The following is a 60,781-nucleotide window of genomic DNA, read 5'->3' as shown; positions in this document are numbered from 1 at the left end:
CGAAGCACGCACCTCTGCACACCTATTTGTGCACTTTACAGTTTTTCTCACGTTTTATCTATCAACGTCCACGTTTCCGATCAATACATCACAGCAGGTGGTACTCTATACAGATAGGGCCTAGGGGTTTATCCAAAGCTGTCCGGGTGATGAGCTCCGGAAAATATTTTCCTATCCCCCCTCTCCTCCTCACTCACGCCCGCCCGAAGGTACGGGAGATTGGAGGAGGTTATGGTGCTCTGCTAAAACATATACATTTAATGAGAAATTAACCCTTGCTGTACGCCGATTGCCAAACCTTAATGTTCACACACAGTGGCACCTACCCCTGCTTCTCATTATTGAGTTGTTGTTTTTTTCCCGAAAGCGCTGCAATCTGCTCCCGCAAGCCACATCTGCGAGGGTTATTACATGCGGTCGACGAGTGGACACTTTTGTGATGTTTTATGTACGCAAGACTTTCCGCGTGCGGAATGCAGACGGGCTTGCACGCTCTCACCCCCGGGCGTTCTTGGCTGCAGACACATTGGAGCTCGTGGAACAAAGAGAAGGATCGAGTTCTGAAGTCTTAAAGGTTTAAAGAATTAAAAAGGTAAAGGTGCGCCACGGTGGCGAGATGTTAGCTACCTCGCCTGCTATGCAGGATGTCGTGGGTTCGACCCCGACCTTGTCGCCAGCTGTATATTTGGAGTTTGCGTGTCTCTCTCTCTCTCCCTGTGGTTGTGTGGATTTTTCTCCCGGTCCTCTGTTTTTTTCCTCCACATTTAGAAACTCGCGTTTCGAATATTTGTCCGAAATAAATTTCCACACGATAAGCCACTTCGTTGAGCTACCACGCGTGGCCAGGTCGCTTCTAAAAACACATTCCTGCGGAGGGAGCTGGTAGGAACGTTGGGTTGCTCGGTCAATGCCCCAGGGTCAACGGCGGTGTGGTGTATTCCGCAAATATAGCCGACTGTGAGGGCGGGCACAAGCCGGCGTGAGAAGATTAAACGTTGAGTTGTATAAGGGCACCACGGGGTGACCAGCCCCTCCCCACCCAGCCCCACCCTCCCCACCCAGCCCCTCCCCACCTTCCCCACCCAGCCCCTCCCCACCCTCCCCTCCCCACCCAGCCCCTCCCTCCCCACCCAGCCCCTCCCCACCCTCTCCACCCAGACCCACCCACCCCTCCCATATTTGGAATGCACGACGGACAGAATAATCCCCTGTGGGCTGGTGTAACCAGGAGGTTCCTACCAGTAAACACAGCTACATAGCTCAGTGAACCTTACCTGGTAAAAAATACAAATTGTGGTTTTGTTTCAGTCTCGCCCACGCCTCCCCGCCGGCAGCAGCGCCTCTATTTCTGTGGATCGAGCTCGAGCGAGGCCGTCTGCTCTTCCACGCGAGCCACACGTCGTGGATAAAGGTGGAAGTACACACCGACATTTTGCCCCACCAAACAAAATCGATTGTCTAATCGTATCGCCAGGCGTGTGACTCTTTCCACTCCTGTGTGGCTTCACATGGGGGCGACCCAGGCGGTTGGGCGTGATACCCGAGGGTAAATATTTCACGTACGCGCAACATGTGACCTATTTGTCAAAGGCAGACTGTGGCTTTACTTAAATAAAAGTTCAAACATTGTCTCCATTCTCCGACGTCCAAAACATTGGGCCAAACTCTTTATTTTCGCCCCACTTTCACTTGCTGCTCGCGTTATATTTGCATTCCAGTGCCTAGAGAAATTACTTTGGCGTGTGTGCGGTATATGTACATTCTGAATACCATTGGGGAATTCTATGGGGTGTTATTATAACAAATCTGCTCATGAACGGTGGCCAAAGTTCAAGTTTTAATCGTAAAAATACGGATGATGTATGCCTTGTGTTATATTAGGTCGTACTCATTACACACAAAGTGATTGCCACAAATGAAACACAAAACCTTGTTGATCTCGTCAAGGAGCATAAACCATCACGCGAACTCCGCTCATCCTCGCAGCGAATTTTGGCTGCTGGCCATCGAACAAATTCCGTCACTGCATCGCGCGCTTTCAGATGCGCTTCTGTGGCCGTCTGGAACGCTCTTCCTTCCGATATTAGGAAGCAACTGGAGCTATGCACTTTTAAATATAGATTAATAGGGTTTTTCCCCTTTTTTCTGACAATAAAACTGAAACCTTTTTCCAAGGATTCACGTCTGCATTAGCCACAATACTTGCAGTCGAAATGCAAACAAAACCCCACTATGATAATATATGCATTGTCCTTGAAACTGAGTAGTCCACACCAATGGACGGCTTTCTTTTGAGCCTCGACCCAATAGAAAGCCGTCCCTTGGTGTGGACCAATCAGTTTCAAGGACAATCCATATATTATCATAGTGTGTTTTTGTTTGCATTTTGACTACAAGTATTGTGGTTAATGCATGAATCCTTGTAAAAAAAGGTTTCAGTTTTGTTGCCAGAAAAAAAAGGGGGAAACATCTATTATTATATTTTGGTACTGGCAAATGAGGTCTAATTATGTGTTATCCTTCCCCCTGCATCTCTGATTAGCGTGGTTGACTACGTACGGTGTGAAAGAAGTCCAACATACATATTAGCCTGGGTATAACCCTCTCCTTGTCGGCGCTCAAATTCACGAGCTCAAATACGAACTCAATGGCATCTAATTATAATTCCAATTACCCACGAAAACCTCAACGAGTCTTCAGGAGACCGCTACGGTGAGACGTATGAGAGGGCACCGAGGTGTCCGGAGACAACTCACTACGCATTTCCATCTCCTGGCCAACTCGCACGGCAACGTGACAATCCCATGGTGGGGCGATAGCGCTGTAGGTAGCGCTGTAACAGCCGATAATGAATCCGCGACAGGATAAAATTAAGTATAACCCGTAAAAACAAAGTTTTTCACTATAAATCCTTTATATGCGTGGCGGCTAGAGTCCTCTCGTCCTCTGGCTTGAGATGGCTGCCACCTATGGGTCAGATGATTGTCTGCCAGTATTAAGCAATTGGTAATTAAATATTTAATTTGTTTTCCCTAAACAGTATAAAATTTTGGAAAAAAAATTCACGAACATTAATTGTCTCGCACAACGAGTCTGTGTGCAAAATGTCAGCTCGATTGGATCACGGGAAGTGGGTTAAAAAACGACCGAAAGATTTGCACGGTCCTAAGCAAGCAAGCAAGCACGCAAGCAAGCAAGCGAACTTAATATAAAGGATTTAAAAATGGTGTTACATTTTTTTTCAAGCCCAACTATGGAGTCATTCGGTCGTGGCTTTGCCCATCGACGCTGATTGGCCCTCGCTGCACATTAGCATAATTGATCATTCATTCTGTCGCGGATTCATCATATCCTGTTTAAACGCGCTTTACATTTGCTGGTTTATCCAGGATGTTTCTGTTGCGCGTCGTCGCGTCAAGATGTTCTCTGTTCATATTTAGTTTGTTGCGGTTGCACCCGACTCAAGAGCCGCATGGCTCACAGGGCTATATACCTAATAAATGAAACTTGAAAACACGGTAAAGTCGGCTGACCTGAGTTCGATTCCCGGCCATGGGTTCTCCCCTCCCACTATCAAGTGGGAGGGGGGGTGTAATTACAGACGGGGGTTGGGAGGGGGTAACGGATTTACATCCCATGGTGGTGGTGGTGTGGGTTCTCTCGCTGCTCATATACACAGCAGACGTTGTGCCGGTTTTAATTAATGTGTGTGGGGTAGAGCGGTGGTGCAGTGGTTAGCGCACTTCGCTATGAACCTGGCTACAACAGTATAATACAGTCGTTCAATTCCCGGCCACGACTAACATCAGTGAGGCCCTTCCCATTACCATCCCCAGCGTGGTGAAATTGACGTATGGTCAAACAACTGCCATGGCCGACACGGCGTGGAGAGTAGTCTGTCATGCAGCAGTGGATTGATAAAATGCTGTAACGTAGATAACACATTGTCCTGCGGAGGGAGCTGGTAGGAACGTTGGGTTGCTCGGTCAATGGCCAGGGTCAACGGCGGCGTGGTGTATTCCGCAAATATGGCCGACTGTGAGGGCGGGCACAAGCCGGCGTGAGTAGGTTAAACGTTGAGTTTTATAAGGGCACCACGGGGTGACCAGCCCCTCCCACCCACACCCAGCCCCACCCTTCCCACCCAGCCCCTCCCCACCCTCCCCACCCAGCCCCTCCCCACCCAGCCCATCCCTGCACGACGGACACAATAATCCCCTGTGGGCTGGTGTAACCAGGAGGTTCTACCAGTATCAGCGGGACTATACAGTGGCACAACAGGCATTGTGTCGCCCTACGGGCAAACACACTTATTCATGGGCCCTTAGAATAGCACGGGCCGCAAAGTCTCTTTGTAGCCCAGTCGATTCCCTGCGTTAATCTCTGACATTCACCCTTCAAAAGCGACCACCGACTGGCGATTCGTGACAGCTGTTGAAGTGGCAGCGGCTGAGAATAGGTTTCTTCCCCTTTAATCTGGCAACAAAACAGGTGCTAAGTTGTTAAAACACCAAACTGAAACCTTTTTGCAAGGAATCATGTCTGCATTAACCACAAAATGCAAACAAAAAACACACTCTGATAATATATGCATTGTCTTTGAAACTGATTGGTCCACACCAGAGACAGCTTTCTTTTGTTGCCAGATAAAAGGGGAAAACCCCTATTCTCATATTTTGGTACTGGCAAAGGAGGTCCCATTATGGCAATGGCTGCTTTACCAGCTTTTTATATGTTTGTATATAAACCCATTTTTCTAGTCCTCCCACTTTTGGATGCACAGTGCTTTCTCCCCCCCCCCCCCCCCCCGTGCTCCACGAGTTTCCTCCGAGTTCTCCGTTTTTCTTCCCATAGCTAAACAAAAAAACTCCATACTAACTGGGATTGGCCAAAACTTCCCAATGATGACAAATTACTCCCACCGACTGCAAAAAACTTGAAAAAGAGTCTTCAGACTCAGTGAGGCCTTCCTGGGCCAAAACTGATTGGCCTACACCAGAGGCAGCCTTCTTTAGGGCCTAGTCTCACCACCAGTGTCAGACCAGAGAACTCCAAAATACGAATCGTACAAATACGATGCACTAAAACCTATTCTTATTTTTTCATACTTTGATACCTGCAAAAAGGTCCCATTTCAGTCATTCAGCCAGCACCTTCTAGAACACGATTCGAATTTACATCACTCTATCACGACCATCTAAATGAATGACGTTTTAGAGAGCTGTCCATAAATAACGATATTTATTCATTAATGCGAATTAATGTTGAAGTAATTCGACAATTGAAGTTGTTTTACCGTTAGAAAAATCTAAACTAGTCGCGTGTTAAAGCAAGGGCCCCTCGTGGTTCGCCCCGTGTATTACAGCCTCTCTCGCCGCAGCGAGTTCAGAATCAGAATGCATTTATACTGGTAGGTACCTCCTGGTTACACCAACCCACAGGGGATTATTGTGTCCGTCCGTCGTGCATCAAAAAATGGGAGGGGTGGGGCTGGGTGGAGAGGGGAGGGTGGGGTGGGGCTAGGTGGAGAGGGTGGGGTGGGGAGGGGCTGGGTGGGGAGGGAGGGTGGGGGGGGGCTGGGTGGGGAGGATGGGGCTGGGTGGGGAGGGGCTGGTCACCCCGTGGTGCTCTTATAAAATTCAACGTTTAACCTACTCACGCCGGCTTGTGTCCGCCCTCAGAGTCGGCCATATTTGCGGAATACACCACACCGCCGTTGACCCTGGCCATTGACCGAGCAACCCAACGTTCCTCCTACCAGCTCCCTCCGCAGGAATGTTTTAGTGGAGAAATCCGATTAACTATAAAGCCCTTTTTCACAGATGTCGAGTAGGGGCAGGTCAGAACGTTACAACAACAAAATACAAAAACATGATAGGAGTGAAAGTTGTAGAAATAGTAAGCAAATCACTTAAAACATATACAAACGAAACTATTGCAATCTTACCAGGTAATCCCGCCGAGCTATTAAGTTTCTTTTTCAGAAGCGGCCTGGCACACAAATGATAGCTGAACGAAGTGGCTTACTATGTGGACATGTATATCAGCAAAACAATCAAAATGATCCAAACGCATGTTTCTAAATGTGGAGTATCGATGTATTAACTCAATCTGTATTACATTGCGTTTAAAATATCGTGTCGATTTAACGGGGTACATATTAAATCAATGTGCGCTTGTTATTGTTGAAATTAAATAACGTTGGCTTATAGCCCCCCCACCCCCCACCATGTCAACAAACTGACGTCACTCGCAATGCAACATTGGTGTTGTTGTCACTTGCTGAGCCGCCCCTACTGAACATCAATGAAAAAGAGCGTCATCGGATTCCTCCAGTCGAAATAAAACATTCAGATTAAGATACATGTTCAATCTTGACTTCAAGCTTTCGTGACTGCAGGAATTCATATTATTGGGTCTTTCGGTAAAGTCACGTAGATAGGTTCAAAGAAAATAACGGTGGTTTTTCGTTATTTTTTGTTATTTTCTTTGAACCTATCTACGTGACTTTACCGAAACGCCCAAGAATATAGGATACATGTTGTGGGGTTTCACGTGCTACTTGCCATCCCCTCAATTAACCACAAGGGGGCGGAATAACCCTCTATTTTCTCCACAGCTCCAGCCATTAACTTATCTCTGCCGACGATAATAATAATTAGTGTAACAAAAATTGTTCCTGGGTAGTAAGTGTTATTTTATAATTGCTTATGCCTCAAAAGTACAGACAATGGCTATTATTTCCCACAAACTTTGCTTTTGTGGCCAGGACAGTGATAGTTTTAAATGTACCTATTTTCAATGAGAAAACGTGGTGTGCATGTGTCATTCCTTCACGTAAAGTCCTGGTCAAAAAAGCAAAGTTCGTGGGGAATACTAGCCATTTTCTATACTTTTGAGGATTAAGCAATTAGAAAACAACACTACCCATGAACAAAAATCGTTATTCATCACCATCATCACAACCACTGTTGACCACATCATTCACCACGGCCAACACGAAGGCCCGCACTTTCATCAAAATGTCAATTCACTCTCACAACCACCTCCACAGTTGCCGCTGTCACAACCACCGCCAAAGATCCCTCCCTATATCGTCTTAACAGCCTGTAGGAGCAGCAAGTGCTGGTAACGAGCGCCTATGAAGGCCAGCACGGCATACGATGGGGTGAGGTGGCCAGGACCACGCCTTTGTCTCCCGATCGCAACCACCTCGTTCACCACCAACAGCAATATGGCCCGGCCCTCGCTGCCCTGACTACGAAAACCTTCCGCGGCCGTGGCGATGAGTTTTGTTTGTTGGTGGCGAGTTTGCGTTGCTGGTGCGTGCTCTCACTCGGCCTCAAATGTGCCACGGGACAGGTCTCGTCGATTCTGGATTTGGCACCCCATGAACGTCCACATTTACTTCACTCCCGCGCCTCCCCATTAGGTGGCGGTGGTGGCGTCACTTCAATAACACTGGTTAACACACTTTTTCTGGCATAAGGTATTCCAACGGTTGTAAGGTAATTTTGGGGTGCTGATTCCAAATCTGGCATCAGTTTTTGTCTATCACATCAGGTTTTTGAGATATCAAATACTGCATTTTCAATAGAAACTGCAGAAGAAAAATATTAAATAAATGTGGATATCTACATAAAATGATATTATAAATACTCTCCAAAAAATACAGCACCATATTTTAACACTAAAGCAGTCACTGACTCGCAACAATTTGCAATCATAAGTGACAAAGTTAATTTCGGGTAAAATCAATGAAAATGGGGTATGCCGATAGCATAAAATGAGATGTGATAGAGCAAATCTGAGATCAGATTTGGAATCAGCACCCTGAAATTAGTCTAAAACAGCTGCAAAAGTCCAGGCCAGAAAAAAAAAAAATTTGTTGACCAGTGTAATTATTTCCACGAGTAAACAAAAACTTTGTGGCGGTGCAAACGCTCAAGTTTCCTGGCCCATGCATTCAGGCGATTTACTGCGAAATGGAATGTTCAGACTGCGTACGATTCACCAGTGTGAACATCGGACCATTTATCCTAGGAAGTCGAGATAACTTTATGTGCCCTTCTGGTTCAAGGGAGCTCTGAAAAAGCCACTGCCCCCACATTCCATCCAGTCGGTGTGACCTCCTATCCATGAATCTTGAGTTTCTTACCCCCCCCCCTCCCAACTAGACTGTAACTACAAATTACCCATTTTTGGGGACCATAATGACATTCTAACTATAATATCCAAACTAAACTTGTGTTTTCATTTCCACTCATCTCATATGTCCGTTGGAGTACTTCACATGTTTTTTTTAAACTCGTAAATGATAGCAGAACTCTGAAGGAGGCCAGGTGGCTCGTAAGGGTACCACCGTCAGAGCATTGAGCCAGCAACCACGGAGGTTGCTTGAGCCGCACCCGGAAGGCAGCCGCTTGTTACCAAGACGGGTTCAAAAGTGGAGCGATTTGACGGTCTTGTCCAGGTCACACCAATGGCTGCAACACAGAAACATCATATTACATTTAGTTTTTTTTTATGAAGTGGGCTTATTCCATCTCTGGGACTTTAACATGTCGCTATGACTAATTGTGAAATGGAAGCTCATTGCGAGCGCAAAAAACTAAAATGTGCTTCTTGTGTGGCTTCAAAGATCGAGTGAAATTGGGGTCAATTGTGACATCTTCAATAAATACTGCTAGTTTCCGACTGCTGGGCGTTTTGGAGCTCTGGGCCTGTGCTCTGCAATAATGATTAAATAACGTAGTGCACTGCTAAACTGCGACCTGACACTCACATGTGGCCTCAAGAAGCCAGTACAGCAAGTAGGTTGCGGACTTGCCTGTGTGTGTGTATTCTTGAATGTTATCTCATCGCGAGTTTCTGTTCCTCTGGACACTTGGGTTTCCTCCTAGTAGCACATATCTACTCGAGAAAGAAACCCACTGGTCTCAAACTAAACAAATGAATACACCCTCAAGTTAGTATTTTCTGCCCGATGAATTGTTCATGTTAGAAGTTTTATATGCATTACTATGCATTTATTTTTTGAAAGTACTTCATAAATGCACGGTGTGACAGCGATTCAGAGTTCAGAGCAATGCGCCAACAACACTGAGATGATGCGTGTGAAACTGGGTTTTCGACACCCATGATTAAGCCATGTTCTCAAGTGTTGTGACGTTAACAGTCTCGGTCAGGTCATCGGTTATTTAAAAAAATTAAACTTATTATAGCTGTGAGAATTTTAAGGTACGTCTAACATGATGGACGTTCATTGCAGGGCATATAAAAGTGCACCCCACTTGCGCAAAAATGAACGTCATTCAGATGTAATTCTGCATCATCTTCTTCAGGGGACATTATTTGCAAACCGCGAAAGTTTTTATGGAAATTTCCATCCCATGGCACGACACGGATAGCTCAACTGGAATCACTTTTTTTTATTCTTCCACCTATCGGGCTTTCAGTTGGGTTTTCTGCAGAAGAAAGTACAGCAAACAGGACGCTAGCCAATGTGGATTATTGAACGTTATTGCATTGCATGTGTTGCCTGTTCTTCGCTACTTGAGTTTCCCCCTCCGACACACGCAAACATCTGCTCAATAAGAGCCGAACTCAACACGTCACGCGGGACTATTCATTCAAAAAGGAAGCATTGAGAGTCAACCGAGTCTCTTCCTGGTCAATAATCGAAAGGCGTTAACAGTTTTAAAACTAAACTTTTCAAAGTCGTAATCATCGAAATACAAATGTTCCGCTCAACTTAACATCGCCAGTCCATTACGCTTTCCTTGTGTGCGGGCGAGCTGCCACGATAATTGTTTTGGAAGGAGTATATTTACTTTTTATTCGATACCCATAAAGCACGTGAGCGTACGTGCACGCGCGCGCGCGCGAGCGAACCAGGGTTGCGATTTGCGCACCAATTTCCGCAAACATGCTGTTTTCGACCGCATTTCGCGGTAGTTTCTGTGACCCTCTTCCGCACAAATTTCCGCATTTTGCGGTGATTCCTGGGAAGACTTCCGCAAATCGTGACTTCGATTCCCGCCTATACCGGTGCCGTACTCGCGCGGTTGGCGCACATATCTCGCGTCTACCCACTTGCCTCTGCCGTAGCTACTCTATACCTCCTGCAAATAAATACACTTTACTGCTAACGATAATAGCTCATAACATCACACACAGATTCAAAAATGAGCAGCACCCCCACCACCAAGAGCAAGCCTATCGTCCTCGAGCGCTGGTTCCTCGGCCGCCTGTGGCTCATGTACGACGAGGAGAAAAGCGCCTTCTTCTGCACCACGTGCTCTGCCGCCGGGCCGAGGTCGTGCATCTTCCACAAGGGCAACAAAGGATATACCCCGGGCGTCTCGGGCAAGTTTTCCCTCGACCGCATCGTCGACCACGGCGACAGCATCGGCCACCTCAAGGCCGCCGAGACGCTCCGAGCGAAGTCGGCCTTGGAGTTGGCCTTCCAGCGCAGCGGCGAGCAGGAGCAGAAGAGCATGGGCGCGGCGGCCGGCGAGTCGGGCGCCGCCGACTACACGCTCTGGCATTCGCACGCGCTGCGGTGCGGCTACTTCATTGCCAAGCACAGTCTGCCCTACTCGATGATGGAGCACATCTGCGGCCTCGTGCAGACCAGCATCAACTCGTATGCGGGCAAGCAGGCCTTCTCCACTGCCAGCGGCACCTACGGCTCATACTGCTCGCGCGACAGCGCAGTCGACATGGTGGAGATCTGCAGCACGTCCATCTTGGAGAAGACCGTGCACGAGATGCGCGAGGCCAAGTTCTTCTCGATCAGCTGCGACGAGAGCACGGACGTGGCATCTAGCAAGAACGCCGTCGTCATGGGCCGCTACGTATACTGCAACGCCATTTGCATCCGCATGCTCGGCGTCGTTTCCCTCTCGAGCGGCAGCGCCAAGGCCGTCTTCGACGCCATCATTGAGCTGCTCGATGGCCGCGGCCTCGACATCGAGGACCTCATCGGCTTCGCGAGCGACGGTGCGTCCGTCATGACGGGCTGCAACACGGGCGTCGCCGCCCGCCTCAAGTCAGTAGTTCCACGTTTGGTTTCGGCACATTGCCCAGCGCACCGTGCTGCTCTTGCGGCAGAAGACGCTGAGAGCGAGTACGAGGAGGAGCGCATGCTCGTCGTCGCGGGCATCTACAACTACTTCAAGAGGTCGCTCCCGCGCAAGGAGCTGCTCAGCGCGGCCATGGACAAGCTCGGGGCCTCGCACCTCAAGCTGCTCCTCGGCGGGTTCACGCGCTGGCTCTCGCGCGGGCAGTCGTTGCACAACATGCACCGCCTCGCCCAGTCCGTGGCCGAGGTCCTCGCGGACGACACGAGCTCCGTCGCCGCCGCCAAGTACTACAGCTACTTGCGCTGCGTGGCCTACCACGTCTGGATCGCGCTCATGTCGGACGTGAGCGGCATCCTCAACATGCTCAGCACGGCGCTGCAGGCCGACGACATGCACATCGTGAGCGTTGGAGGCATCGTCGCCGCGACCGTCCTGCAGCTGCGCTACACCTTCTTGACCACTTTGACGCTCGACACCGTCTCGACACCGGCGCTCCTCGAGCTCAACGAGCGCCTCGGGGGCAACGTGCAGTCCGAGGACGAGGACGAGGTGGCGGCGACCTTTCGCGCCGGGGGCGAATACATACAGCGCCTTGTTGCTCATCTCGAAGAGCGCTTCCCAGAAGAGACGCACTCCACGGTACGGGCGCTCGCCATGCTGTACCCAGACGAGATCGCCAAGGCGGCGCACATCCAGACCTTTGGCGTGCACGAGATCGTCGCGCTCGGCAAGACCTACCTGCCGGACGCCTCCTCCTCCGAGCTCGTGACGGAGTACAACCACTACAAGTACTTTGCCATCGGCAGCTTCCGCGGCGTCGGCGCGACGGAGATCCTCAAGGTCGTGTGCAGCAACTCGCACATGCAAAAGTCCCACCCCAAGATCCTCACGCTCATCAAGATCGCTGCGACTTTGGCGCACGGGTCTGTCGACTGCGAGAGGGCCTTCTCTCTGCAAAACAACATCAAGACCGAGGAGCGGTCGCTCCTCACGTGCAAGCAGTTGAACGCGCTTATGGTTTGCGCCCGCGACGGACCAAAACTCAGCAACTTTGATGCCGAAGACAACATGAAGCGCTGGAAGAATGCGAAAAGAGAAAGTACATTTGCTCGTAATCACGCTCTGCCTTTGAATAAAGTACATTTGCTCGTAATCACGGCTCTGCATTTGAATAAAGTATGTGGTTCTTGTGCGGAAATGCGGAAATCATATATTCATTGCAATCAGTAGCTCAAAGCCCTGCGTGATGTTGGGCCTTGCATATATCCTTTCCAATAGAACGCATTAACGTGTTGTTAAAAGCGCGCGGTCACAGGAGTAGTCTTTCCACCGTTTGCGGTTGACATTAGCAGAAATGCGGGAAAAATTGAACCCTCCTTCCGCATTTTCCATGCCGAAATCGCAACCCTGGAGCGAACGTGCCACAAATGCTCATGACTGAAATGTAACAAAGCCAATGTCAAAGTGGCCCCCCGCTGTGGTTGGGAGGGCTGCACACGCAGTGCGCGCGGAGTACGAAATATTTCCAAGCGCGTGTGTGTGTGCGCGCGTGTGTTTACGCTGGCTCTGTCGTTTGGCAGAATGACCCGGTCAAACGTTCGCCTGAGCACCGATGCAGTTGCCAACATCGGCGAGTAATTCATTCCTTATGGCCGGGTTCAAAAATAAGTCAGCGGTTCAGAGCGAGTTCAGGCAGCTGACCCGGCCGCCTTCTGCCTGTTTCATAGCGATCGGCAACACATCACGAAGAGGGATATTTTTTGTGACGCCCCACCCCCCACTCCTCTTCACCCCCCCACCTCCTCCTCACCCCCCCCCCACCTCCCGCCGGATTCACGTTCAACAGGGGGGGGGGGTGGAGGGTCTCTTTGCTGAATAAACTTCCGTTTAGTTTCAAACAGCAAACATTTAATTTGTCCTTTTCTCAGAAACCGCATAGGATCTAGCGGTGAAAATAACTCCGGCTGTCTTCTTGCAAGGTTCCTCCGAGTGGCGAGAACCGGCGAAGTGAACGGCGGAGACAGGACAGCTGCCAAGAGAGCTGACTGGGGCAGGCACGGAGAAAACAAAGCAATGCAATTGTGGCTTGGGTAGAAATTATACATTTACAGTGGCAAATATCTTACAAATGTATGCATGTTATGCGAATACAACGAAACAAGGATTACTCAAAAAAACTGATATTGTCGCTTGTTCTCAACAAACTAAAAAAATTCCCCTGGAGTCCATAAAATGAGTTGCACTTTCTGTGGGTATCAACAGTGGATTGTTCTTTGGATGGAATTGTCACTGGCTCAGGACTGTGGACAGAAAATGAACATGTCCCATGTGCATTTGAGCAGGGATATGTAGGGGTTGTTTTTCAAGGGAGAACTATCCAAAATGCAGTGTATATGTTCACGTAGATCGTTTGGATCCGTAAAAACATTGCATTTTACGAATACACACCAAGAATCGTGACCTTACCGCGGTGGTGGGGTTTGTGTGTTCCAATGAGCATCAGAGCTATGTAGCCTGGAGTCTTGCACGCCTGGTAGGGCCTCTCTTGGCGAACAGGTCTGGGGGGAGGTTCCAGACAAATAACGGTCCAAACAAAGGCCCCTCATAAATGGTTCTGAAATATAGAAATCAAAGAACCTCGCCCAGACAAGGTATACCGAGACACCCCCCTTGGAGCCAAGCCTGGGAGCGGTGTTCACCGGCAAGCGCCTGGTAGCCGGGTGACCCACATAACCCGGATGGGCCCAGTCCAAAATGGTTACGGGGTGCCGTCATGTGGGCCCACCATCCGCAGGACGAGGGGTGAGGGGCGGTGCGATGCGAGTATGGCAGGGAGAGGGATGGTCTCAGATGGACTGGACCTTGGCGATGGACGCTAGCTATTGATGTAGTCGGTATCACCTCCACACACAGCATTGGCACTGGAACCAAACTTCTCGATCGAGGGTGGTCTCTCTCCTATTCCGGAGTAACCCTTGTTCAGAGGCCCCGGGCAGGTGTGGAGATACTCAAAAGCCCTCGGCTGAGTGCTGTTCAGTTGGAGTGTGTCCCAGTGGATGAGCGGGTCACCTCATAATGGAAAACTGTGACTGTTGTCTGTGCTTATGCACCAAAGACCAGTTCAGAGTATTCGGCCTTCTTGAAAATGGTGGGTGCAGTGCTCGATAGAGTGCCGCCTAGCGACTCCATGGTCTTACTGGGCGACTGCAATGCTCACGTGTGAAACGATAGAGATACCTGGAGAGGCACGATTGGGAGGAATGGCCCCCTTGATCTGAACCCGGATGGTGAGATGTTATTGGAATTCTGCGCTAGTCACGGAATGTCAATAACAAACACCGTGTTCGAACACTAGGATGTTCATAAGTGTACTTGGTTACCCAAGCACCTTGGGCCGAAGGTCAATGTTTGACTTTGTAGTTTTATCATCGAACCTAAGGCCGTACGTTCTGGACACTCGGGTGAAGAGAGGGGCAGAGCTGTCAACTGATCACCACCTGGTGGTAAGTTGGATCCGACGCTTGGGACACTGACCACATAGACGTGGAAGGCCCAAACGAATAGTGCAGGTTTTCTGGGAACTTCTGGCGGAAGACCCAGACCCAGATAATTGCTGCGACGCTACGTGCTGTTGCATTTTTACAGATTATCACAATAAATGTGCTTGCCCTCGATTTGGAGCACCTGCCCACGTCCTTCATTTCGAGTGTGCAACAAATCCTTCTCCAGCCTACCTTTGCATTCTAGACTTGGAGAAAGCATATGACCGTGTTGTGTAATGTCTTGTGGGAGGTGCTGCGGGAATACAACGTACCGGTGCCGCTTTTGTGCGTGACCCGGTCCCTCGATTCCCAGAGTGAGAGCTGCGTCCGTATTCTTGGTGTTAAATCAAAGTCGTTCAATGTGGGTGTCGGACTCTGCCAAGGGTGCGTCCTGTCTCCACTCCCATTTGTGATTTTCATGGACAGGATGTCAAGGCGCAGCCGAGTAATGGAGAGTATCCACTACGGGGGCATGGCGGTGGCGTAGCTGCTTTTTGAAAATGACGTCCTCTTTGCCTTCGTCAGTCTGTGATCTCCAGCGTGCACTTGAACGGTTTGATGCCGAGTGTGAAGCAGCTGGGGATGAGGATCAGCGCCTCCAAATCTGAGGTCATGGTTCACTCCTGAGAGACAGTGGAGTGTGCTCTCCAGGTGAGGGGGAAATCGGCCAGCGGATCGGTGTTGCATCCAGAGTGATGTGGGCGCTGTACCATTCCAGTGGTATTGAAGCAGGAGATGAGTTCTCGAATAAAGCTCTCGGTTTACAGGTCGATCGATGTTCCCACCCTCACCTATGGTCATGTGCTTTGGGCAAGGGGCCGAAATGAGGTTCCTCTGCAGGGTTCCCAGGATCACTCTCCGTGATCGGGCGAGGAGCTCGGTAATCCGGGAGAGCCTCAGAGTCGAGTCGCTGCTCCTCCAGTTCCATAGGAGCCAGTTGAGGTGGTTTGGACATCTGGTAAGGATGCCCCCCAATAGACTCCCCCTGGAACTCCACCGGGTATGTCCCACTGGGCAGGACTATGTCGCACGGCTGGCCTTGGAACACCTGGGAATTCCCGAGGAAGAGCTAGAGTCTGTCGCCAGGGAAAGAGAGGTCTGGACCACCCTACTCAACATGCTGCCGCGACCCTCACCAGGACAAGCGGAGTGAGAAACGAACAAACGATATACTTTTTCATATATGATTAAAAGTATGACCACAAAACGCAAATTACTCCAAACACCAAACAGCCACCCATTACAAGGCATCAAGTTTTCATTAACCACACATACTTGCTTTGGTAATAATGTATGCATTGTCTTTTAAACGGATTGGCTTACATCAGAGAGGACATATTTTGCGTGGTTAATGCAGACTTGATAATGCCTAACAATAGGTGCACCTATATGGCGTTGAACATCTGAGCACCCCCTGTATTATTGCCAAAAAGGGCCAAAGCCTTTTCTTTTTAAATCCTTTATATTAAGTTCGCTTGCTTGCTTGCGCGCTTACGACCGTGCAAATCTTTCGGTCGTTTTTTATTTAAATCCTTTATATTAAGTTTGCTTGCTTGCTTGCGCGCTTACGACCATGCAAATCTTTCGGTCGTTTTTTAACCCACTTCCAGTGATCCAATCGAGCTGACATTTTCTACACAGACTCGTCGTGCGTGACAATTAATTTTCGTGAAAAAAATTCCAAAATTTTACACTTTTTAGGAAAAAAATAAATTATATTTAATTACCAATTGCTTAATGGTCCCAGGCAATCATCTGACCCATAGGTGGCAGCCATCTCAAGCCAGAGAACGAGAGGACTCTAGCCGCCATGCATATAAAGGATTTATAGTGAAAAACTTTGTTTTACGGGTTAATTGTTTTAGCATCTTAACACTGACATAAAAAAGTCCCAGAGATACTGCAAACAGTTGCCACTGCAGCACAAACAAAACGACAAGCCTCTGAGATGGCCGAGTAGCTCAGAGTTCACAGGAACTGAGCCAGCAAAACTACAATCCTGGTTCTGGGCAGCCATCCATTATTAATCTGGGTGCTCCAGTGCAGCAAGTTAATTGTGTCAATCTGGCTACCCAAGGACTTAACGGGAAAAAAATCACATTCGAATGTCACAAGTTTTATCTAACGTTACAAGCTCTCACAAATGTTACATTTTGTTTTTACTGTCATGTGATTAGCATGTCTGTATAGCAGAAGTTTCTGTGAAATCTCCATCCACGGGCCAACACAGGGCGACTCAGCGCACAGCGGGAGCTCGGTACGGATGGGTTTTTTTTCTCTTGACTTCATGCCGATTGGAATAACTTAACAAGAACAAAAACGCAATAAAAACTTCAAATTATAATCTGCGTTTTCATGTTGTTACAATCTTTGACTTTTGGCCGGATCGCAGTTGAAAAAAGAGCATTTTAGCTGAAATGGGCCCGATACCAAATAAACTGACTTGACTTGTCCCGAGAATCAGTGCGTGTCACCATCGTGCTCATAGTAAAGGACAATTCTGCCCCACATCCTGTGTGACAACTTGGTTCTATCTGACCATTATGCATTGTGATCCGTTTACAGATACCCCACGGTGCAGTACTGTACTGTATCCCGCGTTCAATGAATACGTACAGTGTGGAGTGCTGGTGGAAGAGCCTCACAAATCCGAGGAATGATCAGCACTCCGTTCACTTCAGCTCCCAAGTGCTCCTGAGTGGAGACTAAAGTGAGACATCTAGAACAATAACATGGTTACACGGGTAGAATGTTGGTCAACTGGATAAAGGATATAAACAGAGTATGCAGGGCGACCCATTTATTTATAATTACCATCCTTTCAACAGGTAGTGAATATTATGAGAGCGGTGGCTCCCGTATCTAACAGGTGAACAGACAAGGAAGGTGGTGGTGGTGTGGGTGAGAGATTCACTGTGGCACACGCAGACACACGCGTCACCACGAAGGAAACTACTGTCCTCACGAAACGTATTGCAAAATCAGACACGAGTTCAATGACAACTGTAAACTAAACATTCCAATAACTGCAAACAATGTGCCGCTTGCAATGGAGGCTCGTTCTTAACAACCCTTAATCTAAATATTATAATGTTCTCCATACTGTACTATTGTGGGGCGGTATCTATAAATGGAATCACCTGTATTTATCCGTAAAAACCAAACCAACATGGGTAGACCAAAATACTAACTTTGGTAACCTAGGTTTAACAGGACAATGTGGACATTATGTACATAAAATAGCCGACGTAATAATCAACAATTATTATGTTTATTATCATTAGAACTTGGCTTTGCTATATGCATTTGCTCTCAGATGTGGGGAGGGAGAGTGTGTGTGTCAGTAGCGGGTTATGTACAAGACTCACACAACTGAGGCAGCTGCCACCTTCCTAACTGAGCACGTGGTTGGTGTCTGGTGGGATGCCAAGGGGTTATAGGGAACTATCAAATCAGTCAACCACTTATCAGTGCCTACCTTATTACAGACCAATTCAGACCTCATTGTCCAGCCCGTGCCCTTATGAATCTCAACGTTCATCCCACAAAGTCCCGTCAAAAGAAAGAAACACAAATAGTAAAAAAAAAACATGTTGCCCGTCTTGAAACGGCTGTACACCGTATGAACCTGAAAACTCTATTTCCCTGTACCAGAATACGAGGTAAACCGTATGGGTTGACAGATATGAACTATGAATTAATATGCGTCCTATCACCTCATATATTTAAACACAATCGGACTCAATTTCTCAATTTCCCTGTACCAGAATACGAGGTAAACCGTATGGGTTGACAGATATGAACTATGAATTAATATGCGTCCTCTCACCTCAGATATTTAAACACAATCGGACTCAATTTCTCAATTTCCCTGTACCAGAATACGAGGTAAACCGTATGGGTTGACAGATATGAACTATGAATAAATATGCGTCCTCTCACCTCAGATATTTAAACACAATCGGACTCAATTTCTCAATTTCCCTGTAACAGAATACGAGGTAAACCGTATGGGTTGACAGATATGAAATATGAATTAATATGCGTCCTCTCACCTCAGATATTTAAACACAATCGGACTCAATTTCTCAATTTCCCTGTACCAGAATACGAGGTAAACCGAATGGGTTGACAGATATGACTATGAATTAATATGCGTCCTATCACCTCATATATTTAAACACAATCGGACTCAATTTCTCAATTTCCCTGTACCAGAATACGAGGTAAACCGTATGGGTTGACAGACATGAACTATGAATTAATATGCGTCCTCTCACCTCATATATTTAAACACAATCGGACTCAATTTCTCAATTTCCCTGTACCAGAATACGAGGTAAACCGTATGGGTTGACAGATATGAACTATGAATTAATATGCGTCCTATCACCTCATATATTTAAACACAATCGGACTCAATTTCTCAATTTCCCTGTACCAGAATACGAGGTAAACCGTATGGGTTGACAGATATGAAATATGAATTAATATGCGTCCTCTCACCTCAGATATTTAAACACAATCGGACTCAATTTCTCAATTTCCCTGTACCAGAATACGAGGTAAACCGTATGGGTTGACAGATATGAACTATGAATTAATATGCGTCCTCTCACCTCAGATATTTAAACACAATCGGAGTGCCTACGACAAAACCACACTGAATGCATCCAATCTGGTCACGTCTCGGGAGCCAAGCAGGATTTTCGAACATGCTTATAGACTTAGATTTTGATTTAAAGCTTTCGTGACTGCAGGGATTCATCTTCTTGGTTCTTTCAGTAAAGTCACGTAGAAGGGAAGTAATAAAATAAAACATAATAAACGTTTCGGCCACAACGCAAGCAGCCGTCCTCAGGTGAAAACCAGGTCCGTCGAGGCGACAGAGCTCTGGTGATCAACAATGCACATATCTGTTCTGTTATTCTGTGATGATGGGGGTTTTTTCGTGAGATTTCGTTTTAAAGCTTTCGGTAAAGTCACGTAGTCTGAATGACTCTGTCGCCTCGACGGACCTGGCGGACCTGGTTTTCACCTGAGGACGGCTGCTTGCGTTGTGGCCGAAACGTCGTGAGAATAATTTTATTATGTTTTATTTTTTATTATTTTATTACTTCCCTTCTACGTGATGACTTTACCGAAAGAACCAAGAAGATGCTTATAGACGCGCTTTAATGATTTCCAAACAATGCGTAAAAAGCACACGGCCCCAATGTACATATAGAACGACCTAAAGAAGTGCACTGTCGTTCTCTTGTCTGAGATCAGCATCAAAATAAATGTGAACAAATTTGACCAACTGACAGCAACGGAGATGCGGTGATAGGCAACTGTTGATTGGTTTCATGCTCATTCGGACTCATCAGCAGAGCAGCATAGTCACCAATGCTCACTTCTGCAGAAGTCTACCTCTGGGAGTCATGTATGTAGAGTCCCCATTAGCTTAGCCAATTCCAACAGTAGCGAAATCTTCTTCTTGGTTCTTTCGGTAAAGTCACGTAGAATGGAAATAATAAAATAAAACATAATAAAATAATTCTCACGACGTATTTTAGTATGTTTAAATGTATTATTTTATTATTTCCAATTTACGTGACTTTACCGAAAGAACCAAGAAGATGAATCCCTGCAGTCACGAACGCTTTAAAACGAAATCTCACGAGAAAACACATCACAGAATAACAGAACAGATATGTGCATTATTGATCACCAGGGCTTGCTAACTTGTATAGGCGTACACTGCAAGGACTGCGAGTTGCCAGTACATGGCAGTGCAACAGTGGGTGTGCTCTGCAGATACATCTGCTCAACTCACTGAATTAGGTCAGTATGTGGGTTAAATCTATTTGTGCTGGGATTGAAATGCTGTTCCCCATCAAATGCTTGGGGTGTGTTTGTGTGTCCCCCCCGCCCCAAGTACTCCAATTTCCTCCCACGTAACCAAACACCCAGCAATGGAGTTGACCAAACATGCCGAAGCAAAGACCCTCTTTAAAAAAAAAACTACAGAATACACAGCGAATCTTTCTTGGATAGAGAATGACAATTGTGCTTCGTGTGTGACGTTAGTAATGGCTTCACACGATAATAATTATTACAGACACGCCGTTCTCAAACGCCACACAGCGTGGCTTATTGTCCAAATGAACAATTCCCCCGTGTGTGTGTGTGTATCAGGTACTGGCACATATATGCACACCTGTTCAGTGGCGAGGCATGGTTGGCATGGGCCTTGCTGGTTAGGAATGCTATGCCCACCTCTCCGTGGGGCCCGGTGCAGTTGTACTGCCTGCACTCTCGATAACTGCTGCATGTAGATTTGGTTTAAACAAACAAAAAATACATTCTGGACTATGATGACCAGAGTGCAGAAAAAGTGGCAGTTTTGCATGCTGCGTATAAGCCAATCTTTGCACACGCAACGGACGTCTTTGTATGTATGTTGTTAAACATCGGTGACGATCATCTGAACCGGTCCTGGGCCTCCCCTAGGTCGACTCGGCCTCAAATGTGTACCCGGTGCGATGTGTAAACATCGCCACCACTGGGGAAACAAAGGCGGCCGGGCGTGGTGTTGGCCACCCACCCCCTCGTGTGCCGTGCCGGCATTTATAGGTGCTCGCTAACAGCACTTGCCCCAACAGTCGGTTATGGCTATCTTTGTCTTTGTTGTTAAATACAAGTGGAAGTGAATCGGATGAAGTGAAAGATGATGCCTGACGAACGATGATCGATAGGCGACGGTCGATGGCGACACAGTGGTGGCTGGTTGCGATTACGTGTGGCACGTGTCACTCGCTCCCACCCGCCTCGATTTCTCGCGGTGTCCCCCGGTCACCCAGGACCCACCCCCCACCACACGAACAGAGCCACCCTCCCCAGCGGCTGACATCCATCCCGCGCGCGCTCTCTCCCCTCCCCTCCCCAATAATCCCACAGCCACCCCCCAGAGCCAAGCAGTCGCGTTAACGGCACAACGCTCTCCTCGCATTGTGCCGTTATAAACGCGGCGGTGGCGGCGGCGGCGGCACAGACTTACACAGGGCACCTCATTATGATTGCGCTCATTAAAGCCAACGAGTTGAATTCCACCACGAATATCTCGTTCGGTGGCCAGATTTGTCGCGTCCCCGCTCACTTTTCGCCCGCGCGATAAGCTCCAGAGCGGCGGGGAGGAAGACACGGGTCACGGTGTAAATGTAACTCTGCACATTTGTTCGCGCACGGGACAAGGCCTCTTCCGCTTTACTCCACCTCGGTGCGGTGGAGGGACAACGCTCATCGAACCGAACCAGCGGGCTCATCGTATCCAGGAGGTCGCACGCCACCCGTGATATGATCGCGGGCGTGCACTCCTCTATGGGCGCCTCGCCCGCGTTGTCAGCAGCGGCAGCAGCTGGGGTGATCCGCAAGAAAGAACGAGGAGGAGGTGATCCTCCTGCCGTGCACTGCGCGCTGCGCGGGGCCCTGCACGTGAAACGTCTCGACGGGGACACGTGGCCCAGGTCCTCCTCCTTAACCACCTCGGCATCCTCCTCCACCACCACCTCCTCCTTCACGGTGGGGGCCGGGACCCGCTCGAACCGCCCCAGAACCGAGTCGGCCTCCTCCTACAATCGCGGCGACCTGCTGGAGGTACCACGTACCCTCTTCACGCATTTCGGCATCTACCTGGGGGATGACCGAGTCGCGCACTTCTTGCCCGACATCCTGCCCCTGCTCACCAGCGACCAGCAGCTCCTGTGCAAGGTGGTGACCAACACTCGGCTCATCCTGGGCTCCGTGGCTCGACGCGGCACCGTCAGGGTCGACTCGGTGGTCGACTTTGTGTACGGGGCGCCCCAGGTGCTCGTGAACGCGGCCGACCGGCTCGCCCACGAGCCCGCGGACGCGCGCCGACGCGCCTCCCTGCCCGGGGAGGTGGCGGCCAGGAGGGCCGAGAACTACTCGGGGGACACCGTCTACTCGCTGCTGTGGAACAACTGCGAGCACTTCGCCACGCACTGCCGCTACGGAGACGCGTGGAGCGAGCAGACCGAGCAGGTACGGAGAGAGAGAGAGAGCGAGCGCGCGCAGACGTTCGCGATGCGTTCCCTCCACGCTGGTCCGATCCACTCCGGTGGCGGGAGGCGTGGTTCTTCCGATTCTGCGATCGTTATAACACCAGCCCCCGGTAAACACGAGTAGCCGAACAAAGTCATCGTTGGTATGTATACAGCGTATACACGACAGCGTCTACATACCAACAATATGTACAGCGTATGCATGCCAACTGCGGTTCCAGAACCTCATGCTGCTCTTTAAGGACTGCTTTTTGTTGACATTATGCATTGCGGCTCTTGAAATAATGGGAGGGGGGGGGGGTTACCAAATTGCAAAACAATGGCTCTTGTTGCTTTGCTTTGCCGACCCCAGGTCTTAACGAAACCGCATCTCATATACTCTGTACACAATTTACAGATGATACAATTTACAGATGACTGTACTGCGTGTATATTTAAGAGGCAATCGAGGCATAGGCCAGGGAGACAGGCATTCGTAGAAAGAAGCCCGGCCGTGTAATGAAACCGGGGAAGCACGGATGGCTTGTGCGTACGGTGCGAAATAAGTTTATTTATGTAACAAGAGTTCCAGACTTGGGGGTCAGCAGAGGAGAATGTAACCGCGTGGATCCTCATCTGGTCACAGATGTATTAAACTTACCTACTCACCTACCATTTCATCACCACCACCACTATCATCACCATCAATTGTCATCATCGCCTACGCTCCGTTCCCGTGCATTTACAGACATCAGTGCACGCTCGCACTCGCGCGTACATATTCTGTTGAAGCACCCAGCACAGCAGAGCGAGTATGAAATGTGTAAATATGCGTTGCCGGATGATGTACAAATTAATAATGCACAGCCATTTGTCAATTTACTGTTGGCCGAATGCCTCTTCACGCTATGGAATCATCAGGGGTTATTTTGACCATACTTGACCACGCTGGTCGATGCTAATTGGTGGAGAGGGGATGCCCAGGATCTCGGCAATCGAACTCGGGTAGCCGGATTCCTAGTGCCACGCTAACCACCGTCGTCACCCAATAAGTAACTCGAAGAACGAGTGAATCGCAAACAAGCCCGTACCTTGCTGCTAATTAATGAGCACACAGCTGCGCGTTAATCAATTAACACCAATGATCGTAATCGCGCTGGCACACACCGCGGGGGGCGGGTCGGGGGGGGGAGGTATGGAACGATGAATGGAATTGACCCGATTAACCACGAACATTGTTGCCTAATAAAGCTACCATCAATAACCGTACTGTTTACCGACAATTAGTGTGTCTCTTTCACCCATTGCCGAGAATTGACACCACGTAGATGTAGGTTCATTTTCGGATGCTCTTGTACTGGAAGTGTTTCTCGGGAGCTGAGTGTCAATGCCACAGCTCCACTCCAAACGTAATTTGATTCCACCTGTATGGTTGCATTTGCCAGTAGTTTAATGCTATTGTAAGAATAAACAAAAGCATTTGAACGGCCTTTTTTTGTAAATCGTGTTGTGCTTCTATATTAAAATATTTGGGCTCTGCTTGTTTGTTGACATGTCAGTCGCCCCGCATTACATGAGAGGTGCTCTCTCACAAATACTTTATTTTCATTGGCGTAGTGTAGTTGGCATGAGCTCTGTCCCAATTATTCCATTCTTCATAGTCTGGTGCCTCCAGTACAATCCACGTGGGCCCTGGTGCAATTGCACTGCCTGCACACTCGATAGCTACGCCACTAACCCACCTTGTCCCCAAGGGACTGTGAGATGAATCCTTGTATGCATTACACATAAAAAAAAAGTTGCATTCGTGTGATTTTCGAAGTCAAAAGAACCCTTCATATATGTTAAAATGTTCATATAATAGCAGTCTTATAAATGTTGTTTTTGTATCTGGAAATACAGAAATGAGGATCGTTGATACATACTTATGACCCGCGATGTTCCAGCAACACAATGAGTTTGTAGTGTATGTCATCACAGTCCACCAGGGTGGTGGACATGATGCAGATGCGGGAGGTGGTGGGGGGAGGTGTAAAGACTGTCCCTCTTAGCATTCGTCTGTCAACGTCTTGGTGCAGTTCTGCTCGTTCCTCAAGAGGTGCGTCAGGGACAAGCGCAGCGTCTTCGTGGGGGCCACCCTGGGCCTCTCCCTGACCTTCTACTGCGGAGCGTCCCTTCTCTTCGCCATCATCACCTTCGTCATCTCGCTGCTCATCTGGATGGCCGGATGACCGACACGCAAACGCCAAGCCACGAGCAAAGTTGACCTTTCCTCCGCAACACTCGCCACGTTTAGCAGAGAATATCCACCCAACCGCTGGGTAACAGTTTTGTTACAGACCAAAAAACACCCAAAGTTTAATTTCTTCCAGTGCCTTGAATGTGCCTTTATTTGACTCGGCCATTAATAATCCGGAATCTCAAATGTTATATTCTGCAACTGAGCTCACGTGCACGTGTACAGCCCTTGTGTGAATTCCCTGCTGGATAAGGCCCTTCCTGGTGCCGTGTGAGTCGTGGAGGATTATTTGACCATACTTCACGCAAGTTAGGGGGGGGGTGCACAGAAGTATAGTACAACAATGGATTTTGCAGCACTGTCCACTAATGTAGCCTTGGATTCATATTTACAAGATGTATTATTATATAAAGCAATTTATATATTGTATGTAAAATTGCCAAAGTTTCACATTACTTGTTTGTGCATATAAAATGTCAGCTGCGTGGCCTTATGAACGGTATTTTTCATCGCAGGTACAAGATGATGTGGTTGTACTTGAAAAACAATGCAATATATATGCGTGTAGGAGAGGGCAAATGTTACATTGGGAAGTTACTTACGGCATAACGTTCAGTCGGTGGAATTGACTGACACGGCAAATCTTGATTTGAAGCTTTTGTGACTGCAGGAATCCATACTCTTTGGTTCTTTCGGTAAAGTCACGTAGGTAGAAAAATAAAATAAAACAAATAATAATACATCACGAAGTTTCGATCGCAACACAAGCGGTCGTCCTCAGGCGGAAAAAAGAATCCAGCAGTTCCACAAAAAACAATCCAGTGATTTTACCGAAAGAACCAAAGAGAATGGATACGGCAAAGCTGAAAATTGGGGACGTTGTACGACTCAATATGCGTGATGCCACGGTGAAACCTCAACGTAGGCAAGTTCCTTGACCCTAGATTTGAAGCTTTCGTGACTGCAAGGATTCATACTCTTAGTTCTTTCGGTAAAGTCACGTAGGTTAAAAATGAAATTAAAATTATTATTTTATTTTTTATTAATTTTAATTTCATTTTTTACCTACGTGACTTTACCGAAAGAACTAAGAGTATGCGTTCCTTGACACCAGCGAGTCAACCCTCTAGCGCGACCGTGCTCTCAGGGTGGGGGGGTGGAGGGTCACGGCAGTGTTAACGATAAACAAAACATGAAACAATCGCATGTTGGTTCTTTCGGTAAAGTCACGTAGAAAGAAAATAAATTAAATAATATAAATTCTTTTCTTTCTCCGGGACTTTACAGAAAATAAATTAAATTATATAAATTATTTTCATTCTCCGGGACTTTACCTTAAGTACCAAAAAGTAATTCCTGCAGTCATGAAAGCTCCAAATCTAGATGAAACAATCGTTCAATGATACACAGAATGAGTTACGCTCCCCCGTCTGCTTTTGTCTATTTTGCGTTAAGCTGAACATCGGAGTTAAAAGCTGCGACGTCCATCGCTTAATTGCACTCATATTTGTTTCAACATCTTTTGACTTGAATGATCATTCAGATGTTTAGGGGGGTGGGGAGGGTTGGGCTGAGCCCATTAGCATCAGGAGGGATAAGGGTGCTCAGCAACCACGTCCGACAGCGCCGATGGGATGGTGGTACTGAACCGATCGCTACACATCTCATCACGGCAACACAGCTCGGTGCTCTGATGCCACTAATATTGCATGCACCTGGGTAACGTGTACACAAAGTACTCGCGCACCTTTATGGAAACAGGCGGTTAAAAAAAAAAACAGACAGACAGAACCCGTGCACGGGCTCTCAAAGGGGGCAGAGTCACAACCAAGATGTCACCTTCACCACATCTGCTCTCTGGCTTCCAGAGTCACGAAGTGATCTTTTTAATGAGGGTGTTTGCCATGGGCATGGCTTCATCTTAGGCAGATCTGCCCCGGTCCTCGGCAAACCCGGAAAATATGTCCGCGGTCGGGCACACTACGTCTTGGCAAGCCTTTCGCTGGGGCTTTAGCTGCTTGTCACGTGCCACCGGTGACCTGGGGTGGAAAAAACATTAAATGAAATATGAAACCCATTGCAAAAGTAGCTTTAGGAAAGTAGTTATTTCGGCAGGTGTGGTTGCTAAATTCGTTGTCACTTAAAAAATATAAACTGTATATACAACCCATTGACAATTCAGTGTTGGATAAAGCCTCTGTTTCCTCTCGCACTGCGTCAATTGTAGAGTTTGGTTAAACATACTTCACCATGCTGGGTAATACGGGTTTGGTGAAGGTAGGAATCCTGGACCGGTTCCGATATCACTCAATGGGAATCAAATTCGTGCCAGCGGGTTCACAGCGGCGCATTGCGGTCCCGAACCCACCCCTTGTTGCAGTCAGAATTAATTAAATGGTTAATGTTGAAACTGTTGTTTGTAATTGGAGAGGGTTTGGCAAGAGCGAGTTGTCTCGAGCTAAATAAAATCAAGCAAAGGGAGTAAAAAATGCACGCACACAAAATATCTGCAGCAATTCCAAACATAGACGTACGCTTTTCTCATTGAATGTTATATTTCCCTGTCATTGAGATATTCCAGAATCTACTCTCTGAAGTGAATCATATGTTTCAGCATATCAATTAACTATTTCATTAGCATTGTGTATCTCGGTGATACGCTTTACACATTCCACGTTAATTCCGTATGCTGTATTAAACCCAAGAAAATGTATAAAATGCTATACGTTTAACTTTCACGGACTTGTTATTACGGTGTGCATGCACAGCTCTCTCACTTTAGAGTATCCCAGAGATATATTTTATGATCATTAACGGCGCAGTTGTAAATGTTTGGGTTGGGAGAAATTGATAGCGATCCTGGCGCAAGAGGCGTGCTCGCTCTGGCCTACATTCTGTGTGTGTATAAATCCCGGCCACGACCCCTGCGTGAACCAGCGATGGCACTGAGCGAAAACAAAACAAGCAAAATCGTACCACCCCACGCAACCCAAAGGGCCCCAGATCCGTCAAAAATATCAACATTAATATTACATTCTAAGCAACATAAACATACAAGTAAAATATCTCCCCTACCTAATCTGCATCTCTTTTCTCATCTCACTACATCCCTGTAGCGTTTCGACATCTGTCACGTTCATGACATCTGTCTAACACGGAGCGCTCCTCTCTCATCTCAATACATTTCTATTTTGCCCTCTATAATTTCACTTACCTCACGACATTTATAACTCTTGCCTAAATCTCTTCTGTCTTCCCACTAGGATTTTCAAAATTATAAGCACAGATGACCCTACATTGGGAAATGTTTTTGGCACGATCTATGATTTTTTTTATCTTATTTTGTCTCTGGCCTCGTCTGCAAGAAATAAAAAAGCCATTCTAGCAGCCTTCGCCAATCAGGCGTGCCTGATCAGTGGCGAAGCGCGGTCCGCATGGGCCTCGGTGCTGGACTGAAATGGATCCCCCCCCCTTGCCTCAAATTCTCTCCGTCGCCTGGAGCCCCTCCAGCCCGTGCGCTGCAGTGCGGTTGCACCGCCGACACACTTGATAGGTCCGCCAACTTTGTCAGATGTTTAAGAGCTCAAAAAGAGAGAGATTGATGGAAATAAGTGTACGCCTATAATCCAGCAACTCGGACACAGGGTTGGTGAATAGCGCAAATATGGTGGAGCTTGTATGAAACACTCACACGCAAGAGTAAGGAGGCACTTGGATACGGCAGTACAGCAAGTAGGATTCTGGGAGGTTTAATTAGTATTCCTTTATTTACCTGGGCTTTGTGGGAACTGCTGTTTGTACTAAACGTGGAACGATCTACAAAACATGGAATGTATGTCATATCCTACCAAACTGGGAATATTTCTTGAAATGAATCATTATTACTAATTGTTATGACCAGTAATCGTAGTAATGGGGCAGCATAAGAAGTGCTGCTGATAGTGGTGATAGTGATGTGGTGGTAACAGCTTTAACTTCACCTTCCTACGCGATGTTGAGTGCTTCCGGTCGTTAACCCTGAATAGCTTCAGCATGTCCAGAAGGCAAATCCAAATGCATGACAGGCCTGCTTTGTGGGTACAAAACCACAAGAGGAATCCCACAACACATCCCTGCATTTGTAGACAAAACAATTCAAGCATTTCCAACAGCACAGTGTTATCTTGTGTTGCATTTCTGCAGACACAGTACAAGGCTTTTAACTTGTTGACAATAATGACTTTCAAAAGGAATATATTTAAGCCCACGCACATAATTTTTGGGATATAAAATTAGGGTGCACATTTTTAAAAGGCCAGCAAAGCCTTGCACATAATAGCCTTTCACAGAAATAAAGTTTGGCCTATCAGTTTCTACATTGAGAAAATGTAAAAATATTGAACAATCGAAAAATCTCAGCATAACACACTTGTTAAACGATGCTTCCGCATGTTTAAAGGACATTTAAAAGTGGCATTTCACAAGCAACACATTTTCATCCAAGCGAGTAGATAGTGTGGCTTCAGGCCCATGGCTTACCGATGGTCAGTCGCTCCCTATGCCATGGTTACTTTCCCCATGAACTTCACTCACTGAACTCTCCACCCAGCTTGAGGACCCGATCTATCAGGCCAACTATCTCATCTCATCCGCACTTTGTTCAAACACCACACTGCAGATGAAAACGCTTCCCCATTCTGCTTCTTAGATCGTCGCACTGCTCCACTTCAGAATTGCCTCCCATCGCCATATTTTTCAAAATTCTTATCACCTTTGGTCAATTCCAGAAGTGCAGTACCGTATTCTCCAGATCAGAATACGACTCCAGAAAGTAAGACGCACCCCAAACTTGTGCCCGGTGTGAATACAGTTAAATAAATTTGGTAACACGCACTTTTAAGTTTACTTACTCTTTGGTTCTTTCGGTAAAGTCACGTAGATATAAAATAAAATAAATTACGACGTTTCGGGCGCAACACAAGCGTCCGTCATCAGGTGACTTTACCGAAAGAACCAAAGAGTATGGATTCCTGCAGTCACGAAAGCTTCAAATCTAGATCATACTTTACTCATTTATCCAGGATACTCGGAGAAGGGTGATCACATGTGTCCTCGCACGGAGCCTTAAAGGTCGTCCTCCTGCCGATTTGTGAACATTCGCGATGATCCCCGGGTTCAAGCGCTGCCCGTCAACCGCGTTTTTTAACCGAGTCAGAGGCGGTTTTGATCGTCTGTGGAATGCTGCTGGGAATCTGTGAGAACCTCTTCTGCCCGTTTTGATGAGCAGATGGAGATCCAACGTGGCAATGCTGCACGCCCGGTGGTGCCATCCCCAGCCTAGCGAGGCTTAGTAAATTCCGATGCAAATTTAAAACAGCTTATCTTGATGATGTTTTGCCAACAAACTGAGTGACCCGCTGGGTGAACTCGGGAAATGACAAACGAAAACAACGCAGGAGACGCAAAACAAAGTGTAAAAGAAACCAAAAGTTATTCCAAGTTGTGCTTTCCAACCTAATACATTTCACAAACATAATATTTTTGAAAGTACTTTTTCAATCTTATTTACTAGCTTAAATGTCGAATCTACTTTAAAATGTTTGCGTTTCGTTCATCCCAGATGTCCCCATTCGCAAATGAGAAATTTCGCGTGTAATCTGTAGTGAACCATAGCAAATGCAGTTTTTTTATGATAATTCCACAGCTGGATGAAGGCTGCATTGGCCATGAAAGTTTCTCCAACCATACTTCACCAAGCTGGTCAGTGCTGACTGGTGAAAGGCGGTAGGGGTGGGGGAACCACAAACTGGTTCAGATGATGTCACTCACCGCTGATGTATCCACAGCCAGGAATGTAACGCATAGTGCAGTGCACAGACAACAGAGCTGTCGCTCCACCCCTCTGTTACAATACGCATCAAAAATGACCATACTGTGGATGTGCGGGCCGATTATATCGGCAGCAATAAAAAAAAACTCTGCTGAAGTAAAAAAAAACAGGTGGGGGAGGAGGTACATCCAGGCGGCCTGGAGCTAACGCGTGATTAGGCAATTGACATATATATGCTGGGATAAACTGGGAGAGGGGGCTGGAAATTGGGGCCTGTTTAGTGTTACCGTGGCACTAATAATGCAATTCCTAAAGGGCCCCTACTGCGCCACTGCAAAGCCCAGCTTGCATCCTTTAATCTCCCGGGTAAGCTTGGGGCTTGATATTTAAAAATGGCTATCACATCGTTGATGCTCTATCTACAGTTTTGCGTGCAACAATAAACTTGTACGTCTACACAATCGCCTGTGTATTTACTTTATGACTTAGTTGAATAAACAATTCAAATTTGCGCTAGGGTCTTGAGAAGGAGACGTGGCAGCAAGCCTAATATTTATCTGGCACGTCCCAGCTTCCGCGGTGCAGTCACCATCAATAGCAGCCGCTCAGCCAGCTCCGGGGCCGGATTAAGTTGGAGAGGGGCCTTGGGATTGTTATCATGTCGGGGGCCCGCTTTGTGGGTTCACTTCTTTACACTGAATTCGATTTAAAGCTTTCGTGACTGCAGGGATTCATCTTCTTGGTTCTTTCGGTAAAGTCACGTAGAAGGGAAGTAATAAAATAATAAAAATAAAACACAATAAAATAATTCTCACGACGTTTCGGCCACAACGGCTGCTTGCGTTGTGGCCGAAACGTAGTGAGAATTATTTTATTGTGTTTTATTTTTATTATTTTATTACTTCTTTACACTGATTGTTTGTACCGCCACCCATCCAAGATGGTTACTTTGATTCGAATTGTATTTTTTTATACACACATGATATAGGAATTGCAAACCTAAAGGTAATTTAAAATGACAAAAAAACATTACAATTTTGGCATAGCACTTGTGGTAATACCCAAAGTGAGGCGCTTGGTTTAATGACCTAATTACACTGTAAGATTTATCATAGCGCTACTTTTTTGCCTTTACACCAACAAAAAACAGTACATATTTGGGGGGGGGGTGCCTCCAAATCCTAAGCCCTTGGCTGACGGAGCCTCTAAACGTCTAAAGCAGGGGTCGGCAACCAAAATAACAAGAAGAGCCATTTCTTTCCAATTCGGTACAAAATTCAGTATTTCAAGAGCCGCAATGCATCTGAGTACATACGTACTCATCGTCAAGAAGCAGCCCGTAAAGAGCCGCATACGGCTCCGGAGCCGTAGGTTGCCGACCCCTGGTCTAAAGCATTAAACTGGGTCTGGCCCCGCGTCTGATCTGTTGGCCTAAACGCGGCCACCGTGCACTTGCGAGTCGCACGTCAAACACACGAACTGTGGAGGATGAACGCCCGTGGCATTTGGGAAAGGAGACCATTTGTGTGCCGTTTAAGTACTTTACGACAGGAAACACCGTTTTCCTTGTCGCTGCAGGAGGAGGCGTTCACATCTGTGCACGCACGGTTTTACACGCAGGTTCAAAGGGACCATAAAGTCGGCATCTTTTTTTTATGCCATTCTACTTTAGAGTAGGCCTATGCTCTTTTAAACAGTCAGAGTTTGTTTTTATTCAACAGATGTGAATAATGTGAGCGATCCAAAACTTTCGCGAATGGAGGCGTGGCAGTATATGGATTGTTCATTCAGGATTTAGCGTCAAGAGAAGCGAGGGAATCACAGTGTTTTTTTTTTTACAATTCTATTAAGCCTCTTATAGCCAACCACGCCACTCATCCATAAGCAATGCATGTCCGTGTTGTGATCTGTACGCAAGATGTAACGTTTGTGGAATTCAAAGGGGAAACCCGGAGTCGTCAGATATTTGGACAAAAACCCAAGATGATTATTACCTGAAGACGGAAGCTTGTGTTGCCTCCGAAACGTCGTAATTTTATTTTATTTTACTTTTTAATGTTTTTTACCTACGTGACTTTACCGAAAAAACCTAAGAATATTAATCATTGCAGTCACGAAAGCTTCAAATCTAGGACCCAAGATGATTACCCAAACAATGTAGTCTCCCTAGGGAGTGACGTAATCGATGAAAAGCTTAATTTAATTAGGGGATGCTGTAATTAAGGGAGGGATCTCCGCCTATAACCGGATAAGCGGGCTAGGCCACAGATCTCGGAGCTCTTGGGGGATGGGGTGAGCCTGGTGCTTTGGGCGAGGCTGTAATTTTCAAGTGTTTTTATGATAGCAATTTTTTTTTTAAACAAAGAATACATGATGGATGCCAAACCTGCTGTGGCCACTCCGATGAACTCCGAGTACCGCCTCCTCGTAACACCTGCATCGTATCTCTTTTCGTTGTACTACAGGAAACATATGAAACCATTTGCAGATGTCCTGTCAGTCAGCCTCTAATTCCGCCCTATTGCTCTATTTCCATGGCCCCTGCGCACCCCCACAACCCATGTCCGTGTTTTTAGACAACTGGAGTTGACTGACAATTTGGCCAGAAGCCTGAATTCTCCTGGACAATTTTGCTTCCCAGTCTGGCCTGGATTGTCTGTGGGAATTCATATAAATGTCTAACCAACTCAAGTTGTCCATCAACTTCAGTTCTGGGAGAAGACAAAGCCAACTCGAGAGCTCTTGAAACTGATGTGAGTTGGTTTTCCATGGAAACGAAGTTTAAGAAGTGACTTGTGAAATTATAGGAATAGCGCAAGCATGTGGAGGCCTCCATCCAGCAGCGAATAAACTATTTTGATCATGCTACTGACAATTGTGATCTTTGCGTGCACCTATTGTTTAACAGCACTGTAAAAAAATCAGTAATCGCATATAAACAATATTTCTCTCATAAGCATTTCAATAGTTTCCTGATTCATTTTCATACATTTCTATGAATATATATGTGATACAAAAACTTTCCCTGTTCATGTGTGCCTTTTTTTCCTCTAATCTAAGTTTTTAAAAAATCTAAATGTGCAGTGAAATAACCACAGCGCTTGCGACCCGTTCCAAATTAGGAGGCTAACAAGAGAGTAAGTATCACTTGGCATGCTTGCCCACGTGAAAACTCGATTTGATTGGCTGTGTCGAGTGACAGAGGGCATGGCTAAAGATTGGCATTGCACCTGCACGCTCTAACCCAAAATTAATTTCTTGTGAATAAACTCTCATTGCCTTCATGTGACGTTGTTGAAATGCTGAAAGTCAACGAAATAAAGTTTTTAAAATGTATAGCGCTGTACTATTTTTCATCAAATCCAGTAAATACCACAAGCAAACATTGTTAACATAGCTTAAAGGAAGTCATTGGATGAAACTTTTTTTATTTTCAAACTTATTCCAATGAGCTCTGCATTTTCACTGATGTAGCCACAATGTGTTTAGTACAAGGTTGTTGTTATTCAAGGTTGAGTGTTTCTCTCTACTCGTGGAGGGATGAAAGTGAAGTTAGTCAAACATTATATTCTTAAAACTGTCTACAATGAAACTGAAAAGTGCTTTGTCGTTAATTTGTAAAAAAAAAACAATAACAATGTCTTTCCGTGTTGCTGTTCTTCACAAGACTGTTTAGTCTGGCTATTGTCAGTGTGTCTTCGCAATGTCTTTCATTACAATTTTGATGTTGCTTGCCATCAATTAGTAAAAAAAAATAAACACCAAGTATCTCATACACTTTTCATGGGATGGAAACAGATTTATTATAATGGTTCAACAAGCTGCAAAAGCTTGTTTTAAATTAGCAAATTAATTGAATATACTAAATGCTCTTAATAAGAGGAAGACTTTACATTTGTAAGGCGCATTTCATCCGTACATCTCAATGCGCCGCTCGAAGTTCAAATCTAACATCATTTTTTATTGTTCAGCACACTACAATGTCAATCTGCAGGGTTGTCCAGATGTCTCGTGACATCCAATTAATTGACCCCTAACATTTTCCTTTGCCTATTCATTTCTGTTTTAAATTAACCTTACTTTGAAAATAATTACGTTTTAGAGAACGCAATGGGGGTTGACAAGACATCTGGACGAGCCTGTACTCCGTGTATACGGCACTCGACTTTTAGCCGCAGCACTTATTAAACAATCACATTCGGGACCCATTCGTAAAATAGCTAAATATTTAAAATCTGCATTCAATCCTTATTACAGCTCAATCGCTGAGATTAGCTTCGAGAAGGCATGCATGTTAATTACAAATAGTGGCAGTGCGTAACCTGTCGCCACTCACAAAACATTTTTTTATGACAGCAATGTTTACAATCCACTGATGGATGAATGTTTTCCCAACACTGTCAGTCATGCGGGTTGTTTGACCATACTTCACCCAACTGGTCAGTGGGGTGACGGGGGGGAGGGAGCCCAGGACCGGTTTAGATATCACTCCCCATTGATGTTAGCTATGGCTGGGAATCGAACTGTGGTGGTGGCGAGTAACGAATGCTGCATAAACAAACTAGGTTCGTCGTGCAGTGTGCAAACCACGGCGCCACCGCTCCTCCTACAGATTACAGGTGAAAAAATAACGTGGCGATGCTGACGTTGGCAGTGGTGCCCAAATAACAACATCACATTCGTCAAGAATACTGTGGCCTGAGTTGGCCACGTTTCGGACAGTGGATCTGCTTCACAGACCCACGTGATATAAATAAGGTTGTTTTTTTTCATACTCTTAGTTCTTTCGGTAAAGTCACGTAGGTAAAAAATGAAATTAAAATTAATAAAAATAAACAATAAAATCACGACGTTTCGGAGGCAACACAAGTCTCCGTCATCAGGTGGGACCGTCACAGCCAGATTTGCTGCATCACTTGATGCAGCATCACTTGATGCAGCAAATCTGGCTGTGACGGTCCCACCTGATCACGTCGTGATTTTATTGTTTTATTTTTATTAATTTTTATTTCATATTTTTACCTACGTGACTTTACCGAAAGAACTAAGAGTATGAATCCTTGCAGTCACGAAAGCTTCAAATCTAGAATTGTTTTTTTCAGTTTCAGTTTCATTTATTAGGTATAACCCTGTGAGTCATGCGGCTCTTGACCCGAGTGCAACCGCAACAAAACAAAAACATAAACAATAAATATCTTCAAGTGACTACACGCAAAAGAAAAATCCAGGAAAAAACAGCAAAGTCTTCCAGAAAAAACAACGTATTTCAACGCTGTGTGCAAAATTCCCAGTGGGATGCAAGTCAAACAATAACAACCATAAGACAATGTAGATTAAAGTTATCAGGCTAACTCTGTACTACAACAAACAAACATGGCTAAACCAAAAGTTTTCAAAATCACCAAAATAAAGCTACAAAAACAATGCAACAGTGATCATAGGAACTGTGATTCAAATATAACAATAAACGATATACATAACATGTACGACCAAACTTTAAGGTGAATTGTCCAAAGCGTCGCCAACTCTATACATTTCCTTTTAAGTCGGCGTTATTAACGAATGTGTGGAGTAGTTGATATTTTTTTACAGTTTATTATAGAATCATCTTGTCGGAGCCGAGGTTGATGTTGCGTTGCTGGTTAACATTAGTCCGGAAGACCCACACTGGCCGATTAACTACAGACATTATGAGATCTCTTTAACCAGTAGGTTTTTACCCTTTTAAACTGGTACAAAACTGACACCTTTATTCAAGGCATCATGTTTGCAATAACCACAACACAAGTAGTCAACAAAGCAAACAAAAAGAAGCAACTCTGATAATGATAATAATATGCACTGTCCTTGAAGTTGATTGGTCCACACCCGAGAAAGCCGTCTCGGGTGTGGACCAATCAACTTCAAGGACAGAGCATATTATTATCATTATTATCATTATCAGAGTTGCTTCTTTTTGTTTGCTTTTTTGACTACTTGTGTTGTGGTTATTGCAAACATGATGCCTTGAATAAAGGTGTCAGTTTTGTACCACTTTAAAAGGGTAAAACCTACTACTAACTGCAGACATGTTTAGTTTTGCGTGCAGAGACGAAATTCTGTGGGGGTTTATATGATTGTACTCGTGATGCGTTATTAAGTTTTAAGAAGTTTTCATTCAGACTCTGTCTTCTCGACAGACATGTTCTTCACCTGAGGATGGCTGCTTGCGTTGTGGCCGAAACGTCGTGAGAATTATTTTATTATGTTTATTTTTATTATTTTATTATTTCCATTCTACGTGACTTTACCGAAAGAACCAAGAAGATGAATCCCTGCAGTCACGAAAGCTTTAAATCGAAATTTAAGTTCTAAGAAGGTGGCGAATGGCGGGGGAATTCTGGCGTCGCTTCAACATCCAGGACGACAGTGCAGCACTTTATACAGGTAGGGACAACAGGTTCCATACTGCCCACCAGGGATTATTTGTCTGTCTGTCGTGCAGATCCGGAATTCCGCCCACCCATGCCCCTCCCCACCGAACACCGAGCTACGCCACGATTGGTTGACGATGTCGGGGAGGGTGGGTGGGGGGGAAGGGTAAACACGCCCACTCATCCAACTGCCCCCCCCCCCGAACGCCGCGCTGTCCAACCAAATTCCTACCTGCCCACTCCGAAGGAACGTGTTTTAGTCGATGGCAGGTTTGGCTGTATCGTCACAGCCACGACAGCTGTATCAAGTAAATGAGAGATTGCAGAAGCTACCACTCCGTTTATATAATGGTTGGAGAAGGTGGTGGAGCAAGGGCCGCATACTTTTTTTATTAATACGGTAAGGTGAGGCTTAAGACTAAGAATAGACTGCATAACAAAGGCTGAGCCTTTGTTATGGAGAGAAGATTTAACTACACTTATTTGCCAATCTTATTTGACAGACAACCATCACAGTTTTACCATGTCTAGTGGTGGTCTCCCTGTTACAGGTTGAGTCACAAACCGCACCTCTCAGCCTTTGTTATGCAGTCTATTCTTAGTCTTAAGCCTCACCTTACCATATTAATAAAAAGTATGCGGCCCTTGCTCCACCACCTTCTCCAACCATTATATAAACGGAGTGGTAGCTTCTGCAATCTCTCATTTACTTGATACAGCTGTCGTGGCTGTGACGGTACCACCTGAAGACGGAAGCTGGTGTTGCCTCCGAAACGTCGTGATTTTTATTTTATTTTACTTTTTCATGTTTTTGTACCTACGTGACTTTACCGAAAAAACCTAAGAATATAGGTTTGGCTGTTTCGAACATCCACGTGCTTTCCACTAGATGTCGACATTCACTCGCCATTACTTTTAACACCAGCCAGGACCAACCTTCCCTATCCGCCGCAATGCCTCGCGGTGCTGCGCCGTTACTAATCCATCTAGCACCTGCGCCACCAGCTGATTGTATCACACTCCGTCTCCGCAGTGGGCGTACTTTGAGGCACGTTCTCTCCTTTGCCTGCCACTGCCATTTTCTTCGACACGTGTCAATGTTTTTTTGTTGCATCATTTCATATCAAGAAATTCGCACTGATTTAAGCAAAACAAAATAACTCGCTGCATTTTGTGATAACACAAGTTATATTTTCAGGAATGAAGTGTCCTTTTCAATCTTCCCACCACATAGAGTGACAACTTAGACCAGTCGATTCTTACATCGTTGTATTTGCAGTCACTCTGCGAAGTGGACGGACTTCTATGAAACGCAGAGCTCGTCGTATATCATCATCATCATCACAAGCCACGAAATCCAATAGCGGGCACAGAATATTCAGCCAGCGTCCTGGGCTAAGTGCAGCCGAGTGTGCCGGAACATGCATGATGTATCACATTACAACTAATTGTTTGGAGATGTCGCGTTGGCAGAGGTGACACAAGCACAATGCGAACTCAACACAGAACACTGACTTGCAAGAGAATGCATGGACACAATAGGCAAGCATTTGGGCAACTTCACTTCTTCATAGCACGTACATCGAGAGGCCAGGAGAGATCGAATGGATAACAAGTGTGGGAGACTTAACAACATGGAGCCTGATGAGAATTAAACAAAAGATGTGATGTATGGTTGACCACTGCGCAACTGAGGGATTGGCCTCTATTGTGCCACCTGCTGTTGAATAGGATAGAATGTCACGTCCATTCCAATGAAAGTTGATTGCACGTCGCGTTCTCGAAACACACTCGGCTTATCCCACTAGATGGCAGTGTTAACCACGTGCTGGGCAATGTTAACCGACGATGACAAAAAAAACGTTTCCGATTGAATAACGAGCACCTCGCTTTATTTGCGCGCGTGAATATTTTTACATGGTGGGAGAACTCACAAAGTTGACAGGCGTCGAAGGCGAAAAAGCAGCAATTTGTAATAAAAGATTAAGGTCCCACCGAGATTTGAACTCGGATCGCTGGATTCAGAGTCCAGAGTGCTAACCATTACACCATGGAACCCCCGACGGAGCCAAGCCGAGCAAATAGTGCTTAAGAACATACGCGCACATGTGTTGCGTTATTTCGAAATTATAATTGTGCTTACACATCGTTTAACTCCGCGAAAACGGTACGCGCGCTAATTTTAGATGATCGCGAGAAAAACAGTCACGGGTAGACGCACGCCTCGTCGGACCGTTCTTATTGAAACAAGAAAAATACTAGCGCCCGAACAGGGACTTGAACCCTGGACCCTCAGATTAAAAGTCTGATGCTCTACCGACTGAGCTATCCGGGCTCTGACTTCCACAGACGCCACAGGCCCCTTTAACCACAAGGACGAAAGCGTGGCTCTATTGTGTTGTGTCTTCTCAGTCTTGCCGTTCTCAATCCACTGCTGGATGAAAACCTCAACCCACCTCACGGCCATTTATATATTATTGAGTCAATTCATCCGTACACACCCATACACCCACCTCCTCAAGGTGGGTGGGAATTTTAGTTAATCCGATAATGTGCGTGAAGCCTTAACTGGTTTAGATTTAAAGCTTTCGTGACTGCAGGGATTCATCTTCTTGGTTCTTTCGGTAAAGTCACCTAGAAGGGAAGTAATAAAATAATAAAAATAAAACATAATAAAATAATTCTCACGACGTGCGTTGTGGCCGAGACGTCGTGAGAATTGAATTTTATTATGTTTTATTTTTATTATTTTATTACTTCCCTTCTACGTGACTTTACCGAAAGAATCAAGAAGACCTTAACTGGTTTTTGGGTTGGTGGTCTTCTCAACCACAGGGTGATGTGATGCGCCTAGTGCAGTGATTATGATCAGCTGATAGGTGCATGCTTGTTTGCCTGCTGCTCTCATTGCCATGCTTGCTTTGTCTTCTTGGTTCTTTCGGTAAAGTCACGTAGAATGGAAATAATAAAATAAAAATTATATTATGCTTTATTTTTATTATTTTATTATATCCATTCTACGTGACTTTACCGAAAGAACCAAGAAGATGAATCCCGGCAGTCACGAAAGCTTTAAATCGAAATTTAAATGCTTGCTTTGCTTTGTTTTGCTACCCATGCTGTCAAACGCTGCCGCTGTTTTGCGTCTTCCTTGCCATGCTCTTTGGTTCTTTCGGTAAAGTCACGTAGTCTATTTTACCGAGTCAATTGCATCCCCAGCGTTTAACAATGCTGCTATTTTACTTTGGGCGTTTTTTTATTTTTTTTATTTTCACCTACGTGACTTTACCGAAAGTGCCAAAGAGTGTGTGGATCCTTGCGGTCACGAAAACTTCAACTCTAGAATCTTCCTTGCCAGTACAGAGAGCCTCTCTCCATCGCGAAGACTGCCTGCTGTGCCTCCCCGTTGACAGCCCATGGCCACTCGTGTCCCGCGACATCATCGGTGCCAGGCCAGTAGGGGGAGCTGCAGTGGTACCCAGAGGCATCCACAACGGGCCACCAGAGGGCGCAACCGGGTACCCGATACCCGTACCGTACCCGATACCCGGCTACCCGTACCCGGCCGGGTACGGGTAGGGTACCCGTTTGCGACCCTGGTGCGGCCGGGTACGGGTAGGCCGTGAGTCACTGGTGAGTCACCGTTTGTCACTCATTTCCCAACGTCTTGTCTCTTCTCACAATTCAAGTTCCTAGAATCAACCCACCCGCGCCTGCAACATGGCTTCATCCCAGAGGTCGCAATCAGGTCCTTACCCGTACCCGGCCGGGTACGGGTAAGGAGTCAAAACCCGTTTGCGACCTCTGCTCCAAATCTGTGGAGGGGTATTGAACAAATCGGATCTCCGGCAGTCCCCTGCAGATTTGGCCAGACGAAAGTCGACTTGAGTTCCCCGTGCCACCCGAGTCTGTTTGGCTTCATGCACTTTGTTTTTTTCGGTAAAGTGACGTAGGTAAAAAATTGAAATAAATTAAATCACGACGGTTCGGGCGCAACACAAGCGTCCTTCTGCAGGTGGGGACAACGTAGCGAAAGCACAACCGCTCAGGTGTGTCTGAAGGACGATTGTGTTGCACCCGAAACGTCGTGATTTATTATTTTATTTCTATTATTATTTCTATTCTTTTTATTTATTATTATTTATTTTTACCTACGTGACTTTACCGAAAAAAACCAAATAGTATGAATCCTTGCAGTCACGAAAACTTCAAATCTAGAATGTTTGGCTTCAGTGAAGATGGTGGGCCTAGGGACTAGGGCTGAACGATTAATCAATTTCAAGTAGAAATCGCAATTTGAAACAATGCGATTAGCAAATCGCATAGGCTGTGATTTTTTGCGATTTGAAAAGTCCTATTACTTTATTATTGGAATTGTTTTATTTTTTTTATTATTATAACTTTTTTATTTAACTTTACAATTGTTCTATGTTTAAATGTTCAATTTCAATTAAAATTTTTAATAAATACATGTTGGAAGAAATTCATATCTTTTAAGTTCTCATCTTTGAATTAGAATATATAGAGCAGTTTATATTTTTATGGTATCATGTGGTAATGCTCCATCACATGTTTTAAATATATTACACTGAATATTGAACTGAAGTGTGACTTAAAACATTTTAATCGCAATCGCAGTCAGAAAAATCGCAATTAGATATTTTCCCCAAATCGTTCAGCCCCACGAAGGACTGTGCACCCCCGACCCACTCCCAGGGCAGGCTTCAAGCTCCAACCCCCCCCCCCCCCCCTTCTTTTAAAGCCACGCGGCGACAGCGAATAGCGGAAGATGCAGGTCAAGGATGTGACTGGGAGCATCTTGCCAAACTCATGAAGTTGCACGGGCGCAAAAAGCGATAACCCCTACACCCCCCACAAGAAGAGCACTCATCATAATCGTTGTCGATGGACAGCCAAGATATAGTTTTAAAGCGAACCTTCTGGTGTGTTGATGTAAGTTAGCTGGTTGAATGTTGACCTTGCAAACAACGGCATTTTTTGACTTTGTATATTTAAAATATTTCCTAGACAATAATGAATTGTTCTTTTTACGGTATATCCTGGGAAGTAACGTGAGTTTGTTTTGATTGTTGCCCCACAACATCCTTCTGCTATTTGCTGATTTTGGCTACTTAACGTTCTCATTATTTTCATCGATAATAAGCATTGCATTTTAATATTAAAAAAACATTGTGTACATATTTATTTTAATTTTGTGGCATCGAGTGTTCGATATTGCGTCGTGCGTTTGCGGTTACAACCCGCACGGCATTTGATTTATTCATCTGGGCATTGCATGCCTCGCCAGTAGGTGGCGATAGTGGACTATTACAGCAAATGTGTCCATTCAAGATCAACATCGTCATTATTAGTCTACTTTTAAGTCTTTTTTAGAATGGCGTAGTCTAAACAACTCATAGCTTATTTGGAAGAGAATATTTTCTTTAAACTGGTCCTTGTTTTAAAAGAACGTTATTTAATTATACCAAACGTGTTTCATGTGTGTTTACAAGTGGCTGTGGGGTTGTTTTTCTAACTATAGATTACAGTTTGCAATTATGGGGTCCGCCAATTACCCTGCAACGTCAGAAAATAAATACACACACCGCACGGGCCCTGCACACGTATCAACTGAGCACTCAATTGATGCTCTCGTTAGGACATTTGAGGAAGGGAGGCCATAACTGCGGCTTTGGATTGGGCCATAATCAGGCTAAAAGCATGCGCGTGTCTTGATGTGTTGCATGTGCCACTGCGACTGGGTGGTCTCAAGAAATCCCCGCTTCACTTCTGCGCCAACCAGACGTTTCCTGGTCGTTGCCACCATCGCCAACCCCTTGGGTCCAAAACGAGCGCGCGGGGCCCACACGCTCGTTGCAATGAGGGCACCTTTCTGTCCACAAAGCCGCCTGTAACGATTCCTAGAGATGCTGCAGACACCCCCCACCACCACCACCAGCAGCAGCTCTTGCAGGAATTTGCCACCGTGGTGTTTCATGTCAAGAGAAAATTAAAATTAGGGGCGGCGGCGAAGCAGTTTGAACTATTCCCTGAACGAGGTGGGGGTGAGTTGGCGGTGGGGGGGGGGAGAGGGAGTTAGGTGAACTTGTAAACATTCTGCATGGAGGCTAATGACGCCAGCATGTGCAAAATGGGGTCTTAAGCAGAAAAATAAATAATCGAGTTAGCTTGGCGCACAGTACAGGTCATTATATTGCACAAGCACTCAGATTATTGAATAATCCTTTATTACATGATTGTCCGCGACGTCTTAGATGTCACCTGTCCCCCTGAGTATTCAGCGCAAATCGCCTCCACCTTTGTTCACCCGGCAGTATCATTTAGTTGCAATCCAGTTAGTCCATCATGAGCGGTAAAATGTGGGTACTCCTACCTCTTCCAAGGTGGCTATGTCAGCGTGCCAGTGGAGGCTAAACGTCTCTTCTAGAGGAGGGCCCTCTACAGCTTCCTCTGGTGGAGACCCGTCCATCAGCAGTGACGGAAGCAAGTAATTGCAGGCCTGTGTTCTTTATCTTTCTTATTTTTTTTTTCTCTGAACAACGCAAGCTGGGCCACGTTGAGGGATATAACTGTTGTTTTGCTTGGTGTCGGGCCAATAGCCATCTGCTGCAAGTGTGGTTAAAAGGCGTTTGTTTCATTCTTGCGAACCGCGGTGATTGGCCAGGCAAAACTACTGAGAGCCGCTCCAATTAATAATACTACACAAATATAGTATCGTAATAATACTACACTAATAGAGTAGAGTAATAGTACCACGACACTAATAGAGTACAATGATAATAATGGGAATCTTTAATCCAAGATTGGCTAAAATATGGATGATGATGGTTTAAGGGGTTTAATATTCAATATGTTTGTTAAAAAAGTAAACATTTGAAACCTTTAGCGAATAAATGTAATATTCTATTACCGTATTTATATGGACACTAGAGTATTGTAATATGCACTTTAAAAGCTGTCTATCACTGCGGATGATTCATATTTCAAAAATGTTATCACTTGACACAAGGAACTAACACACGAAGTTGAAGAGCACCCGCGGCGTACTCAGAAAAAATACAAAAGGCAACGTTTCACGATTGAATTTCAACAAATCGGTTTCACTGCCGCCTATGTGAAAGCATTTAGTCGTTCGCGTTCTGCTTCTGCATTTGGGGGCTCGTTGCTTCACGCGCCTACCCCCATAACGCGTTCCCCGGGAGGTGGAAGAGGGTGTCCACCGGTTTCAGTAAACATTTTCGAGCGAAGGTCTAATTAGTGAACTATTGCCTGACACGATTCATTTCCTCCAGACCTGGACCTTGCCATGAATTGAATTATCGCGCCCGTTTGTGTGCGCGCTGCAGACAACGTGGAAACGTAATCTTGGGAGCAAGAGACCCTTCAACCGTTTGGCGTCTGGAAATGCCAAACAGTTCGGCTCCAGCAAGGAAGGAGATGGCTTGGCTTGTTTATGCTGTGCCTTCTCCGTGTGGTTTCCAACCTCAGCCTTCCATGTTTTGACTTCATAACTTAATTGCAGCGCCATTGAGAGGAATATTCCCTCGAGGTAGCTAGCAATAGTGACACGTGCTTTATCAGCAAGCTCATCATTTTTCGCAAAGTGGCTTTTTTGTTTTGCTTGACTCTCCAACCCATTCTTTCTCAGCCCCCCCCCCCCAGCCCTTTCTCTTGTCAAGAGAGAAATGATTTGTGTCAAAAACCATGTGGTGTCTGTGACGAAGCACAGATACAAACTATGTGTGTATAATGCGGCACACGTGCGTGTGTGGGTTATCGCGGAATTCGACACGCGCGGGGCCTCTTTCGAACGACGGCCAAAAGCGTTCATAAAAGCGGCGGCGCTGCTGCTGCACGAGTCTAGGGTGCAATTCGTCTAACGTGGACCCCGCGCGTTCGTCTTCAGCGTTCTTAATACGGCCACTTCTACATGCGTTAGCGTACGTCGATGCCTCATCGCGTGTAGGAGTATTTGTCAGTTGTGTTACGCCAGCTTTTTTCGTATCTCAAACGATGTATTTTTACGCCCGCGCGCGTTGACATGATCGGTGTGGACATTTATAGAGTCACACAGGTCGGTGGCGCGCACATGATATTTTGGTGCACACGAACAAATGTATTTTATTTTCCGATCAATGTATGTTCACATGGGTCTCCAAATTAAATTAACTTTGCCCAGTATTGCACGTCGTTAATAAAGTGCTTGCCTGAGCTCTCAAATGGTCTTTAAAGGAGCCAGCTGTAATGCTCCGAACGTTATGCTTCCATCTGCGGTCATCGTCATCAACAGCGATGCAGTAATTCTGCCAACGAGAAGTTGTAAGAGGTTTTACAATGGCCATCTCCACAAAACACATCTCCCAGGTATTGGTTTAATTGCCTCGTATTTTAGCCAGCGTCGTGCTCCGGGGGTCTGCCATTCCGGAAGAGTTCTGAAATAGCGCGCGTGCAGCTCGTTTCGAGACGGAGAGGCGACCGTAAATCTCGGGGAAAAGTGGCAGCCCGGCTTGAAACCCGAGCACGGAACGTGCAAGTGTCGTTGACTCTCGGTATTCTTGGTTGGCACTCGTTAATAAATCAGCCGCAAACCACCTGCCTGACGAGAGGGGCAGCAAGTAGCCTCAGCAAGCTCTCCGGCGCGTGCGTTTGTCGGCAAGATGTCTGACGTTTCGCTCCACGAGCCGAGAGCTTCTGCTGCGTACACGTTGCTTGTGTTATCTCGAATCGAGTTCGTGGGAAAAAAAAGCTCCCATCGCGTAGAGGCGAAACGTCGTGCCAAAACGACGCGCAAAGTGCAGCCCGAAAGAACATCGGAGAGCTGTGACAGGCGCAACCGCGAAACCAACACGCCGTGGCATCCTCGGCCAACGCCGCCGGCAGAGGCTCAAGTAAGGGCACTGTGTTCTAGAATTTGAAGCTTTCGTGACTGCAAGGATTCATATTTTTAGGTTTTTACGGTAAAGTCACGTAGGTAAAAGAATTAAATTAATAAAAGTAAAATAAAACAAAATAAAAAATCACGACGTTTCGGAAGCAACACAAGCCTCCGTCTTCAGGTGGGACCGTCACAGCCACGACAGCTGTATCAAGTATATTTAAAAGCATTTACTTGATGCAGCTGTCGTGGCTGTGACGGTTCCACCTGAAGACGGAGGCTTGTAGTTGCTTCCGAAACGTCGTGATTTTTTAATTTATTTTATTTTACTTTAATTAATTAACAAAAAAATTTTACCTACGTGACTTTACCGAAAAAACCTAAGAATATGAATAAGGGCGCTGTGGCTTTTAGCAGAGAAGCTGGCCTGGTGATGACGCGCACGCGTTTTCACCACGGCAAGCAAACAGCCATGCAAACAAGTCACGTGTTAAAGGACAAACAAAAAAATATATACTTCGACTCACTTTACATTGCAATGAATTTGTCACGCGAAGACCACCCGGCTCTGTGTTTTGATCACGAATTTCCAACAAGCGTGCGTAGAATTAAACCGCGGACATGCACGCAACGCACGTGGCCACAGTCGTTCCCCTGCTACGGGTTTGTATGTTTGAGAGGCTGGTGAATTACGCGAGTTGCAAGAACATGCCGCTGCGTGACATTCCAGAGGTTAACGCGTTTGGAAGTAAATATTTAAATTCTGAGCGGTGATGATGAACAAGGGCCATAGGTCTCCCACCAGCCCAGCTATCCCCCCCCCACCCACCACCACCAACTATTCCTCAAATGATATTGTATGTTTTGGAGAAAATTCCTGCAAATGTAATTTCACTGGAGCTCTTATGTTACTGCATCTTAGCCCTGCAGAGCGGTAGTGGTGTCTGCCAGAGTGTCGCCCTGCGTTCAAGCCAAGTGGAGGAGCGTTCACGTTTACTTTGGCTCTTTGCAACAAAAATAAAATGCTTTACGGGGCAATCAAAAAATAATGATTGGTGTTACTTTGACTCTGTTAAAAAAAATGTTTGCTTCATGTGCTGTCAATAAAATAATAATTGGTGTTCCAACACATAGCCGAAACGTAAGATGTAAAATAATATATTTTGTGTCTTCGTCTAAACATTCAGCAGTTTGCTTACCATCGAGTGTGTTCGGTGGTGCAACTGCACCAGGTTCAACAGGCCAGGGAGGCTCGGTTCGCTGGGCTATGAAGACGGAGAGATATCGAACAGGGGGCCCTACCTACAGTAGTTCGTTCTTTGCACACGAAAGCTCATACCAACAACCACCGATATACAGCGTGACGTTTGCAACACAAATCCTTCCTCTGAGCTTTGGACAGCCGTGTAATGAAGGTCGTAAGTATGATCACAATAGTTCAGGACGCTTACTAAATCAGGCGTAAACTTTACCCCCCGTGTGGTGTTGCTCATACAGGATGGGCGGAGGGGGAGAAGGTAATTTGTCTGTGGCACCAGTGCGTGTCAGAAGCGTCACGGAACGGTGTCATCAAGTCAGACACGTGCACATGGGCTTCAAGTACTTGCTGGGAGCTTGCTGCAATGTCTCGAGCAGTCTTGTTCTATCGCACGGCCGATGTAGATGCATTGGCAACAACTACAATTTCACATTTCACGTGGTCAGTCCCAGATAACCGCGTCAGGGAGTAGCGGAGTGAAGCAGTGCACGAGAGTCATCTTGCCACGATCGATCCACTGCTGCATGAAGGTCTGTCCAGGCCGTCGCCATCTATCGCACAATGCAACATGCGACAATCCGTGGAGCTCTGACACGCAAGCCAATGTTGTTGTTCCGCCTCTGCGGTGGACGTCCACTCGGTCGTGTGCCTTCATTGGGCGACGGCTCTGATCTTGCTTAATCCCTGTACGGTGACTGCGTCCTGCCGAATGCCGCTTTCGTTGACATTCAATACGATGTCTCGAACTTGCGTTAGTCCTCGAATGCACGGGATCCTCTTCCTGCCTCTTGACACAATTCCAAGCTTGTACCTTTCCAATGCTTCTTTATGCATTTCTCAACGTTGGTGCCATGTTCTGTCAATCTGCGTGCTTCTGATCCTTATGTCATAGCATGTAATGTGCATTGATTTTAAACGTTCTTCTTCTTGGTTGTTTCGGTAAAGTCACGTAGAAGGGAAATAATAAAATAATAATAATAATAAAACATAATAAGATAATTCTCACGACGTTCCGGCCACAACGCAAGCAGTCGTCCTCAGGTGAAGACCAGGTCTTCATTCAGACTCTGTCTTTCCGACAGACCTGTTCTTCACCTGAGGACGGCTGCTTGCGTTGTGGCCGAAACGTCGTGAGAATTATCTTATTATGTTTTATTGTTATTATTTCCCTTCTACGTGACTTTACCGAAAGAACCAAGAAGATGAATCCCTGCAGTCACGGAAGCTTAAAATCGAAATTTACACGTTCTTCTTTTGAAACGTAGATTTTTGTTTTATTATTATGTTCCATTTTTCAAAATCACTACAGCCTGCTGAAACAAACATATGTCGAAGCTCTTTGGCTTCATGCAGTTCCCCACAACGCAGAGGTCATCGTCACTGGTGTTGGCCGTGACCGGGAATCGAACACAGGTTGCCCGGTTCATAGCGCAACGCGCTAACCTCTGCACTACCACTCCCCCGATGGTGTACACCTACATACACACATCTACGAACATTCACACATACCTTATACTGCGCTGAACAAGTGTGCCTGCAGGCAAAATCAAACTGAAAATAATTTATTCAGTAATTCATTTTATTTTTTTGGCAGTGGCCCGGCTGGCAAGCCTTGGAATAATACTTGCACAAAACCTGGCCCCGAGTTCTGTGGACAACATTATAACAATAATGAAACATGTCTGATAATGCCCCTAATGGGTAATGTATGTGTTTGGGAAAAACGGAGCAGTTGAGGAGGGGGGAGAGGGGGAGCGCATGGGTTCGTGGCGCAGCGGTTGCAACCGCTGCCCTATGAACCTTTACGACTTGAGTTTGATCCCTGGCCACGGCTAACATCAGTGGCGACTGGAATGAGAATTCACTTCTGGGCTCCGCGCCTTCCCCAAGCTTGGCCAAACGACCCCCCACGATCCCCTGCATTGGCGTGGGGTTGGAGGCCTTCATCCAGTAGTAAAATGGAGAAAGTGCTGTAAATTACATTTCATGAAAATTTTGTGAAATATGACAACAGCGTTAAACAACAAAATTGAACAGAGCTCAACTGTCTGCCAAACCATGAATTTCCTACGAAATTGTAATTTATTCGCAATCACTCTTGAGAGCTTTAGACAGTGAAAGCATCATGCTTACCGTCGGCTCAGAGCCATTGTTTAGTGCACTGGGAGGTGCGTGGGTGGGTGTTCTCTGCCTTGTGTTCTGTGTCTGGTAATGGGGGGGGGGTGGGGGGAGCCACATGGCCTGCATGTATTTACAGCCACTCAGCTGGCAGGGGTGTCTGCATCAGGCATAGAAGGGGTCGCCGAGGTCGCGACCCCACAGAGGGAGGCTCGGCTAATTGCAGAGCTGCACACGTCAGCTTGGCCTCAGTTAACGGCCCACGTGTTAACATGTCACCGACCACTTCCTCCTTCTCCCTTGAAGCCCCTGCCGACCATAACACATGTATACCGGGCGTAATAAATTACACCCGGGCGCGCACGCTGTACGTACATGTGTAGACTCTGTAATTGGAGGCACCACCGTGGTAGGTACGGAGTTGCTCTCCCAAATAGGACATCGGAGTTGTGCCGCGTTGTTGTTGGGCAATGATCGTCTGACGTGTCCGCTCCACGTGCCGGGGAGCTTCGTCGTACTGTTGCTTTACATCTGGAATTCGGTTCCCGAAGAAAGCTCCCATCACGCTGAGCGGAGTGTCGGACAGCGTTGCCGAAAGCCGTCGAAATTTGCTCACCGTCAGTTGTGCCGCGCGCTTGCTCGGCACCGCGTCCGACATTTCACGCCACGTGATGCGTGGAGAGCTTCTCAACACATTTCACGAATCTTGAATTCGAAGAAGCGTAATGTCAGACACTTTCCCGAGCAACTGGACGCCAAAACACCCGAGAGCCCGCCTGGGAGTTACACGGCCCGACCGCGAAAACCTTTGCAGTGTTTTGTTCAGAAAAGTATTCACTGGGGGGGGGGGTGGGGGGTGGGAGGACTTAGGTCTTGGCTGTGCGGCGGTGGATAGAGCTGACACCTCGACACCGTGCTGTCTGACAGGCAGCCTGGACCGATCTGGGCTTGTGAACTGCAGCATGTCGTGGTCAGAGTAAAAGAGCCATTCGTCAAATCTCCGCACCGTTTCTCCCTGATGGCATCTCTCTCGCCGTTTGCATTTGCGGGCAGCAAAATCCTTGCACCTTTGCGGGAGCGAACAACAGACGTTGTCACGATTTGTCCATTTTCCCAGCGTCACTCCTTCTCACTGCGACAGATGCATTTCTCGTTTCCCTCGCATCTCATTGTTCTCACGAGCGCAATGCATCCTCTTGCATTTTAACCGATCTCTCATGCAAAGGGATTCGCTCTCACCTGGTCGCAGACTATTCAATGTGTCCAGTAAAACTAGTTTTCAGTTATATACGTACGTTGCCCTTGCAAGAGCACACAATACGTACGTACGTATGTTGAACTTCTTTCGCACCGTACGTAGCCAACCCCGTGCTAATCGGAGGTGCGTTGCCACGAACGCCGCTCGGGCCGTTTGCGCCTCGTCTATGCGCACGGAAATGCGCTCCAAACGTAACGGCGCACACGTGTTTCTAATCGCCGCTCTGCACTCTCCGGCTCGCTGTTGTGTAATGCAGACTATGACATAAAGGAGTGCTGCATTAATTCTATTGGCAAGCCCTGGTCGTGAGGCACCTCCGGTCCATTTGGGTCAGGAAACAAAACAAAAAGAAAAGGCAACCGTAATTGCATCATAAACACATTTTTTGGTGAAGGGCAGGAAATGTTCGGAAAAGGTTTTCCTGCCGTGCTAACACTGTGCTGTCGGCACAATGCCTGGACAGAGTCAGATCCAGCGCCTACGTGTGAACTCCGCACGTCCTACTGCCGCACTTGCAGTGTGCGGTAGTTATCGGGTCCCGTGCAATGAAGACGTGATGCGGGTATCGCCTCTGGCATGGCTGGCTGGAATATTGCGATTTCATGAGCTCAGCCACAGGTCGACACAAATTGTCACGGCCACAGGAATGGGAAGACTTTTTTGCGACTGTTTTGCTTTTTTGCATTGTTGTTTTTCGTATCGTTGCTGTTGTTGTTGAAACTTTCTGACCCGCCCCTACTAGAAATCTGTGAAAAAGAACATCATAGCTCATCGGATTCTTCCAGTCTAAATAAAGATTCAGATTCTGACTGCAAACACATTGTGGCATTCGCGTGACCGCTTGAAACTTGGCTGGACCAGTTTAAGAACGAGGTAAGTGAACTCGGCCGAAATTTCCACATCAGGCATGTCAGCCATTGAGCCAAGCGAGCTGTAAAACTCAAAACTAAAACGAAACTATGAAAATATATTTATTTTACCACTGAACAATATAGCTCATTTTCAGAAGCGACCTGGCCACATATGATAGTTCAACAAAGTGGGTTATCACGTGGAAATGGAAAGCAGCCAAATACTGTCAACGCGCGTTTATAAATGTGGAGGGAAAGACCGCAGGACCCGGAGAAAAATCCACGCGACCACAGGGAGAGAGACACGCACATTCCAAATATACAGCAGGCGTCAGGGTCAGAATCGAACCCACGCACTCCTGCATACCAGGCGAGGTAGTTAACATCTCGCCACCGTAGTGAAGCAGTAACCGGGCCACGTGGATTTATTTTCTCGTGGCGTGTAGCTCGCATCTCAAACGGGCCGCCCTCGGAAACAGTTGCTACGTCGTGGGGTCAACGTGGAAGAGATCTCTGGTCAATTGAATCTCTTGCTTATCAAAATGCCATTGCCACCATAAACACAGTGCGGATGAATTCCAAACGTGGTAGACTTTAGGATGACGTGAGCGATTCTATTGTTGCATGTGGAAATATGTTCAAGAGCTAAATAGCAATGTCGATGTCTGCTAGCCACGAGAGGTCTTCAGGAGAGAGTTTGTGTTGTTTTGCTCTTCCTCTCTTTGAAGGAGCATTAGCCAACCCATGCATGTGTCAACCTTGCTTAAAATTGGATGAAAATGTATGATCACTTTGCCCCAGCCGTGAAAGGAAAGGAAGGAGGGCCAGGGGAGAGGTGAGGGGTGGTTGGGAGGGGCCCTACCCATCAAGTCGAAACGTTGGGACAAGAAACGTGACCATGCTGGAACGTACCCAGAGCGGCATTGGCCCGGGTCTGGTTTCTAATGACCATGGAAACGCAGCAAATTGACCCAGTCCGTTCCACATGCATCGCGCTGGGAGCAAGAGACCACGTGGGTTAACCATGCCCACTCCGTCATGATCTCGCTTTTGCTTTAAACAGCCTTGCTAAGTGCTGCTGCTGATCTGCTATCATGATCAGATTGCGATCGGGCTGCGTGCCGTTGCTGATATTACGCGTTGGCGCGTGTTAAACGCTCTCCCCTCAAGTGCGGTTACCACGTTGTCATAATTGAGACCGACAAGTCGGCGTTATTGGGAATTTTCTGTCTCGTTGTGGAGGCGATTAACGAATTCAACATTAACGTCTCCCAGCTTCGCCCGCACGGAGGAAAAGAATGGGTTTAGCGATTGCCTTCGCAACTATATAGACTGATGATGTGTTCGCACGACTACAGCCAACAATGACAACAGCGTACAGACACCAAACATTAAAAAAATAACTAAAAATAATTCTTAATACCCCCCCCCCTGCTCTCCCCCGCAAAGCAAAGGCTGGCTAGAGTGCTGCCTTTCGATTTATTTACGAGATTTTTTTTTGCTACTTTTTTTTGCGCTGTCCCGGCCAGGATATCACGGTTGTCTCCGCCGGTTTGGTTCTGAGCGTCGTGCTCGTGACGTTTTTGGCAAGCACGCTTCCTCTTCATGTCAGATCCCCCCCCCTTCACCGTGGCGCGTTCACACGGAGCGAGGGGGGGGCGTCATCAGCAGGCGCCCCATGGTTTCCATCCACACAACGAGGAATGTTTTAGAATTTGCTTCGTGGCGTGCGTGGCTCCCCCAGCTCGTTGTTGCTCCTCGTTGGTTATCGATACGACAGCTTTAGAATAAAAGCTATTATACGGTAGAATGTTCGGTGGCCCGGGGGTGGCGGTGCAGTGGCTGGCGTGCCACGCCGTGAACCGATATACCTGAGTTTGAGTTTCGGCCGTGGATATCGTCGGTGGCGAGCGATATCCAAAGCAGTCACGAGGTGCAACTTTAGCTGAAGCCGCGCAGACTGACGTGGTGAAGTATGGCGAAGCGTGCCACGTGGCCGACACGGTTTTGGGAAGTCTTCGTCCAGTTGTGGATTGAAAGGGCGAGTTTAAAATATGTTTCGTTTCTCATATATCCCTTTATTTTGTTAATATCACGATAATTTTTTACGCTTTAAATCTTCACCGGTTGTCAAAACTCGCACGGGAGATATATTCTCTTTTTTTGTTTGATGCGTGAACACAAAGACAATGTACATACAAGTTTAAATGATTATGATGAATAATATGATTAACCCCGTAAAGTTACAATGGGTCACAAGACTGTTTTGCCATGAGGGGTTTTGCGATGGTATGTTAGTTCCTTTGTTAGGCGCAATATTTTCACGTGAGGATAAAAAAAAAACTGGAATGCCAGGAGAAAATCTACACATACGAGGAGATAAGCTCGTAACCCACTTGCTGGACTGCCATCTCCTGGGCACCGTTGCAGCCCAATGGGTTTGGGATTCTCAGAAGTGGACTGGATCCACTAAAACCCTTCCCACTAAGCACCGCGTTCAGTAATGTGTGTACAAAACAGTGCAAACATAATTACACCATTATAAAAAAATATAACAATACACTTGGAAAATGGATATTACACATTTTATAATCGACAACAATACATCTGCAAGCCCAGGCAGGGCCATAAAAACGTTAGTGTATTCGCGTGAAATTAAATACCCTCCAGCACATCCTATTTCTAAGTAACCCTGGAGGACAACTTTAAACAAAATTGAAACAGATCCTTCAGGCAGCCCGGAGGAAACTGCTGGATCCATGCGAAGCTTTTCACTTCCCTTAGGGTCCTGCAAGAGCAGTTTTAAAATCTTGGGAGGAATTTTCCGCTAAGCGGGTTAAACGTGGACTCATAGGGGCAAGTTATTTGTGTCACGCAGAAGACCACGCGGTCCGTCAAACCGATTGTATTCTCACAGGGACACAAATTACACGTTTTTGTGAATCATCAACGTCGACGATTGTGTGCTCACGGTTGCGTTGAGAGACCAGCGTGCGAAATACCAGCATTATCCGCATCCAAACAATCAACAACCTCGCTTCGTTCGCTTCATTTATTGTGAGCCAGTTTTGAATGACAGATCGGAGGCAGACTCTTGCAAAGTGTGTCGAAAGCTCAGCCATTGTCTGCGCAAAAGCAAGTCTGGCCAATTGTCAGCACGCGAATACACTTGACCCTCGGCAAGAGGACAACGCCGTTTGTCTGTCGATCATCAACATAATTGTGTTTCCCCCATAGCGTGGCATACCTTGCACGCGCGAACACAATGGCGAATGTCGTGCACGAAAACTGGACGCACGCCACCACATCGCAGCTTTTGTGCAATCACACTTAACATTGACTGCGACGGAGCTGAATAATAATCACCGTCACAAGCAATAATCATATCCGTATCTTAAGCAGAAGGATGTTGTTTTTTGTAAGGTTATTGTGCTTTGCTGTCTTGCTCAATGTCGTCGAGACGTGGATGCTCACGGGGGATCAGTGGGGGGGGCCGAATGCCCTTCGTCATCACTTCCGTTCATAGAATCTTGGCGACCGATGGGATGAGTCTGTGTCTGGCTCCAGACTAGTGCAGGAAACTAACACGAGGCTTGCAACGTGCGTTGACAGCATTTGGCTGCAAACGATAGTTCAACTCCGTTGAACTATCGTTTGTGGCCAGGTCGCTTCTGCAAACGAGCTCTATTGCTCAGTGGGCCTTAGCTGGTAAAATAAAGATGTTTAGTTTTTGTTTTGAGTTTGAATGTCAACTCTGACACTTTGCGAACGTGACTTGCTTGAGAGGCACTAATAACCAACATATTACCTTCCAATAGCTTGTTACCTTAAAGTAGAACAAAGTTTATCATACACACATCGTGAACGACAACAAATAACCCAAAAATACAAATTATAACGACGACTTAGATTAGATTTCGCAAAATTAAAACAAACTTTCAAAAATACATATATAGTACCTGACCTCAACAACGCAGCCACGGCAGACAGAAGTTGGGATGGAGTTGGAGGGGTTGAGTTGGGGGCTGAACCTACCGGGCCCCATGGCTCATGCGATGGTGGGCACACAGACCCAGTTCCTGGTGCTGTTCATAAAACAAGAACGTGGACCATGCTTGGACCAGCGGGGGAAGAGTGGCGGGGGTTCAGGTCCCAGTGATCATAGAGGCGAGGTTTGACTGCATTCTTCCCATCCCATTGTGCATTAAAATGGTAAAAAAAAAATTGTACACGTACATCTTCTTGGTTCTTTCGGTAAAGTCACGTAGAATGGAAATAATACAATTAAAAAATACAACATAATAAAATAATTAATAGAAGCCAAATACCAAGAAGATGAATCCCTGCAGTCACGAAAGCTTTAAATCGAAATGTACACGTACAGTCTGTTCTCCTATCACGCCGCGTGTTTTCATAACGCCAATTTGATATGATGCGGTGAAGGTATTAGGGGAACACTTTTTATATATAACGTGGATGCGAAATCGATATAACGCGATCGAGTGAACAGAACTACGTCGTGCGAGTAGCAATAAGCAGTCGTACGGCTGCCCTCGACAGAGCGTGACACAAGGCAGTGGGATGCTGCTGGATCATTCTCGATGCTACCCACGCGCCTCAGTCTTTGTCCAGCCCGCGTACGTATCTCGCGCGTTATCGCGGACTCTGCTTTAGCCCCTATGTTACATATCATTTATGAGAACGCGATTTTTCCACAACGCAGGGCTCTTCAGGAACGCAGTTATCGCGTTATAGGGGAACAGCCGTGTACCATAATGAATGACCCGTGCCACTGCTTGGCAGAAGCGCCTCCACTACGGTGAGATTTAGAGATTCCCTCAATAAGATCATTGGCTTACTCTTCCACGCTGTTCAGACGGACTGCTTTTTTTGTGTTTAGTTTGTTGTTGTGGTTCCCCCGCACCTCCGATTAGCACGGTTGGCTACGTACGGTGCGAAAGAAGTTCAACACATGCCGCACATCTTGGAAGAGATGGGAGCACCCACAGTTTACGCTACCAAACACGACCTTCCGATTGACCAACTGTGGTGCACCATCCGTCATAGAAGTTATTTGGGTTAGATCTCGTAAATATATAAATGTGTCGTTAAACCCGCCACCACCCGACACAGCCAACTAGTAAGGGTTGTCACGTGAACAGAACGTGGACAATTCGTCACTAGTACAGCACTAGTGTGTAGTGTATAGTGTAGTGTGTAGTGTAATGTGTAGTGTAGTGTATAGTGTAGTGTACTAGTGTATAGTGTAGTGTATAGTGTAGTGTATAGTAGTGTAGTGTATAGTAGTATAGTGTAGTGTATAGTGTAGTGTATAGTGTAGTGTATAGTAGTGTAGTGTATAGTGTAGTGTATAGTAGTGTATAGTGTAGTAGTGTAGTGTATAGTAGTATAGTGTAGTGTATAGTGTAGTGTACTAGTACAGCACACCGGTGTGTTGGAGAGCCAAGCCACAACATTTACAATCTGAGTACGACGTTTCGCCAGTAATTACAACCAGCTTCATCAGGCGATCTAACCCAAAACTTCTATTATGGATGATATTGGTCACGTTTGTGGTGTACCAATTTATACCGACGGGCGAACGGTGGCAGGGAGGTTTAACTGCCCCACTGTGCATTAAACCCACCCGCACGTGAATGTAGAGCCACAATCCCCAGACTGGTCTCCAGCAAAGCGACGTTTGCACGCGTTGGCCAGACCGATGTGCGGGGAAATTGGAGCGCATAATGCGGCGTCTGTTTGGCAAACGCACCCAAGCGAAGGCCGTTGTGCCTTCACACACCTAATCACCTATTCCCCAGCCCGAGAGAAACATGCGCAAGCAATATATTTCTTGAAGACGTTGTTTTTTAAAATAAAATCGCATTTTTTTGTTTGTTTGCATTTTAATTCAGCACAAAGCCAAGAGATGGCGAGCGCTCGGACACATTGCGCGTCACGTTCGTTTTGCTGATATTTATCTTAAGTCTGAAGCCTCCTTTAATAAGTTCTTTGCAATGGATTGGCTGTAAAGAGCTGTAAATTCTTCGAGAGCTGAAGAAGCTCCCAGTACAAGGAGCTTAAACGTCAGACATCTTTGCCCCAAACTCAACGCGGCGCAGCACAGCAATCACGACGCACAACCATGCAGCTCCACCGAGAAAGCCCGCACAAGTATCGTTACATTATAAATGTTTTACTCTCAACATTTTCTCGCAATTTAACAAAAAAATAATGTCTACACGATGGTCTCGGTTAGTAACGCCAAAATAATGTATATTAAAAATAATACACATTCTTAAAAAAAAAAATTATAATGTATATATACATATTTCTTGCAAAAATAACACCCACTGTTTTACACGCCCTTGAAGAATACTTACGACATATTTCTTGTTCGGCTTCCACGGACGGACCGCCTCGCTTAAACGACACATGCACCAGCGAAGGCGTGTTTATTTATTCACCGTGACCGTCGGCCATGGCTCACGTCCAGAAAATATCTCTGCGGCCAAGGATGGTTTATGCCACCGCTTTCTGCGACACGGTTACGTTTTTGCGAGGGAATTCTCGAAAGTAATTGCACCACTGTGTGCTTTTTGCATTTTATAATTCGAACCACCAGCTATATTTTTGCAGCCCCAGAATGACCATAAATGCGTTTTGTTATATATACGGTATATATATAATTGTGCACGCGCGCACACAATGTACGTGTGGGGTGGAGCGGTGGCGCAGTGGTTTACGCACTGAGCCGTGAACCCAGCGACCCGAGCTCAGTGCCTGGCGATGGGGAACATCGCTAGGAATATATATCCTGGGCCTCTCCTTTTCATCATCTGGTACTGAGCAGAGTGGTGAAGTATGGTCAAACCACCCTGGTGACCACCGGGGCATGGGTAGGCCTTCATCCAGCAGTGCAGTGACTAATCGCTGTCACTTATTTTGTTGTTTTAATACATACATGCAGAGATAACATTCTGTTTGTGTTGAATCCATTGTGTGATGTTTCAGGCCTTAAACATCCATGTCAACTAAGCGGTGTGCTTTCGCTAAGTTGTCCCCACCTGAAGAAGGACGCTTGTGTTGCGCCCGAAACGTCGTTATTAAATTTATTTTAACTTCTTCTTGGTTCTTTCGGTAAAGTCACGTAGAAGGGAAATAATAAAATAATAATAATAATCATAAAATTCTTTCCCTTCTACGTGACTTTTACCGAAAGAACCAAGAAGATGAATCCCTGCAGTCGCGAAAGCTTTAAATCGAAATTTATTTTAACTTTTCTACCTACGTGACTTTACCGAAAAAACCAAAGAGTATGAATCCTTGCAGTCACGAAAACTTAAAATCTAAAATTCATGTCAACTGCAATGAAATGTCTCTTTTCCAAGGGGCACATGCATGGGAGGCTTCTGGGTACATGCAAGGAAACGGCAAGGAAGTGTAAAACATTTTGACAAAAAAGGTCAAATATAAAAAAAATTCGAGTCTGTTAACAATGTAATATATACCATCATACATTCTGCCCGTACAAAATTGTAAAATGTCACAATGTTTACACGTCATACATTCTGAGTCGTACATTTATATAACCGTAATAATTTTTCTTCCTAGCCTAGTGCGTGTTACATGGGGGGGGGGGGGGCAAGAGCTGTTATGAAAACGTCAACAGCGATTCTCATTGCGATGATTTGTGATGCAAATGTAGACACTTTCCAGCAAACCTGCTCGGCTAACATGAAATCTGCTCAACATTCGCTCACGTTCGGCAGCCGCACCCCTGCCGTTTTCCAATGCATCGCAGCAGCATTGAACAGCGTTGTTGACTATAGAAAAGGGAGAGGAGGAGGGGGGGTGATACAAATAAACTCATAGGCCATGGCATTTTAACTAAAAAGTTAAGTCCTCCCGACAGCCAAGATCGTAAGCTGCCGTTTGAATGGCAAACCCATTACTCGCGTTCACTAATGCTCGTTACACAGTGCTCGACGGGGCTAATTTTGTCGGGGAAGTTTTTGTGTGCATTGTTCTTTTTCTTGCTGCTGTTGTTGTTGTTGCTGCTGCTGCTGCTTGAGGAGTTAGGCAGACGAGAGGGCAGAGATGGGGAGCAGCTGCCAAGTGAACATTTGGGCTGTTCGGCATTTAGAGTTTGGCACGCCCTGGAATAAAGGATCCCCTATCTCCAACAACTTCGCTGAGGTCCCAATAGCTGAGCGCCGTTCATCTGCCACATTTTGTGGGGGGCCAAGCCTCTACCCCCCCCCCCCACCCCGTGCCCACTCTTAGCGCGCGTCCAGGGCAGCGGGGAAGTTGGTGATAAATTGACTCCCCATCGCAGCCACCCGCTAATCTCTCACAGATGTTGCCACAACCATTGGGTTGGCAAAGTGGGGGGGGGGGGGGGGGAGGGGTGTTTAAGTTGACGGGACCTATTGGCCCAAACCACTGAGGGAAAGAGGCGGCGGTGTGGTGGTGGTGGTGGGGAGGGAGGGAGTAGGGTTCCAATGTTGGACGTGATAACAACACGTGGAAAAGGCGCGGGGCACGCGACACCAAATGCGAGCGCGCTCTGCTCGTTGTTAAGCAGACACGGTGAATGGCCATTTCAGTGGCAGCCTAAAAGCTCACCCATTGCATGTCGGCACCTCCAATTGGCACTGTTCGGTCCGTAGGGCGCGCAAGAGGTTCAACATACATCCGTTGTGTACATCTTGGAAGAGATCAGCACGGTCGGCTACGTACGGCGCGAAAGAAGTTCAACATACATACACATCGCAAAATTAGTATTAGTGTTTCAAATATTGAGCTGAAAGTGAATATGTTTTTTTAGTTTTTGTGTATTGTATGCTGCAGTGGCGTAGCTATGGAGTGTGCAGGCAGTAGAATTGCACCGGGGGAGGGGGGTGGCATGGGCTAGAGACGGGCCCGGGTCCCATGCTACAAAGGGGGTGGACAGGGGCCCCGATTTAATTCATTACACCAGAAATAATAATAATAATAAATAAAATAATGAATCGCTGATTTACTATTTTATTTCTATTATTATTTCAAAATCACAGATTTATTATTTTATTTATATTATTAATTATTATTTATTCTTTATTCTTTATTTTTACCTACGTGACTTTACGGAAAAAACCTAAGAGTATAATCCCCTTTCTGACCTGCCCCTACTGACCCGACTTTCTGAGCCACCCTATACTGGACGTCTGTAAAAAAGAGCTTTATAGTTCATCGGATTCCTCCATTATTAAAATGTATTCCG

The 60,781-nt window shown here is 46.3% G+C and overlaps 1 protein-coding gene and 2 non-coding genes across 3 annotated transcripts; 1 reads left to right on the top strand and 2 right to left on the bottom strand.

Annotated features, from left to right (window-relative positions):
* Positions 1-21,593: 21,593 nt before the first annotated feature.
* On the top strand, positions 21,594-27,645 carry LRAT (lecithin retinol acyltransferase). Its single transcript, XM_061552342.1, has 2 exons — positions 21,594-22,675; positions 24,753-27,645. The coding sequence occupies exons 1-2, from the start codon at positions 21,968-21,970 to the stop codon at positions 24,903-24,905; spliced, it is 861 nt and encodes a 286-aa protein (XP_061408326.1). The 5' UTR covers positions 21,594-21,967; the 3' UTR covers positions 24,906-27,645.
* An 11,476-nt stretch (positions 27,646-39,121) lies between these two features.
* TRNAQ-CUG (transfer RNA glutamine (anticodon CUG)) lies at positions 39,122-39,193 on the bottom strand. The gene has a single exon. It is a non-coding gene; the product is annotated as a tRNA-Gln (tRNA).
* Positions 39,194-39,397: 204 nt separating this feature from the next.
* TRNAK-UUU (transfer RNA lysine (anticodon UUU)) lies at positions 39,398-39,470 on the bottom strand. Its single transcript has one exon. It is a non-coding gene; the product is annotated as a tRNA-Lys (tRNA).
* Between the last annotated feature and the right edge of the window lie 21,311 nt (positions 39,471-60,781).

The sequence above is a fragment of the Lethenteron reissneri genome, chromosome 16 (genome assembly GCF_015708825.2).
Source record: "Lethenteron reissneri isolate LAM-NWPU_2019-01 chromosome 16, ASM1570882v1, whole genome shotgun sequence".
NCBI lineage: Eukaryota > Metazoa > Chordata > Hyperoartia > Petromyzontiformes > Petromyzontidae > Lethenteron > Lethenteron reissneri.
Note: the sequence above shows the minus strand (reverse complement) of the source record. Positions and strands in the feature narration are given on the sequence as shown.

Excerpts from the sequence above, each read along its gene's own strand:
- LRAT (XM_061552342.1), top strand. The coding sequence starts at position 21,968 with ATGATCGCGGGCGTGCACTCCTCTATGGGCGCCTCGCCCGCGTTGTCA. Across the intron at positions 22,676-24,752 it reads GGAGCGAGCAGACCGAGCAG|TTCTGCTCGTTCCTCAAGAG; the intron begins GTACGGAGAGAG and ends GTCTTGGTGCAG.